This window comes from Apis mellifera, linkage group LG8, assembly GCF_003254395.2.
Source record: "Apis mellifera strain DH4 linkage group LG8, Amel_HAv3.1, whole genome shotgun sequence".
NCBI lineage: Eukaryota > Metazoa > Arthropoda > Insecta > Hymenoptera > Apidae > Apis > Apis mellifera.
In genome coordinates this window covers 11,654,740-11,715,687 of record NC_037645.1, presented here as the reverse complement: position 1 = coordinate 11,715,687, position 60,948 = coordinate 11,654,740, and the positions used below count along the sequence as shown (strand labels likewise).

At 20.4% G+C, this 60,948-nt stretch overlaps 7 protein-coding genes across 13 annotated transcripts; 4 read left to right on the top strand and 3 right to left on the bottom strand.

Annotated features, from left to right (window-relative positions):
* The first annotated feature begins 481 nt into the window (after positions 1-481).
* On the top strand, positions 482-2,199 carry LOC412192 (jmjC domain-containing protein 4). Its single transcript, XM_395655.7, has 4 exons — positions 482-716; positions 801-1,098; positions 1,250-1,520; positions 1,595-2,199. Exons 1-4 carry the CDS (start codon positions 482-484, stop codon positions 2,048-2,050), a joined length of 1,260 nt encoding a protein of 419 aa, XP_395655.4. The 3' UTR covers positions 2,051-2,199.
* Positions 2,200-4,717: 2,518 nt separating this feature from the next.
* LOC551754 (phosphorylated CTD-interacting factor 1) lies at positions 4,718-8,534 on the bottom strand. Of its 2 annotated transcripts, none has more exons than XM_624141.5 (6): positions 8,383-8,534; positions 7,511-7,793; positions 6,933-7,088; positions 6,717-6,856; positions 5,265-6,629; positions 4,718-5,163 (listed from the first exon to the last, which is right to left on the bottom strand). In XM_624141.5, the coding sequence occupies exons 1-6, from the start codon at positions 8,436-8,438 to the stop codon at positions 4,893-4,895; spliced, it is 2,271 nt and encodes a 756-aa protein (XP_624144.2). In that variant the 5' UTR covers positions 8,439-8,534; the 3' UTR covers positions 4,718-4,892. The 2 variants fall into 2 exon arrangements, with proteins under 2 accessions (XP_624144.2, XP_016769286.1); XM_016913797.2 differs by having other exon boundaries at positions 4,994-5,183.
* A 486-nt stretch (positions 8,535-9,020) lies between these two features.
* On the top strand, positions 9,021-13,659 carry LOC726007 (polycomb protein Scm). 2 transcript variants are annotated; one of them, XM_006568513.3, is made up of 8 exons: positions 9,021-9,368; positions 9,531-9,821; positions 9,912-10,144; positions 10,288-10,855; positions 10,941-11,123; positions 11,196-11,762; positions 11,837-11,991; positions 13,372-13,659. In XM_006568513.3, the coding sequence occupies exons 1-8, from the start codon at positions 9,341-9,343 to the stop codon at positions 13,504-13,506; spliced, it is 2,160 nt and encodes a 719-aa protein (XP_006568576.1). In that variant the 5' UTR covers positions 9,021-9,340; the 3' UTR covers positions 13,507-13,659. The 2 variants fall into 2 exon arrangements, with proteins under 2 accessions (XP_006568576.1, XP_001121788.2); XM_001121788.5 differs by having other exon boundaries at positions 9,341-9,368; positions 10,935-11,123; positions 13,372-13,506.
* A 2,766-nt stretch (positions 13,660-16,425) lies between these two features.
* LOC551696 (thioredoxin domain-containing protein 9) lies at positions 16,426-17,584 on the bottom strand. Its single transcript, XM_624084.5, has 3 exons — positions 17,175-17,584; positions 16,836-17,037; positions 16,426-16,750 (listed from the first exon to the last, which is right to left on the bottom strand). Exons 1-3 carry the CDS (start codon positions 17,349-17,351, stop codon positions 16,482-16,484), a joined length of 648 nt encoding a protein of 215 aa, XP_624087.2. The 5' UTR covers positions 17,352-17,584; the 3' UTR covers positions 16,426-16,481.
* A 1,720-nt stretch (positions 17,585-19,304) lies between these two features.
* LOC551308 (probable serine/threonine-protein kinase ndrD) lies at positions 19,305-32,324 on the top strand. 3 transcript variants are annotated; one of them, XM_026442123.1, is made up of 12 exons: positions 19,537-19,835; positions 21,758-21,860; positions 22,901-22,998; positions 23,271-23,417; positions 23,504-23,623; positions 23,816-23,966; positions 25,718-25,847; positions 26,487-26,640; positions 26,771-26,959; positions 27,032-27,151; positions 27,237-30,442; positions 32,296-32,324. In XM_026442123.1, the coding sequence occupies exons 5-12, from the start codon at positions 23,525-23,527 to the stop codon at positions 32,303-32,305; spliced, it is 4,059 nt and encodes a 1,352-aa protein (XP_026297908.1). In that variant the 5' UTR covers positions 19,537-19,835; positions 21,758-21,860; positions 22,901-22,998; positions 23,271-23,417; positions 23,504-23,524; the 3' UTR covers positions 32,306-32,324. The 3 variants fall into 3 exon arrangements, with proteins under 3 accessions (XP_026297907.1, XP_026297908.1, XP_026297909.1); XM_026442122.1 differs by lacking the exon at positions 21,758-21,860 and having other exon boundaries at positions 19,305-19,835; XM_026442124.1 differs by lacking the exons at positions 19,537-19,835; positions 21,758-21,860; positions 22,901-22,998; positions 23,271-23,417 and having other exon boundaries at positions 23,508-23,622; positions 23,814-23,966.
* Positions 32,325-34,646: 2,322 nt separating this feature from the next.
* LOC409912 (regulator of G-protein signaling 7) lies at positions 34,647-41,516 on the top strand. The gene is made up of 13 exons (XM_393403.7): positions 34,647-34,798; positions 35,192-35,342; positions 35,996-36,221; positions 36,328-36,424; positions 36,505-36,555; positions 37,262-37,417; positions 37,896-38,119; positions 38,368-38,594; positions 38,733-38,846; positions 38,928-39,053; positions 39,487-39,673; positions 39,850-39,942; positions 41,211-41,516. The coding sequence occupies exons 3-13, from the start codon at positions 36,003-36,005 to the stop codon at positions 41,274-41,276; spliced, it is 1,560 nt and encodes a 519-aa protein (XP_393403.3). The 5' UTR covers positions 34,647-34,798; positions 35,192-35,342; positions 35,996-36,002; the 3' UTR covers positions 41,277-41,516.
* A 5,767-nt stretch (positions 41,517-47,283) lies between these two features.
* LOC551263 (monocarboxylate transporter 13) lies at positions 47,284-58,523 on the bottom strand. 3 transcript variants are annotated; one of them, XM_026442342.1, is made up of 7 exons: positions 58,385-58,523; positions 50,393-50,649; positions 50,139-50,265; positions 49,198-49,377; positions 48,716-48,879; positions 47,989-48,402; positions 47,284-47,910 (listed from the first exon to the last, which is right to left on the bottom strand). In XM_026442342.1, the coding sequence occupies exons 2-7, from the start codon at positions 50,604-50,606 to the stop codon at positions 47,372-47,374; spliced, it is 1,638 nt and encodes a 545-aa protein (XP_026298127.1). In that variant the 5' UTR covers positions 50,607-50,649; positions 58,385-58,523; the 3' UTR covers positions 47,284-47,371. The 3 variants fall into 3 exon arrangements, with proteins under 3 accessions (XP_026298127.1, XP_006568577.1, XP_006568578.1); XM_006568514.3 differs by having other exon boundaries at positions 47,284-48,402; XM_006568515.3 differs by lacking the exon at positions 58,385-58,523 and adding an exon at positions 53,262-53,459 and having other exon boundaries at positions 47,372-48,402.
* Between the last annotated feature and the right edge of the window lie 2,425 nt (positions 58,524-60,948).

Genomic DNA, 60,948 nt, shown 5'->3' with positions numbered 1-60,948 from the left:
TGTTATTTAAATAAATTAGTATAGTATGAAATAATATTTTAATATATCAAGATATTGTATGTTTTTTTTATTATATTATATTTGTAACAATAAAATAAAAAAAATAATAATTAACAAGTTTATACAAGAAAAATGAAAAATATAAAATTATAATTCTCTTTTATGTAATTCGTAATATTAAATTATATATTGCAATAATAAATAAGAATAATTAAAAATATAATGTTTGCAACATACGCATGCGTATTGATTAATAAAATTTCAAGGTAGTTTTTAATTAGCTACATGACATTATTTGCTTAAAAAAAAGTGTCGTAAAGTTTTTAAAAACAACTATACATCATTATTGGTTTCTATATTTTAATCAGTTCTTATATATACATATATATTATATACATGTGTATACATATATATATGTATATAAATATATATAGATATGATGAACTTTGCTTATTAAGTTTAATTGAAATAAAAGTGCGCGATGGTACAAGAACTCGAAGTTAAAAACAGGAGGTTATCTATCAACAAAAAGACCGCCATAATTGATTGGATTGATTATGTTGATCCATCGATAAAATACGATGAATTTTTTTCTAAATATTTAATGGAAAATAAACCTTGTATTTTTAAATCGAATATAATAGAAAATTGGTCGTGTAAAAGACAATGGAATTTGGATGGTACTCCAGACTTTGATGTTCTTGATATATTATTTGGTAAATTAATTATGATTATGTATTAAATCGTTTATATTATATTATATTGTATTGTATTAAATCATATAAAAATTTTTTTTATAGGAGATTGTATAGTGCCAGTTGCAGATTGTAACAAAAAATATTATAATTCACAATCTAAAGATGATATGAAAATGAAAGATTATTTAAATTATTGGATAGATTATGCAAAAAACAATTATTCGGATTCTATGCCACTTTTGTATTTAAAAGATTGGCATTGTCCAAAATTATTTCCTAATGCTCCTATGTATACTGTACCTGAATATTTTGCATCAGATTGGCTGAATGAATATTATATTGCAAATCCTAGTTTGAATGATGATTATAGATTTGTTTATATGGGACCAAAAGGAACATGGTATATATTTTTTAAACATTAAATTATTAATTTTAAATATTATATATAAATAATTATAAATAATATAATATAATATAAATGATATTATAAATAAGAAAAACTAGTTTTTGTAAATATAATATTTTAAATATAATATATTATTTATATATAGGACACCACTACATGCAGATGTGTTTGGATCCTACAGTTGGTCTGCTAATATAGTTGGAAAAAAACGTTGGTTACTTTTTCCTCCAGGTCAAGAAGATTTTCTTAAAGATATACATGGACAATTAACATATGATGCAACATCAAAAGAACTTAATGATTATACAAGATATAAAGCCTATGATAAACGTGTAATAAAATATATTGATGTAATCCAACAGGAAGGAGAAATTATATTTGTACCATCTGGATGGTATCATCAAGTCTGGAATATAGTAAATATATTTAATTATAATTATTTCTTAAAAAATTATAAAAATTACCTATTTATTATAATATTTATTTGTAGGAAGATACAATTTCTCTTAATCATAATTGGATAAATAGTTGTAATATTATGAATGTATGGCATGGATTAAAAAAAGAATTAAATTCTGTTATAAAAGAAGTTAGTGATTGTAAAGATATGAACAATTGGGCAGAACATTGTCAATTAATATTAAAATCTACATATGGAATGGATTATAATTTATTTTTTGATTTCTTAACATTTATTACTAAACAACGTTTAAATATGGTTTTAAACAAAGAAGATGTAATAAGCTTTAATAAATATAAGCTTGGATTTAATCATTGCATATTTGATCTTCATTCAATAAAATTGACATTGATAGATTTTATTAATGATATGGAAGAAAAATCCATTTATTATTTAATTTGTGAAAAACAACAAGCTCATAAATTGTTAAACAAAATTTTATTATTTCTTCAATCACATGATTCAACTGAAAATTTATCCACATGATAAAAGATATAAAAATTAAAAATAAATAAAAAAATTGTTCTATTTATATGTAAATATTATGTAAATATTATGATGTAAATAATGTGATATATACTATGAACAAATTTTTATATAATTCTGTAAATATCGAAAATACATAAATTATAAAACAAAAATCTTTTCTAGTTATTTACTACTTTTATTACTCATATTTCAATTAATTAATTTATTAATTATTATTAAAAAAAAAAACTATATTATAAATATTATAATGCATATAATAAAGATTAAAAATATAAAACTCCGAAAGATAGATAACAATATTTCTAATTAAATAGTGCTAAAATGTAAAATATTATATTTATATTAACTAAACTTTATTAGTTTTCATTTAAAATATAAATATAAATTAACTGAATTATTTGAAACAAAAAAATTATAATTAATATATCATGTTATATGTAATAATATCCTATAGTAAATATATCCTTTTGTTTATAATTTTAAAATATTTTATTTTTTATTTAAAAATGTTTCAACATCTAACAGGATATAAATATAAAAATACGACAATGTATTAAAGGAAATGTGACCTACAAATTTTCAACATTTTGAAGTAAAAAATTTCAGTAAATAGTTTTATCAGATAATTAGATAATTTTTGCTAGTTTTTTAATCTCTAATATGAATTTTTTTAAATAATTTATATTAATGTAAAATATCTTTACATTTAAAAAAAGAACAATATTTTTTAAATTAATTATTTTGTTAGTTTTATGGCAAATTGTTTTATAAAATGCAAAATTCTATTATATTCAACAATAATATAATTTTTTTATGAATATATCTTATTTTTTTATGGGAATTTTAAATATTAAAATAATAAATATCTATAAATCTTTTTTATATTGTCTTATGTCTTACAAATTATGTGTGCATAAATGTCTATATATATTTTATATAATATATATATATATATATATATATATATATATATATATATATATATATTGTACAATTATGCACGATTTATAATTAATAAAAATATACAAAATGTATAAGATATGTATAAATGTTAATATATATATTATCTGTAAATATAAATAATTGTAAAAACTATTAGCATTCAGTGAAAAATGTGTACATAGCACATTTGTTTCTTTTAAATCAATAAAATAAAATTACAAAGTAAATTATGTAGAATTATAATGTCACACTATTATTATATATAATATCTTTAAATTATATTTTATATAAATTCTCTCCCTCTCTCTCTCCTCTCTCTCAATTTTGTGCATAATTACGAATTGATCATTTTTCAAATACGATATATAAGGATTTGCTTATGCAATTAATTAAAAAAAAAAAAAAAAATATGATAAAAATAGATATTATATTATGATACTTATATTATTTCTTATATATATTATATGTATAAATTCTATTTATAATATACTAAAAAAAAAAAAACTATTATTACATAAAGGAAATATTTTGTTCCATGTGAAAATAATAGTTACAAATTCTATACTTAGTTTGATTGTTTAATACATATACATATATACAGATATATTTTCAACTTAAGATACATTTTGTTTATGAAAAAATAATTTTTATCAATTTATTTTGAACGATTTTATGAACAAAAAAATTAATTATTTTAATTCAGTGTCATACAAATTTACAAATTCATCACATATGTTTGTTTTAAAATTTAAAAGTTCATCGAAAAGTAACAAAAAATCTCTTCTATGAAAGAAGTTAATATATTTCTGTATGTTCTATTAAAAATTTATATAAAATATTGCACTGATGATACATTTGAAAAAAAAAGTATCTATATGTTATTATTTCATGTTAAAAGAAAAAGATTGTCATGGATAAAAGGTATAAAAAGGGATTATTACTTTAAATTATTATCATATAAACTAATTTTCGGATGAAAAATAAGCAAATATAATTATGTATTTCATTATTTACACACACGCACACATGCATACGTACTATTGCATTTTCTCATAATTTTTTTCATAATTTCATATAGTATCAATGTTTGCTTGCATGGCAAGTACCTCTATTAGGGTATCACATCTCACAAAGTCTTCTTATTAATTATCAACAATTAACACTGTTACAAAGATTAGACTCCACGCAACGTGATTTTGTATCAATTATCGAATGATGCTTTTTTATACCTATATAATAGATACATATTTTTCATTTTCACATCTCATACATTTTTAACATTTCTTGTGGAAATAGGAAATGGAATTGCACTCTAGAATAAACATCACAAAAATATTAAAGTTAAATGATAAATTCTTGCTATTTTTAATAGAAAGAATTTTTATGAAATTTATATAATATAATAAAAAATTATAATATTTGAATGAATTTTATGTACCCATATGTACGTACCTATTTGTATATCTTCTTTAGATGAAATGAATTGCTTATAACAAATGATGAATAATATTGAAGTATGTATACAATATCTTTCACGATATAATAAATTAATATAGCAGTATTTAGAATTGCACACATTCTATATTTTTTAATAACTGCTGAACCAAGTTGATTTTTTAACTTTCTTTTTCAAATATTTATCAATTCGTCTATTTAAATGCTCAAAAATATTAATTGTAACATTTCTTCAATTTGATCATTATATTTTTTATATCGTGAGAGCTATTATAATAGAATTAACAGAAATCAATATTTCGATGTTATTATATTGTTTCTGTTATATAAAATATAATTGATAAATTATATGTCAAATATTTTGTTTAAAAAATCGATTTTTATAGAAAAGAATTAAAATTAAATTTTACTTTTTTTCCGATTCTAGAATATTATTTAAGAATTATATAGGATGTGTAGATAATGTTTGTAATGATACAGTTGGAGTTGTGGGTGTTGTTAAAACAGGAATTGGAGTAGAAGGCATTTGCTGATGTGTTTGTCTTGGTGGTGATAAAAGTTCTTGTCTATCTCGTTCTCTTTCTCTTCCTGGACGCCATGCTTCTAATAATGCTTCAACTCTTTCTTCAGTAGGTCCCCAACGAGCACTACCAGCTGCATTTTGTAACCATACAACTAATGTTCCATGTGCTGCTCTAATATTGACTTCACCTCTATAATAAAAAATGATATTCTATATATATATATATACATATATATATATATTTTTTTTTTTTATTTTGAAAGATATTCAAATTAAAATATTGTAATTTACTTTGGTAATATGTGCTGGAATCCATGTCTATATTCATGTTCCATTGCAGGTACAACTACTTGTTTACGCTTAAAATGGCTACTTTCTAATTTAATAAGAGCATTAGGTGCTGGATCTCGCCATTCTGGTAAGAATACTACGAAAGATAAAGGTTCAGTAGAATCAGCCAAAAGACGTTCAAAATGATTGACCATAGCTTCCATAAGTTCTTCACAATATGGTGGATTAGCTTGAAACGAGCCGCTTACGGGTCTAAAGTCTAAAAAAGCTCCTCTTGATCCAAAATAAGAATCTGTATCAGCAAATGCTGAACAATATTGTCTAAAGTAACAATTTAATGGAGATGCAAAACATTCAAAAGTTACACCAAATGATCGTTGAAGACATTCAAAAACTGTGACAGGGAGAGCCATTTGTGTTGCTTGTCCTTCATTAATTCCAAGATATGTTTGATAACGTTTTAACATACACCAAACACGAGGTAAAAACATTTCAAATTTCTTATCATCAAAACAATTGTATCTATACAGATGTTCTAATTTAGCGAGATGTATATTATTAATACACACAGTATCACCATGAAAACGCAACATTGTCTGTTCACGTTCAGGAAGATAATCCACTTGTGGAAGTCGAGGAGTAGGAAGAGAAAATTGCACAGGATAACACCAAACTTTTCTTTGTGCACTAGCTGGTCCCCCTAATGGTATAACATTTCCTAAACCATTATCCTTTAATATTTGATTATTTTTATCTTTAACTTTTTTTGCATATTCTGTTGATAAATGATAAATTTTTAGACAGATACCCTCGACACTAGCTTTTACAGTCTCAGTAAGATGTGGTTGACATTGTCGTTTCAAATGTGCAAGACGATCTTGGAAATCATCAAATGTAGCACCAACTGTTCGTCTCAACCACTGAAATGTATCTTCTGCATTCCATTTTACAACCTTTCTACTTTCTGATGAAGCTGCTCTTGATTCTATCATTTTTTTTGCAGCTTCCGCATATCGTGATAATTGTTTTCTTGCATCACCAGTGAATTTTGGCCGGACTAATTTAATAGGGATATCATTCATAATTTCACGATACATAGACATAGAAATTTCAGGGAAACACTGACTTGGTAAAAGAGGATCTGAACCACAGTCTATAACTTTTCTTTCCATTAACCATCTGTTAAAGGAATCTTTTGGAGCATCTATAGATTCACGAGTATGACACAATTCTTGATAGCATTGTCTCAATTTTGCAAGTAAACCACAACGTAATGCTTCTGCTTCAGGATGAACATGAGGTAAATTTGAAGGAGCCCTTTCATATATTATAACATTTGTTGGAATTTCCAAATCCCATGGTCCTCTATGTTAAAAAAAATTATAATATATATTAAAAATATTTTTAATATAATACATAAAAATAATAATAAATTAAGATAATTTAACATACGCTAATACAAATTTTTTTGTAGCAGGAACAACACTATCTTCAGAAGCTCGGCGTTTAAGTGTTCCTCCTGAGGGAATAGTTCCATTTCCAGAAGCAGGTGGCACACCACAAATGCCAAGTGGATCCGTAATTGGATCAAACTTAAATATAGATAAAATTGACACTTATAAGTTTATACTTTTTATTAATCTATAATCAAATTTTATACCTTAGTACCTGAGGTTTCAGAGGTGGTATTACCCATAAAGATTCTCCAGTTAATTTATTCCAAAAATATGGACGATTTTCTCGTTTACTCCAAAATTTTTTCCATCCTTGTTGTTGAAGTTCAGGTGAAAGTTCAGATTCTGGAAATGTTCCTGGTGGTGTACCCTATAATTAAATAATAAACTAATTATGGAAAAAAATATTTTATTATATGTTTATATATTGTATTTACTTAATTACTTTAAATTATGTTTATTCAAGTATTTAATTGATTTAGTCAAAAAATTTATAAAACATAAATATATTCTATAGATTTATGCAATATATTAATAATGTATTTTTTAATTTATATTTTTTTCTACATCTATATCTATTCTATATTTATTCTTTAATCTAATATAATATATTTTTTAATTTATATATATCTCAATCTAAGTTAATTTTTATTTAATTTTATATTTTTTATATAATTATTGATTATTGAATTTAATTATTTAATTTCCTACAATATTCTAATATATTATCCACATTAAATAAAAAATAAATATTGACTAATAGGTTAATATAAACTTTATATGCATTAATACCTGTGTCATTAGACCCGATTGTTGTATATGACCAAGCTGTGAACAATGGTCAGGTATACTTTGTGTTGAACTTAATATAGGTGTCTGTAGTTTTACAGGAGTAGGAACTATAACTTGTGCAACTGTTGGAGTTGTATCTTGTTGTAATGTTGGATGATGATGATGCATTGTAGATAATGAAGATGCAGGTTGGCCAGATAAAGTTTCCCAAGTAGAAGTATTTGATATATCTTGTTTTCCTCCACTTACTTCATTCATTGTACTATGTACGCTTTGTTGAGTACTTCATCACATATAACATATATCATATGACACAATTATATTTTTTGATAAATATTTTATTATATATTTCATAATATTTTATAATATATTTCAAATATTTAATAATATTCATATACTTTTTATTTATATATTTTATTTTAATATTTTTCAATAAAAATATTATTTAACATTTCTTGAATTTTATTTTTTAATGTATTAAAGTATATTTTTACTTTATAAAATAAAAGATAATATAATTATACATTTATTTATATATTTAATATTTACAAACTACTTAAATATAAATATAAAAAATGAAACTCGACATTTTAAAAAAACTAGAACTGTAGTAGAAAGAATTTTTATATCTTCTAAAAAAATTATTTTTTTTTTTATTATATTATAAATTATAATAAAATGAATTAAATTTCAACTTTCTTTACTTATCTTTAGTAAATTTACATATATAAAAACATACAAATTATATGACAACATTTCGTAATTCAATGTTTGTTTACATGCCACCAAACCGTTTGATAAATTCATAATTTTTTACAATATAAAATTATGCAAATTTACAAAAAACATATAATTGTTAATATAACACTTACTAGTGATAATAACGTTTCCAATTTGTAGAAAATGTACAACAAAACTTAGAATTCATTCATGATTTGTGAGATTTGACGCAACGACCTCCACCCGTGAGATACCATTTGCTTGAACTGAAATTCTAACGATAGCAAAGTTAAAGCTTTCTTCACAATGAGAAAGGAATCCATATTAAAGAAAAAATATTCTACATTAACCGAAATATCAAAATAATATTAATTTATAAAAAATATTTGAACAATAATTGTATTTTTATTTATATTTATATATATATATATATAAATAAAATACACATATTTCATCATTTAAATTAATTAAATGATATAATATTAATTATTAATATTTTATCATTTTATGTTTTATTTTTTAGAAAATAATTTTGGAACGTATATCAGTTTTAAAAAAACGTTAAAATATTAAGAAAAATGATAAAAATATTATAATGGAATAGAAAATTATGAAATGAAAAAATAAATAAATTTTATTCTTTAATTTAAATTAGAAAAAAGTTAGAAATAATAATATTATTATTCATTATTATTATTTTATAATACATACTTTATATTTTTTATGCAATTACAGAATTAATATTTATATTGTCCTTTCTATTACTTTTTTATCTACGGATTGCGCGGCCAAATCAAAGCAATATGGCGGCTTGACATAATAACTTTTAATACGGAATATATTATTTTGATTATAACGAAATAATCATTACAGAATCCAATTAAATTTCGATTTATATGAAAGTATATGAGAAAGTATCTTGTGCTATATAAATTTGATTATAACATATTTGCAAACCAAATAAAAGTAGAGATTTTTTTAATTTAAAACTGGATGTGCTTCCAAGATTTATTTTATTAATGGATACAAAGATATCCTTAATTAATAAGTTAAATTAGTAATGTTATGTAGTAAATTTTAGTATCAACTATCATCTTTCTATGAAGAATTATGTCGTCTACACAAAGCAAAATGAGAGGTACACAAATAGTATAGTTCAAAATAACCTTGTACTTTATATATTTTTGACTTTTTTCTATCATTTTCTAAAATATATATAAATTATTTTTACTTGCTCATAATTATTATATATAATATAAATTTCAATCAAATTTGAAATACTATAATTTTTTAAATATAGGTCCTGGAAGACCACCAAAATCAAAAAACTCTTGTACATGGTGTGGAGAAACTAAACAACCTTTAAAATATGTTTTACCAACACAACATGGAAAAAAAGAATTCTGTTCAGAAACTTGTTTATCTGAATTTCGTAAAGCTTATGTACGAGGAGCTTGCGTTCAATGTGACAATGTTATTAGAGGTACACCAGTGAGATTAGAACAAAAAGATGGACCTACAAAGGATTTTTGTTCTTCATTTTGTTTAAATAAACATCAAAAAAAAGAAGGACAAACAGATATGAAGAAAAGTTGGTAGTTTATAAAAATTTAAAAAATATTAATAAATTTTATATATATATTTATATATATATTTATTAATGACTGTTTTATTTTAATAGCTAATAGGGACCAATCATCACCTGCACCATCTCTTACACCATCAGGATTAATAAGTGGAAATAATATTCCATCTACAACTCAATCATTTACGAATACAAATCATACAAATATATCTCATTCTCCATCAACTTCCACTGGTCCATTTCAATATGAAACTTATCAAACTTTTGATTGGGATCTTTACTTAAAAGAAACAAACAGTCAAGCTGCACCTATCGAATGTTTTAAACAGGTATTTGAATTATTATAAAATTAAATATAAATTATTAAATATAAATATGAATTAAATATAAAAATTCAATTTCATAATTTTTTCATTAAGAAGGAAAATATAATGATAAGATAAAATATAATGATATTAAAATTATATTTTAGCATGAAATTCCACCAACTAATGAATTTAAAATGGGGATGAAGTTAGAAGCTCTTGATCCTCGTAATTTAACATCAACATGTATTGCAACTGTTGTTGGAGTTCTTGGTCCTCGTCTTAGATTAAGGTTGGATGGTTCAGATAATAAAAATGATTTTTGGCGTTTAGTTGACAGTAATGAAATTCATCCAATTGGTCATTGTGAAAAATCGGGTGGTATGTTGCAACCACCATTGGGCTTCCGAATGAATGCTTCCAGTTGGCCAATGTTTCTTTTGAAAACATTGAATGGTGCAGAAATGGCACCTGCAAAAGTATTTAAACGTGAACCAAAAACACCACGTTGTAATATGTTTGAAGTTGGACATAAACTGGAAGCTATAGATAAAAAAAATCCACAACTTATATGCACAGCAACTGTTGGTGCAGTTAAAGATGATATGATTCATATTACATTTGATGGCTGGAGAGGTGCATTTGATTATTGGTGTCGTTTTGACTCTAGAGATATTTTTCCTGCTGGTTGGTGTTTTAAAAGTGGTCATCCATTGCAACCACCTAGACAGAAATGTAAGAATTATAACTCTCCTTTAAATTATCTTATTAAAATATATATTTTTTATTAAGTAATATACATAAATATTTGTAGCAACAGGGCCTAATAGATTTAAGTCAAGAACAAGTAATGTCTTACCAGTAATGGCAGTATCTGGTGGAGGTACTAATGGAGAACCAGCTGTTGCTTTAGTGAGTCCAGCAGGTTCAAGTGCTCCACCACAACCAGCTACAGAACCTGATACTAGTACAGCTAATACCAAACCACATTCTTTAGGGAATGGTATGTCTTATTTCAATTAAATATCTTACTATATGTTATTTTTTTACACTTAATATTATTATTATATTACAGTTACAATTTATGTAAATCATAATTGCACATGTGGTCCTTATTTTGATCCTCGTAAAGTAAAGGCAATGCCAGCACAATTTGGTACTGGTCCTATTTTAAATGTTACAAGAGATATATTTCAAGCTTTTTTAATGGCAGCAATGAGTCCAAGACAAATGTTGAGTTTATTAAAACGTGGTGAAGGAGAAACTATAAGTTTAATTTTAGAAAGCAAACCTACTTCCGTTAGATTACCTATATTTATGGAAGAAGAGGATTTTTACACATATATTAGGCGACAACTTGAAGATCTTTGTGCATGTGAACATATGTTATTTAGAAGGAAAGAGCTTTGCAACAAGTGTCCAAATAGTCAACAACCACAATCAACCAATAGCGAAGAAGTTAATACTGCTAGTACCACAAATAATAGCACTATTACTGCAGAAAAAAGAAGATGGTCTCAAAGTCAACAAAATCTGTCATCAACTACTCAGCAACAAACACAACAAAATTCTGTACAAAGTATAAACAATTCATCATTGTCATCACCAACAGCTCCAAAACAACAACGAAAATCTGTTCCAGGTTAGTTTTATTTTTTTAAATATTATTGATAAATAATTCATTGAAGATAAAAAATATATTATTATTATAATTAGAGCTTGAAGCTGCAACATCTACTACTCAATCTGAAAGTTCTATGAATCGCACACCTTCTACTGAACCAGCAGAATGGACTATTGAAGATGTAATTCATTACATCGGTGTTACTGATCCTGCATTAGGACAACATGCAGATTTATTCAGGAAACATGTAAGAAACATGCATTTTATGTTATTTCATATTTATTTATATATATATATATTATTTATTAATAGTGTTTATTAAAATGAGTAATAAATTCGTTCACATTTTTTCAAAATTATATTGAATATTATATTATATATTATATATATTATATAAACTCTAATTAATTATATAATTTTATTTTTTTTCTTTATTTTTTTAAAAAATTATAAAATTTTTGTCTTTTTATAAAAAATTTAAGCATGTAAAATATCTTTAATTAATTCCATCTATAGCATTTAATAATTATTTGCAAAGATAATTTTTTTATTTGGTGTATAATAATATTTTTTTTCTTTAAACATTAGTAAATAAATAATAATAATAAATGAATAATAATAACATTAATAAGTAAGTTTAATTCTAATGTTGCCATTATAAGATCCAATTATCATTATTATCACATGATTCAATTATAAATGATAATTATTTTCTGCTTACTTGTATGATCAAAATTAATAATAAAGTATGTATTTTACATATGTGCACTAATTTTTTCAAAAATATAATAATTGTTCAGTACAAACCAGTATATAAAGATTGATTTTCAAATCTATTTTTTTTTATATATTTTTTCTTTTTTTATTTAAAAATAAAGTTTTGTATTTTATTTTAGTTTAAAAAAAGATAAAATAATACATTCTGATTAATTTGAATAAAAATAATTTGTATGAAAAAAATAATAAATGATATTTATATTAGATATTAAGAAAAATTCTTACTATTTTTTAAATTTTTTAAAAAAACTTTTAATTAAAAAAATTTTTTTTAAATAATATTTAATATAAATATTTTTTTTATTTTTTTAAAAATAAGAATATTGATTTTTAAAATTTATATTTTATAAATATTATTTTATAATATTATAAAATATATATTATTTTATAAATAAAATTTCAAATATCTTTTCACAATTTTTTTATATCTTTAGTATAAATAATATCATGATAATTTCATCATAAAATAAATATATCATGATATTTTGAAATATAAATATTTTTTAGCAAAAAAATTTATTACTCAATTTAATATAATGAAATTCTTATTTCCATTGAAAAAATTTTAAAATCTTATGCAAATAATTAATAATTGAATAACAATAAATAATTGCGAATATTATTTATTAATTTAAAAGAAATAATTTATAATACATAACTTACTAGTATCACTAGTCTTTTTCTTTAAAATCATTATTATAATGTTTTATAGAATTAAATAAAAATTTAAGAATTTTTATCATATTATTAATTTTTGCGAATTATAATTAATTGCAAATATAGAGTTTCTCTGCATAATAAGAAAAATTATATATTATATTAATTACTAATGGAATAAAATAATTTTCAGGAAATCGACGGAAAAGCTTTGTTACTTTTAAATTCAGATATGATGATGAAGTATATGGGATTAAAACTTGGACCAGCACTTAAAATATGCAATTTGGTAAATCGTATTAAAGGCAGGAGGCATATACTTCTGTGACTTTATCAATCTATGTACAGTGAGTTAAATTGATATATTACTTAAACAGGCTGGTCAAGTTTGTTTTCATTATTGAGAACAAAATAATATATAAGTTGTTAAAATAATGTGAATATATTGAGTATAATTTTTCAAAACCTATTCATTTAATCTATATAGATTTTAAGTAGAAGAAAATCAAAGTTTAATTTTATTTTAGTATTTAAATATTTTTTCCTTTAGAATAATATAAAATTACATTAATTATATGAATGTAAAATCTTTTTGATAATGAACAAAATTAAAATCTGTAGAAGAATCCTACAATTTAATTAGTCTTCAATGCTAAAAATATTAAATTAAAAAAAATTACTTTTCGCAATATGTTTGCCTTTTCAAACTTTATTGTAATTTTTATATATTCTTCTAAAATGATAACTTTTATTATTTAGATAATTCCTTTCTCTAATGATGATACTTTTGACATAAAAACAGCGTAAAGTATATATAACAATATTTTTATTCATTACATTTCTGAATGCACTTTAATATGTTAGATATGAGCATAATTATAAAAATAAATAATTATTTTTTAAACTTTACTTTTGTTTTTTAATAATAAAATATACTTTCATATTTTACGCATTTGTCAAAAGTAATATAAATCACAAGAAATGTGTGTACAAAGTGTAATTATTTTCTGTTTCATAATACATATTTAAGAATTATTATTTTTATATGTAATTACTTTATCTATTTTACATTATTGTATTATTAAAATAAATAATAAGGTATCATTTTATACATAGAAAGGCAACATGTTCTATTTTATGTTTATTATAAGCAGAAAAATTTAGAATGCAGACTATTGTTTATGTTAAACTATGTATTATGTAATTACATTTTCTTATTATTTTTTTTCCTATTTCTAATGTATATTTATATAAATATTAATAGTAATATAATATTTATATAAATATTTTATATATATATATATAATAAAATTATATTAATTACATGAATATATATATATATATATTATATATATTATATATATATATATATATATATATATCCATGAAGATATAACACGCACGCACACACATATACATGTGTGTAATAAAACACATCTTTAAGAAATCTAATTTTGAATATGTAATTCAAATAAAGTTGAATTGCTGTATAACATGTGTTTTAGAACATACACTTTTATATTTTATATATATAAATATTTATATTTTTTATAAACTTCAACTTTCACGTAAAAAAAAATTTTTAAATGTTACATAATATATTTATTAACATAATTTCATAAAAAATGTTTTTTATAAGTGGAAAGTAAATTTTTTTAAAAGTGAAATGTAATTCATAGGCGGGGGCATTAAAAATAACTTATACACTTTTTTATAATTATTTTTATGATACAGTATTATATATTTGTTTATTTTCATTTATTATACATATCTTTTAAACTTCTTGTAGTAATATATGCGAATTATGTTTATTGCATAATATTAATATAAGTACAATTTCATTTTGATATGTACATAGTAAATTTGAATATGTGCAAAATTATCTCTGTGATATATTGCATAATTATAATATTAAAAATTAGTTATTATATGAATATGTAAAAAAGTAAAAAGTAAAATATTCATAAAATTTTAAAATACAACATATTACAAAAATCTATATTATATAATTTTCTTATACGTAAATATGAAGTATGTATATATATAAATAATATATTTAAAATAGCGATATCAAAATATATTTTCTATTAAATTAATTTTTGATTTAATTTGGTATATAAAAATAATGTTAGTAATAGTAAAATGGCTATGACAAATATTGAGATCTATTGTAAAGTAATATAACAATTAATTATCAAATTATATATTTCTTAAGTAATTAATCAAATTATGTTTGACAAGTAAAATTAGAGCAAACAAATTTAAATGTTATTTTCAGTAAAATTTTACAGCTATCTTTTTTATAATTGCAATTATAATATGCAATTGAATAACATGCAAATGTAACGATTTTAATAATGCTATTAAAATCTAATATTGCTATTTTATATCTTTTTTATATCATTCTTTTTTAAAATTATAATAATTTAGAAGTTTTATAATAAACAAAATATCAGATATTTTAAATATTATATAAAAAAATTATATAATGAATTATTTAATTAAAAATATAATTATATTTGTCTTTTCATCTATTTTTCTTTGAAATTATTTATTTTTGAATAATATTTGCATATAATAAACTTGACAACTTCTTGTCAATAATGTGAGAGAATAAAATTATATTAACGGAAGTATTTTTCTTTTATTTGAAATTTTTTTTTTTATTCATAATATTTAATAATTTTTAAAAATTATTAATTTTACTAACTATTGAAAAATCAGATTTTTTAAATATTTTACTTTTAGTTTAAACAATTTATTTAGAAGATCTTTAGATTTATTTTATCAATAATTTTATTGTTTATTCTTATGTAATTGTATATATAGTATTCTAGAAACTGTTATTGATATTAATAGATTTTAATTTATTTATAAATTTTTAAAATAAAGAAAAAATATATAAAATATAAAAAATAAAAGTGTTTAATTTAATTAAACCACAACAACATTTTAAAATTAATTATATTTTGTTTTATAGTAAATTAAATAAACAATTAAAATAATTATTAATATTAAAATTTTATTTTATTTGAGAAATAAGAAAAGAAAAATTTAAAAAATGTTTAAAACATTTATTTTTTAATTTTTTAACAATAAATAAAATTTTATATTGTAAAAATATTATTAGATATTATATAGATATATATAAATGTGTATGATTATTTTGTATATTAAAATTATCTTTATTTATTTAATCACTGCAAATTCTTATTCAATTAACAATTTTTACATAAGCAAAAATTTATAAATAATAAAGTATAAATTTTTAAGAATTTAAATTATATAAATTGTTGTGAATTTTTAATTTTCATCTGAATCATCAGAATTTGAATCATTAGGTCCTTTAATAGTTTTAGGTTTTGAAATATGAGACAACCATGATTTTTTATTATCTTCTGAAGAAATGTTTTCTTCAAAAGTAATTGCACCAGAAAGTGAAATTCTATATTCTAACATTTCAGTTGAAAAATCATCACGATTTCCTAAATCAGTAAATCCCACAATATAATCTTTAGTTTTACCATTAACGATAAGAGCAATTGTAGGAATAATTTTGATCCTTAAGCGTTCTGAAAATATTCAGTTTGAATTATTATTAAATACTTGGAAATTTAAAGAATTTCAAGAAAGAGAAAGAAGATAATTAAAACTTACCAGTTAAAAATGGACATTGCATTACATTCAATTTACAAAACTTTGCTTCTATATGTTTTTTTGCAAGAATTTTAAAGTGATAATCTACTATTTTGCATCTTGGTGAATCATCTTTATAAAATAAACAGACAATGTTTTCCGATTTTTTTGATATTTCAAAAAATTCTTTTTCATCATATAATTCTGAATATTCTCCATGACCCTAAAATACGTATACATCATGTGTCCTATCAATAATATCAATAATAATGTTCAGTTTATATTATAAATAAAATTAGATCACACAAGTGGTGATTTGAATATATGATAAAATTATAAAATTTACAAATTATACTTTACCAATGATAGCCAATTTTGTTTTTGTTGTTGAAGTAATTTTAATTTCTTAAAACGTTGTTCACGCAATTTTTCAAAATCACTAATATCCAAATTATCTAATTTTTCTATCTCAGCATCTAATTGTTTCTCAACACAATGAGTCGCTTCTATTATTTTTTTTTGTAAAATAGTTTCCATTTTTGACTTAGTGTAAAATTCAAAAAGAGTTATAGGTTATATAAATTTAATACGTAATTTTATAATATGAAAAAAAGATGAATAACTGTTTGCATATGTATCGGTAGTTAAGATATATATATATATATATATATATATATATATATATATGTTTATATATATGTATTAAATTATTTTCATTTTATATTTTATATATTAAATTATTATATTATGATATACAAATAATAAATAGTATATCCGTATTTTATATTTGCTATTTTTAATTTTAAAAAATAAATTTATTCTTATAAATAAGACTCCATTTTAAAAATTTTTTTTATATTTATACAAAACTTATATACAAAGGAAAATATATCTATTTTTATTTTTATTTTTATTTTTATTCTTATTCTTATAATTTTTTATAATGTTCTTATAATTCAATCAATTACATTTAAAAATATATGTTCATTTAAGGAAAACTTGCATTATATAAATTACGGTTGAACTTTGGAAAAAGGCGCCAAATTCAAATTATGTCAATATTATATATTATGTCATGTTTACATGTACAATTAATACGATAATATGTAATTATTTATTCAATAAAAAATGTACATAAATTTTTATATAAACAATATTCATGCATCAATTATTTTATAAGTTAAACTGAATTATAAAATTGTACTGAATTAAATTAAATTAAAATTAAATTTCAATTTCTCATTGTTATAATGATTAATATTAATTATGCTAATGTTAAGTAGTAATGTTAAGTAATTATGCTAATATTCAATTTGAGTTGTACTTAGATAATCAATATAATTTGAATTCTTTATTCAAAAAACAATTTGAATAATTTGGTGTTGTGATTATTTACTTAAGAAACAATTTAGTTAGAAGATAATATCAAATTGACATTAAATTTCTATAAAATTATATTGTATAAAATTATATATATAATTGTAAAATTATATATATATTGTAAAATTATATATATAAATTATAAATTATATATATATTGACTATCTATCTATATTGACATTATGCATTAATTTATCAAACTTTATATATAAAATTCCTTTTAATGAAATGACATCACATTATTTCTATTTTCAGTTATCAATATCAATATCATATCTAATTGTAAGTAACACAACTTTTATTTTTCTATCTATCTATAATTTATGATAACATATGATATGATAACATAGACAGTTTACTATTTATATTAATTTTTTCCTCAATTATCTTAAAAATGACAATTTTTTTGTAGCTTTAAATTTTATATTAATTTGCATTAAAAATTAATTACATTAATTTAAAAATAGAGCTTAATATATAAATGAAAAAGAAAATTAAACAAAAAACATTAATATTAATGAGATATATAATAATAATGATATTAATTAAAAAATGAAAAATAATTTATATATATCATAAATATGCATAAATTATTATATAAATATATATATTGTATAAATTCATAAAGTTATAAAAAATATGGTTGCATAATATACTATAGCCAACACTTTAAATGTATCAAAAATATTTTTATTGTAAAGATTTGATACGTTTTTAATGTAAATTTGACATAAGCCTTGATACAAACTTTGATATATATTTTTGATACCATATTAATATAATTTATTACCATATTAATATAAAAAATAATTTGAATTTGGCGCGCTAATGTTTCTATCATTTAATCGAATTGGCAAAAGTTCCAACATGAGTATACATAGTGTCATATAATTCACAAAAATTTCCAAAAATCTAAAATTTACATGTAAATAATTTTTAAACTATTGAATTCTGATTATTAAAACGATCATTTTTAGATTCTGCACATTAAAATTTATAAAAATCTATAAAAAAAACATTCAAAAATATTAACTTTTTTCTAAAGTTTAATTAAAAAAATAATAAATAAAGGAGAATTAATAATATTAGTGATATATAGTAAATTTAATTATATCAAATAAAATATGTTTAATTACAATTCATTCTAGGCGCAATTAAGTTTTATAGTTGTCAACAGTAATAAAGATGGCGGATTTAACGTATGAGTAGTTGATGTTTGCTTTGATACGTGCATTGACGATTTTATGAAATAGTCGCATTAACATATTGTGTGGTGTGTATGTGCATGCGTGTGGGTATTTATACAGAGTAAATTTTGTTTTATAAAATATGTTAAAAATTTGTTGAATATGAGCGAAGGAGCGAATTCAATATCGCAAATCTGCGAGAATTCGCTTACGACCTTGAAGGATGAGGTCGATCCTGAAGAACTTCCTCCAAGAATAATTTCCCATGTTACTAGAAGATCACGATTTGGTACAAGCAATATTCCGCTTTCACCTTATATTTTAATTGATGGAAGAAAATTGCGAAGTTCTTTGGCATTAAGCAAAAAAAAGCTTCCTCGACGTGTTAGTTTTCCAACAAATGATAATCATTTGATTACGGGATATTTGGAGCCGGCCAATCCGTGGAAATTTGGTGAGGATAAATGTATATTGCATCAGCTTTAAGATCATTTATTCATTCTAGTTTGATAGTTTTTATATTTTGTACTGATCAATAAATATATATTAATTATTCAAGAATCTATACTTTGTCTTTAATAATATTTTAATCATTATTAAATTAATTTATAGATATATGAATATAAGTGTTTTTAAATTTGTAATATTGATTAATCTATTAACATAAGTAAAAAAATGTGTAACTTTAACTAAATATCTTTTGTATATTTAAAAAAACAGAATTTATTTTGTAAACGATTAATTAATGAAAATATTTAAATTATTTTATATAATATATTATTATATAATATAATATAAAAAATCACTTATAAATTAAAATATTATAGATATTATGTTATTATTTAAAAATATTTATAAAATTTTGTTAAAATAAATATTATTTTAACAATATTATATCTTAAAAATTATATATTTATAATAATAAAAATTTAATAATAAACAATAGATTTAGAATAAAAATAATACAAGGAATAATATCAATTATAAAGAATGATAAATTTTAATAAAAATATTTTTTTTCAAAATATTGGAACACTCAATTTAATTATTATTAGAAAACATCAATATTTTTTTATGTATATATAAGATACAAATATCAAATATTAATTAATTTCTTTAAAAAAATACACTTGTATTATTTTTTTATTGAATTTTTCAAATAATTTATTAAATAAGAAAAAATTATCACATGAAATAATTTTTTAATAATTTATAAAAAAATATGATTTTTGGCACTATAATAAAAAATATGTAATATTATAATTAATATCCATAGAAAATTTGTATTTTTCAAAATTAATTTAAATTTATTATATTAATTATATTTCAAAGAAAATTTTGAGTATTAAACTATTGTATTAAACTAAAACCAAATATATTTTTATAATATAAAATATATATATTTTTATATATTTTTATAATATAAAATTTATAAAATATTATATTATAAGATTGTTTCATTTTTTGTTTAATTATATTATTGTTTGGTTTTATTCATTCTTTTAATACAACTAGATTTTTAATTTTTTTACATATATATATTTAATTATGTATTCAAATGGAAATTTTTTTTATTTATAATATTAACATTTGTTTAAATTGATGAAGTAATTTATTCAAATTTTATTTTAGAAATATCATTCATAAATATTATTAATCATAACTATTTTGTGTAATTTATCTATATTATTCTTTATTTGAACAGTTATAATATATTATTAAGTCATTGAGTTTTTTATAGATCATGCCAGATGTAGATCATTTAAGATTTCACAATGTGAACCATATACTAATTATAAGTTTGATGCAATATTAAAATATCTACAATAATATGTACAATATATGTATATACAATTCTCTTAAGTTAGATATCATAACTTTTATAAATTATTTTATTTTTAAAATTAATCATTATTTTAATCATAATTTGTAAACTTGATTTTAAATAGAATAATATACATAAAAAATTATATTGTGTGTAATATAATTTGTTGTTCATTCATTTATATTTTAACTTATTTATATTGTTTTATACATATATTTTTTTTAAATACATTTGTCTATTAAAAAAAAGTATTACATGAGAGTTGAAAGTAAGTTATGACATAGTATTTCTAAAATATTTAATCATTAATTTTTATAAAACATTTTATTTACATTTGTATTAATACGTTCTCTGTGGAATTGAATACAAATAAAGTGGAAGCTAACTTTTTAAAAAGAATAATATTCTACAGAAAATCTTTGATTTATGATATATATTTTACATCCATATTAAAATATTTAATTGAATTAAAATAAAATGTAATCAAATATTTGGCTTTATTCTTTAAAAAAAGATGAAGAGTTGATTTCTTCTTGATCCTCTGCTTCCAGGGTCAAATTTATCAACTTACTTTCTTGTGATAGAGAGGTGAACATTCAATGGAAATATAGACACTAGTTAATGATCAAGTCATTGCTACAAATGAAAAACTTGGTGAGTCACCAATGAACACCGCAGTGAACGTGTTAAGAAACATATTATACTCAGAAACAACAAAATAACAAACTGAAGTTTAAAATTATGTCATAATATGTGTTATTAGTAATACTTTATTAATAGGTTTGATAATAACATAATATATAAGATTAGCATGGAGATGGTGGATTTTTAACATGAAAATAATCACAAAAAAGTTCACATAAAAATATATATGTCTAATATAACCTTGTTTCCAAATTACAATAAGTTTTATGATAATTTTTAATTATTAAGTATTAAGAAAAGAAGTTTTAAAATAATCACTTTTTATTCCAATATAGTTAATACAATACAATATAATTTCTTTCAATGTCTGAGTCTTTACTTGTTGATTATCAGTCTTTGGAAATCAGGATATCAGAAATTATCAAATTCAAGAAAATATGAATTGGTACTTACACTTGATCATTGATAATTGAAGAACAAAAAAAAGAATGATATATTGATAGCATTAATAACTAAAATATATTAAATCAAATGAATACATTTGCATAAGAAACTTTCATAAAAAGAACTAAATATAAACATGAGTTTCGACATAGAAAAATTTATTATAATATTACTAATTTTCAAGTAAATAATTAAATTAAATTTTATCATAAATTTTGTCATTGAATTTTGATATCTGATAGTTTTTGGTCTCAATTTTTTGGCATCTGATTAATAAAATGCAAAGATTCTAAATATTATTCAATTTTGTATTTTTATTCATCAATGAAAAATTATTTTATATGTAATTGAATATAATAATATGATATAATAATGTAATTGAATATAAAATTTGTATTCAATTATTTCAGAAACAAGACTAAATTAAGCATATGATTATGTGAGTTTTTTCAATTATTTTTAAAACATTTCTAAACTGAATATCACATATTATGTTTTATATATTTTACAGTATTCTGGAGCATCATTCATTAATCATATACATTTTAATATGTCAAATTAAAAATTTTTATTAATTTAATGATATGTTGATTAATTATCCACAGCTGAAAATGTGAATTGTGAAGATGTAATCTTAGCATACAAAGAATCTTGTATAAAACATAATTCAGATCCTTTGGAGACTGTTATAAATCAACTTAAGGTAAAAATGTATTTCTTAAAAATATATATTCAATTGATTTAAGTTGAAAAAGATCATGAAATAAATCTTAAGACATTATATGAAGATATGAAATTGATTTTAAAAATAAAAAGAATCAATTTTATAATTATTATGATCTAAATATTTTAAGTTTATTTTAATTAAAATTAAAAAATTAAGATATACAAAATTAGAAAAGTTGTTGATTGAAATTATATAAAATTCATATATTTGATATTGCAAATAACAAGATACATTTATTAATAATATAGAATTTGGATACATTTGAATTGCGAAATGAAGAATTAAATTTAAAAGGACAGATATTAGATATTAATCATGCAGAACCATTGGAGGAAATTTTCAAAAGAGTACAATTTAATAAAATTAATTTAGAAGCTACATCTTTGAATGATGAGGTATTTTCAGTAATTTAAAATTTTATTAAAAAAAATTATTTCTTTTAAAATATTATTTAATATAATTTATAATTTTTTTATTATAGAGTTCTGTGATATTATTTGATATGTTAGAATATTATGAATCTGCAAGGCATTTGAATATTTCATCTAATCAAAACATTGGGATTCATGGTTGGCAAGCATGTGCAAATATGATAAAAAAGGTACAATATTCTCTTACTATAAAGAAGTATATGAATATTATTAGTTTTAAATGTTTTAAATGTTATTTTATATTATTTTATTAATTATCATATATAGAATGATTGTTAAGAAAATTAAAAATGACATTAAATATTTGTGTTGATCTTTATATTATTTAATATATAATTAATGTAATCATTGTTTTTATCTAGACTCAATGTTTAGAACATTTTGAAGCTAAGGATGTAATCCTTAATGAACAATACATGAATATCTTGAGTCGTGCATTACGATTAATCTGCCATTTACATGTGCTTAAATTAGAAAATTGTGGACTCACAGGAAGATCTATTGTCACATTAGGTATTTATTATGTAATACAATTTGTACTTGATTTTTCTCTTTTAAATTATAAAATAATTTATTATTAATTTTTAATTTGTTATTATTTTCATTTTTTATAAAAATTATTAATTAAAGTTAACAAATCATTAAATATATATGACATAATAAAGTAAAAAATATTAAAATAATTTCAATATTTTTTGGATATAAATATATTATAAAATATAGATTGAATTTTATTATTCTACATACTTATATATCACATTTTATATACTAATTTTTTCTTCTTATTTATTTATTTTCCTTTTTTTAAAGACAAATTAAAAATAATTATAAAAAATTAATTATTAATGTATACTTATTAAACATAATAATTCAATTATTTTTTTAATTATATTTTAATTTGTATTTTAGTGAAGAAAAGTATATTAATTATTAATTAGAAATAATAAATATAAAATAAAATTATATATTTTTTTAATCTTTTTCCTTTTAATCTATAGTTTATACTATATTTTTTATTTTTTATCTTAATTTTATTCTTATTTATTTTTTTTAAATAATATTATTCTCAATAAATAAAATATATTTAAAATGTTAAATTAATAATGTTAAAATTATTAAAAGAGCATAGTTTAAAATTTGCAGAAAATTCCATTGAATATTATATTTAATGAATTTTACATTTGAAATATTTATTTATTCTATATAAATTTATTATTATTTTTTAAATTTTCATTTTTTTCTTTCTCTGCAACATTTTATATAGACTTATTGTATATATAAATATATTGCTTCTATTTATAAATAAAAATTATGAAGAATGAAACAAAAAATTACATATATTAATTTTATTTTATATTTTTCCACGTGATTTACATCCTATTTTTAAAATCAAATAAATTAAAAAATTAATTAAGAAAATCTCTTAACATATTTTCATATATATTGTAAATGCTTGAAACTAAAACTATTAGTTTTTAATAAAATTATTATTTATTGATAAAATGAACTGTTTCTGTAAATTAAAATAATAATATTTTTTTAAACATTTTTTATGTTTTATATTTCTCTTTATATACTTAAATATAATTAATTATTTAAAATTTATTATTATTTAAGAATTTAGATTATATTAATTAAATTAATAACTATTATAAATTAATAAAATTTAAATTTAATTTGTAATTAATAATTAAGTATTTATTTAAATTAAATTCAATTTGTACATACATATAACAATTTTGTATTAAAAATAATAATTTTATCTTTATATTTTATGTCTATAATTATAATTTTATCTTTATATTTTATTTTATATCTTAAAATATTTCAGCTTGAAATATATTATCATTATATTTTTATATTGTATTAATGTTATACAATATTTCAAATGTTCAAATAATGTTGAAAAAGAAATGTATACTTAAATATTAATATGAAAAATGAAAAATATTTTTAAAACTTTGATCATACTAATGTATTATTTTGATTATAGAAGAAATTATAATTTTAATATTAATTAACTATAATAAATTAACAGTAATAATTATATTTTAATTTTACAATTGTTTTTTTTATTTAAATAAAATTTATTGATGTAAATTTTCCATAATATAATAAAATGTTTATATACTTAATTATATATTTAATTATATATTTATATACTTAATTATATATTTATTATATATTTAATTAAAGTTAATAAAACAAATTTTCTATAATATTAATATATATATATATATATACATATATAGACGTTTTAATAGTTGCAGCATTAAAAATGAATACAGGAATAAGAGAACTTTATTTAGCTGATAATGGGCTGAATTTATATGATGCAATACAGCTTGGTTCTCTTTTAAGATTAAATAATCACATACAACTACTTGATATTAGGTATGTAATTTTATATGCAATAATAATAAAAATATAATAGAAAATAGAATATATATAAAATAATAAAAATTGAATTACTTATATATATATATATATAAATTATAATTATTATAGTAATATGTGTTTAACAAGTAAGATAAATAAGGAATTATTTTTTAATATAAAATATATTATTACAAGTTATTTAAAACAATGTTATTGTTAAATACATAATGTTATAAATAATTATAACATTAATAAGTTAATGAAAGGAATTATTAGTAGTTTTTTCCTTTATTGAATAATTTCAAATTATTTAGAAGCAATTATTATGTTAATAAACATTATAATAATTTATTTTTCCTTTTTTTTTCAAAAGTTAGCTTTCTTATTTTACAATTCTTTAATTATATGAACTGCAATCATTGTATATCTTTATATTTATTGATTATTTACTATTTATATATTAGATCAATCATGTTTTTATATATTTATATTATTTATTCTAATATGTGCTATGTCACACAATTAAAAAAATTAACTGAATTATATAGATTTGAACATAATAATAGAATTAATAAAAGAGAATATTTAAATATCATATTTTATATATAATTATATTATTGAAATAAATATTATATAATGTATATTATTTTTTAGTAATAATGTCATTCAGGATGATGGTGTACGTGATATCTTAGAAGGTCTCATCAATCAAATAAATGAAGACAAAGATGGTAAAGGTTTAAACATATTAGTATTATGGAATAATCAACTGACAAAAAAATCGTCTCCCTATTTCGCACGTATTATAGTATGTAATTTTATATATCATTATATATCATGCATATGTGGACATGCATATAACAATATATATGTATATATATTGTTACAATTTTATATATTTATAAGCTTCTAAATTATATTAATATTTATTTATATAGACATTGTGTAAAACGTTGGAAACATTGAACATCGGAAAAAACATTTTAACTGACGAATTTTTATTTGTTATAAAAGATGCATTGAAAAAAAATCATGTTTTGTTACAATTAGGAATACAATCAACTAAACTCACATGTGATGGTATTGTTACATTATCTGAAATTATTGAAATAAATCAAGTTTTACAAGTAAATATCAAAAGTTTTAAAGTATTAAGAAAAATATAAATTTTTTAAATAAATCTATGTCTATTATTTTAGAGGATAGATTTACGAAATAATAGCATACAAGTGACTGGAATGAAAGCTCTTAGTTTTGCTATGAAAAAGAATAAAAATATTACTAAAATAGATTTGGACGATAAACTCGATATAAAAGTAGTAAGTAATAAATCTTTGTATATTAGATAAAGATAAAAATTTAAAGCATTATTATTATTGTTTATTTTTTTTATGTTAACAATAGGATGACCAGACCTTGCATCAATACACGCAGCTTGTAGCTGATATTCGAAGCTGTTGTTTGGAAAACAAACAAAATCATATATTAGAAGAAAATAGCGAAGGTTTTGAAAATTCATATCATAGCAGATTCTGTAGTACAACCTCCCGTAAAATTTCGCTTACTTGTCAAACATTACCATGTTCTTTATCATCCATGATTTCAATACAAAAAGATGAATCTGAACAATCAATGCTCGAACCGAAACGTATTAATGGAGGTCGTCTTCGTTCTCCAGTCCCTAGTCCTGTCTCTTCACCTATAGCCAGTCCAATATTAAGTCCTTCACGAAGTCGATTTGTTGTGTCTCGAGTACCAGAGACGCTACGTTCTACAGATTCCTCAGTATCTTCGTCATCAATTGTTTTTTCATCCCTTGGATCATCACCTACCTGTGTCACTTCTGCAAGTGGGTCATCTAGATTTCGCGTTTCAGTTGTTGAATCAGCAAATATCGTATGTTTATCGAAACCTATTATTACTACTGAAGCTGATATCACGGTCGATTTAAATTCGAAAGTTAACATTGCAGAATCAATTGATTCAGATGATTCAGATAACGTATTTGCATCTGAATTAGGAATGAATAATAATAATCAAACTGAAAATTTGCAAAATACTTCGAACGACTTTTCTGATCTAGCTTTAAATGTAGTAGAAGAAACGTGTATATCAACAGTACCTGGATGTCCTAATATAAAAGAATCAAATACAAGTAAATCTTTCCTTAAGACAACAATTAAAACTCAATCTAATGATAATATAAATTCTGTAACTTTAGAATGCAAAGAAGATGGTAATGTGTCAGACAATCAAATTATTTTGAACCAATTGGAAGATATTTTAACGACAAAAAATATTGAGAATATAGAAAATTATTATAAAAAAGATGTAAAAGATATAAAAATTACATCTAAAGATAGAAATGATAAAAATTCTCCTTATACTACAATAACTACTAACAAAGATTATGATACAACAAATACTTGTACAAACGAAAACATAGAATTACAATCACAAACAAATCACGATCCAATACAAAAAAGTACTTCTAATTTAGGAAAATTACTTTCGCTATTTCAACATTCTAGTTGTTTTTTTTCTGATTCCACTAACATTAATCAATTAAAAAGTAAAAGTACATTTCAAGATAGCATAAACAGCATGATGACTCTTGGTGATAAATTCCATTATTACATAAAAGATAAAAAAGATAGGATTTACAATCGTGAAACAGAAGAGTCGTCGGTATCATTAAAAAATAAATCAAAATTTTTTAATGTTTCTCAATTGCCAAGTTTACAAAGTTTAGCAAATATGATTCCATCATTTAAATTTGAAGGTAATACTTCTGGGCAGAGTAATAAATCTTATTCTAAAGAAGTAAATCTTTTACTCAAGAAAGATTGTGAAACTGATTCGACAGGTACAGAAAAAACTAATTGCAATAGTGAAAACTTAAATATTTATTTAAAAAAACAGAAATCTATTTCTACTTTAGATAATCAATTGTTATCTGAAAATATACAATCAAAATTTCCATTTGGTGTTACTAACAAAAACGTAGTATTAACTGCAAATTATATTGTTTCAAATATAATTGATATTTGTTCTAAAATTGTGAATAATAATTTATTAATGCATGTTTCAAATAGTAACTCAATTGTACCTGTACCTAAATTAATAGGTATACCTGAATACTCTGTTTTAAAAGCAGTTACAAATGATGTACAGAAAAAAAATATAGCGGAAGTACTAGATAAAGTAGATCCTATAGAAAAAACAAATAATGAAATTTTAACAAACAGTATTAATTTTACTAGTGATAACAATTCTTTGTCATGTAGTATAATGTATGATATAAGCAATGATATGCATACTGTAGATACGTCTGACAGAATGCACAATTTAGTAATAAATTTAAGTACAAAAAATAATATTGAAAATAATTCTGTTTTTAATGTAAATAGTACAGAAAATAATACGGCATGTCTTGTATGTAATCAAAAATGTGTCTGTAATGTAAGTAATAAATCAATTGAATGTTATAATACATTGAAGATAAATGTAGAAACAAATTGTCTAAATAATGAAGTTACCAGAATGTATAGTATTGACAGTAATAATGATAAAAATGTTTTTATAAATGTTCATAATATCTCAACAAGTAATGAAATAGAAAGAATAAATGTATGTTATGTAAATAATAATACAAATTGGAAAAGTACAGTTGTAAATAACATACCAGAAGCAAAGATATCAAAAATAAATTATATGTACAAAGATACTAATTTTGAATCTAGCAATGATAATACAAATTTATGTACTTCAGTAATTTATAGAGATGTAAGTACACCAATAAAACGAAAAGTGATAAAACCACTTGTTATAGAAAATAACAAATACTTTAAAATAACTAATATATATCAAACAAAAACTAATAATGTGAAAAATACTATGAATAATATGTTCAAAAATATGAACATCGTTATGTCTATACCAAGAATGTATTCTTATATGACAAACTTCAATATATTAATTCTTAGAAATTTTATACATTGTATAGCAGATACATCTATTGATAAAACTTTGATTAAAAATCTTTTATTAGATCTCACAACTAATAATTGGCCAGACAATATTAAAGTAAAAACTTTATTTTGTGATTTATCTCAGATATCTCAATTATCAATGAATGCTATAACTGAAAAATCAGATAATGAAATATTGAAAATTGAAAAAAATACTTTACCGAAAAATTATTCAAAAAAAAAAGTGAATTTTTACAAAAAACAAAAATTTAAAAAAAATAAGGCTTTTGAAATTGTTTCTGAATATTCTTCAATACCTGTAATAGCTGATTCTATTGTTTCTTCAAAAGGAAATGTATCTTGTTTAAGAAGAAACATTGATATAAGCAGTAATTTATCAGAAAATATTCATATGTTGAATAATTTTGGATCAAATATTGCTCAACATTTAAAATGCACAAATTCAGATGAAATAAGTGATACAACTCATCAATATTTAAATACAATTAAATGTGCAGCTATAGCCACAACTATGTGTTCAACAGCTGCAGTGAACACAAGGGGTAATACAACAGTTGATATTATTTCTGATCAAAGTACTAATATTGCTGAGACTTCATCAATAATTCATGCAACCAGGTGAGTAAATTAAATTATACAAATTGATGGAAATTAATCTATTTTATATATTGATAATTCTATATTATTTATTATATTTCAGAAAAAATTATTTATTAAATATTTAAATATTTATATTTTTTTATTTTAATATATATAATTTTAATCCGTAAATATAAATTTTTGAATTTATATTGAAAAATATGACATGATATAAAAAAACTATTTCATTGATTCTTTTTCTAATTTATATTTAAAATATAATTTATCTGTTTTAAAAAAAAAGTAATATATCATATTAAAATATAAAATTGTTTATATTTAATAAAATTTTATATCAATATCAAAATATATAATTTTATTTTTCATAAAATAACTTTGATGAAAAATATTCAATTTAATTTCAATAAATATAGTGTAACAAAAATAAATAATTAATTTGATAATTATGATATTAATTGCAATTTTGTTATAATTTTTTTTATTATATTGAAACTATTTAATATTCTTTATTTTGAATTAAATAATATGTTACAATAATAATAAATATAAATAAATAATATATGTTATTGAAATTAAAATTATAATGTAATAATGGAAATTATTAAAATTAATTTGAAATATAAAATATATTATAACGAAATAAATTTTTATAATATTTAATATTATTTAAATGATTTCATGCTGCTTATTCTTCATTATATTGTATATCATATTAAATATATTAAATTAAGACTCATTTATAATTAATTTATATATAAAAAAAATATCATTTATCATTATTCATTATTCATTTGTCACAAATATAAAAATTTTTTAAAATTTTTGTAAAAATAATTTGAATCTGATGAAAAAATTATAAAAAATATATAAATATATAATTATAAATATAATTTATAAAATTTTTTATTTGAATTTATATTGCATTTGGAAAATAATGCTTTTTCTTTTATTTATGCTGATTTCAACATTATCTTATGTCTCGCTTGCACTTATAATTTTTGTTTAACTCTAATGCAATCATCTTAATCTTCCTTTTATAAAATAAAAATTCGTTTCATTTTTTTGTGTTTTCCTGCTAATCTTAAATATAAAATTTTAACAATTTGATCCATATAATATCTAATTTATTTAATATTTAACATGTTATTTTAATATTTAATATTAATTAATACAAAACAGAAATTAAAAACTCTTTTAAGAGATTTCTATTTATATTGTAATTAAATTGCATTTTTTATAAATTTAGAATTTAATTTTGTAATAAATATTTGTTTATATTGATTGATACAGTAAAGTATTGTATAAATTTTATAAATTATATATAATTTGAATTATGTATTTATGAAAATGATTTTATTATTATAAGAAATGGATAATATGTTTTTATTTAAAAATTTGTTTTAAAATTCTGTCATTTAAAATAAAATTCAAAATAAATTTTTTTTATTTTTGTTAAATGTAAAATTCATTTTAAGAAAAAAAAAGTAATATTTTTTTCTTTATATCTTTTTTCTAAATCAATTAAAAGTATATTAAAAAATATACATATTATTTTATTATATTATTATCAATAATATTTATATGTAATTGTTACAAAGAAATATTATAAAATATACATTACATGATCAAATATATTAAATAAATTTATAATATAATTTTTTTGTTATAATTTTTATAATACTTATCATATTTTATGAATTATAATATTATTTTTTTTTTTATTGATTATTATTGTCTTCAATTTTTTAAAATGCTATAGTAAAAATTTTACTTTACTATATCAAAATATTGATTATATTATAAATTAATGTAATATAAAAATATAAAATTATAGAATTATATTGTAAGAGTTAATAACCTGATTTTTATAGCACAAAATAAAATAAATGATATAGAAGAAGAAGAAGAAAAAGAAGAACAACAGTTACAAGTTATTGAAAATGAAGATTCAGAAATAAAAAATAGAAGATATGCTGAAGAAAATAACAATTTTTATGATTTTGATGATGATGAAATTGATGAGTTTGAAGAATTGAAAATGCATCTAGAACCAAAGTATCAGCGATATGCTAAATGGAGGATCTAAAATTATGTTTTTTGACTGCTTATTAAATAGTGCGTAATGATTTTGTAAAAATACATATTCAACTCATAGAATCGTACTAAGAATTTTACATTGTACAAATGAAAAAATATATAGGTAAATCTTATAAATATTGTTGTATATATATATAGAGAGAGAGAGAATTTGTAGTATTTTATACATTAATTTTGCTCAGCTTTAGTTTAAATTGATGAATAGAGAAAAAAATGGAGAAAATATGGATCCTCATATACATATACGTGTATTAGGAATAATCTTAGTACATGTTTAATTCTAGTCTAGAAAACAGTTGATCTATAATAGCATGAATTAAAAAAAAAATCGTAGATATCAAAACAAAGTTTAAGATTTTACAATTCTATGTCAAAATCCTTTATTTAATTGTGTTATAGTTAATTTTAGCTTTTCATATGATTTGCACATAATCAAAATTGTGCATAATGTAGAAATGATTGTATATAACTATATCATATTATTATACCAATTAGTATGTGTGTATGAATATGTATATATGGGATTTAATTAAATAATATATACATATTCATATTTGATGCACATCATATTGTTACTTTTTGAGAAAAGTTTGTGTCATTGAGGGAAAAGTATTATTAAAATTGTTATATATAATGTCAGATTTTTATTTATGAATTGTAAACATTTTCAATATTGACATAATATATTTTTATTACATATAAATACAGAATAAAAAGTTTTTGACTTAAATATAAATCAATACTTAAACTTGAAATTTGAATCTTTGTTATTTGAAATATATATTTGTTATATTGTATATTTATAAAATTTTTTTTTAATATGTTATTTCTGTAAGTATATTATAAAATATAACTTGCTAAAGAAAAAATGAAATTGACATGTGATATGAATATAATTTTATTAAATCATTGATTTATGTCAGAAATTTATTAACACCAGTGATCAGTAATTTATAAAGTATATTTCATATCTACATTGTATTTTATATGTATTATATATTCATAATGATAAAACTTAATTTCATACATTAAAAAGTGATAATGAAATTTTTATAACTTAAAACTCCAAAGTATTATTTTATAATTAATAAAAACTTTATGGAGTTAAAAATAAAAAATAAATTGGTAATTTTTAAATATATATAATTATATTTTATTTGATATATTCTTAAATTTTATGAAGAATCAAAAAAGCAACAATTAACCATTAGCTATTTTCTCAATCATGAAATTTATAAATTAATAAAAATGAAAAACTATTGAATATTATTATTAATTTAGCAATATTAAATTATAATTATTGTAATTATTCTGTATATATATATATGCGTGCGAGCGCAACACAAATTCACATAGAATACACTCCATCAAAAATGTGCGTTTATGTTGTGAAGTTAATTATGTACAATTTATATATTGAAAAGGAATTGAATTTATTAAGAATTTTATCGCATTAAGAAATAAAACAATAAAGATGGTTTATTAATTAATATGTTTAATAATCTTATTAATATATACCGAGCATTTACATATTATTAATTGATATTCATACATAACAAACATATTTTTATTAAAGTTTAAATACTTTAGAGTTTTATGTTTTACTAAAAATTTAATATATCTTATTTTAATATCTTATAATTTTCATTCAATTAAATCAAAATTATTGATTTATTACAAATAATATAATATTAAAAAGAATATCAATAACTAACATTATAAATTATTAATATTTAAAATTAATTTTTTTTATTTTGCATTATTATTATTGTATTATAAATATTTATATATATTTTTTCTCTTATTTTCACACCAAGAAATTGTACGCGCAGTCGCGCTTTAAGTATATATATATGATATATATATCATATATATATATAAAGGAATTGCGTTTATATAGTAAAACATATCTTATTTTACGTAGCAAAAACAATTTATTATTGGTTCACTTAAATAAAATACATATCATTATATTATCAATTGAATATTTAGTTTATTTAAGATAGACACAATTTTTTTTAAATTGTGCATATACTATAAATGTTCATATTTTGTGTTTTTGAAATATTGATCGTGTAATAAAAAAAATTTGTGTTAGAAATATAGTTTAACTTTAAAAAATAAAATCTGAAATAAATCGTGAAATATTATTAACATATATTATTTTATATAAGAAAATAGATCATTATTTTTTATAAAAAAATCATTTATGAAAATGAAAATGAATGATTGGCATTGTTGATCAATTTATCATTTGGTTTTTGTTCCAAAGAATCGGTAATATTATTATTAATGATTTTATTTTTTATTAAATTAGAAATTTTGTATAAATCAAATTTAATAATAAAATTATTAACAATATACTGATCATTTTTAAAAGATATAAAGAAACTTTTAATTTTTATTGTTTGATTAATGTAAAACCAATTAATTAAATACATATAATTTACTAACAAATTAATATTATAATTATTGTTATATTTTTTTATTTTTTATATTAACTTAAATTTTTTCTAAACTAAATTTTTAAGTTTTTGTTTTTTAATTAAATATTTTATAAATGTATATAGAATAATAATGTGAAAGTAAAATATCAAAGTAATAATATAAATAAATAAAAAAAATGTATTTAAAGATATATTATATATATACATATATATTTTTCTCCAGTTTCTGCCTCATCTTAGTGAAATGTGTAATTGGAATGATTTTGGAACAGTGAATAATCACATTATTGGTTATTGGCTTAGATCTTGATAAATATAAATGTAAATAAAATGCTTTTCTTTTATTTGTATCATGGAAAATAAACTTTTTTGAGGTAAGTGTAATCTCCATATTCTCAAATATATAATATATAATTTTTTTTTGAAAATAATTATAGAATATATAAATTATTAATCATAATAATCATTTTATATTGTGGTTTAATATTAAATAGTATTATTGTAATCGTACTTTAATTTAAAATACTAAATTGATAATTTAAAATAAAAAAGATGAAGATATTAAAAAAACAATATAAATGCAAATAATAAAATCGTTATTTTTGTAATTCTTTTATAAAAAGATGTATATTTAATTTTTAAATTTATTGTTCATCACTATTATATATATTATTTGAATAATTTTAATATGTTTATTAATATATATATATATGTCAATTATACATAATTTTACATGACATTACATGTAACATGTACACATTATATGCAAATATAATATTTTTTAATATTATTTACTTAACATTTATTTTCATATTTATTTCTTAAAATAATAGTTAATTTTTTATATTTAAATAATTTATATTATTTTTAAATAGTTATATTAAAATATTTTATTTAAAAATAATAAGTATAAATAATTAAATTTCTAAGCAAAATTAATTTATCTGTAATATATAATTAATATTTTTTTTTATATACTAAACAATGTAAGTGCAATTAAGATAAAATTTGTAAAATATTTATTTAGCTTGGATATGGTAACTATGAATTCTGAACAATCGGCATGTCGCCGAAAACCAAGTGAAAATAGTAAAATTGGAGGAACAGTTGATCGATATAGAAATAGAGATAATCAGATAAATCAATGTAATAATCAAAATGGCCAAGCAGTTGACAAATCTCCAATTAGTCCCACATATCACATCACTGCCTCATGTGCCGAAGATACACCTAATTATCTTGTGTATCAAAAAGTAAGTTTCTATGTTTCTATATTTATATTTTAATTTATTAATCTTTTAAGGCATTAAGGCATTAAGTAAATATATTTTATTATTTTTTTACTTTTACGTATTTCAGATGGAAGCTATTGTAGAAAAAATGTCAGATGAAAGTACAGGTGTTCCAGTAAAAACAGTAAAAAATTTTATGACAAAAACACCTTCTGTTTTTACTGGTAATATATCATAATTTTACTTAAAGCTTTTTATTGATTTTTTTCTTTATTTTTTATTATATCATTAATTATTATTTTAGGTACAGATTTAATATCATGGATGATGAAGACCATGGCTATAGATGATCAAGGTATTAAAACATTAAACTTAAATATAAGAGGAAAAATTATAAATATAATATAGTATATATATATAATATACTATATAATATAGTATATTAATCATTAAATATTCATTATATTATTAATTAATTAATAATCTTTTAGATTTGTTTTCAATTATAATTTTAATATATGTTTAAAATAATAAATTTTTATCAAGTTATTATTTAGAATCATTAATTCATTCAAAATAGTATTTTATTATTTAATTGCACTAAAAAAGAAATAAATTCATTTTTTAAGTTCAAAAGAACAAAAATTAATATAATAATAAAAATTATTTATAAAATAAAGCAAAAAGCAGAAAACAAATCCAAATTTTCAAAAATTGTAATTTTGCTCAAAAATAAAAAGTTTCATTTAAACAAAGATACAAAATTATACTAAAATTATATTTTTTTAAATTTTTTAAAAGATGAACTTAATAAAAATAAAAAAAGATTATATTATATAAATTATATAAATGATTATTATTTATTTAATAATTTATTTATTATATTATTTTTTTATATAAATTATTATTATTATATAAATAATTATTAAATATATTATATAAATGATGATACATAATTTAATTATGTAAATAATATTATTTTTTAAATGTTTTTTATTCTTTGATTTTCTCTCTTAAAGATGATTTAATTTTAATTAATGATAAATATATTAATATAATAGAGGCACTTCATGTGGCACATCTTATGGCATCTCATGGATATTTCTTCCCTATTGATGACCACTGCCTTACCGTAAAAAATGATAATACTTTCTATAGATTTCAAACACCATATTTTTGGCCATCAAATTGTTGGGAACCAGAAAATACTGATTATGGTATGAAAATTATAATATAATTAGAAAAGATTTTGAATAAAAAATTATAACTATATATTTTTGAACTTTAACATATGAAAATAAATAAATTAATAAAACATTAATTCAAAATTTAATATTTTAAAATCTTTAAATTTAAAAACATTTATATTGAAATATTTAATATTTTGTTATAATTTTGATAAAATTTGTTCGTGATTTAAATGAAAAAAATTATTTTTATGTAAATATAAATTTTATTTTATTAAAGTAAATTTCCAATATAATACAAAATATATAAAAAATTAATATTTTACATATTAATTATAATATTTTATATTTAATTAAAAAAAGCCTCTTATGAATATCTCTTATGAATATTGTTATTAATTTCAATAATTATGTAATTAATATATGAAATATTATAGAAATATTTCTTTTATTTTAATTTTTACAAATGATTAATTTTAAAAAATATATATTTAATTTTATTTTTCAGCTGTTTATTTATGTAAACGCACAATGCAAAACAAAACACGTTTAGAATTAGCAGATTATGAGGCTGAAAATTTAGCTAAATTACAAAAAATGTTTTCAAGAAAATGGGAATTTATTTTTATGCAAGCAGAAGCACAAAGTAAAGTTGATAAAAAACGAGATAAATTAGAAAGAAAGGTATTAGATAGTCAAGAAAGAGCTTTTTGGGATGTATATAGACCAATGGTAATAATTCATAAAATTTTATGCTCCAATAATATAATATATAATATATAAAATTGGGTAATGAAACTTAATGGTTAAACTTTTTTATAAATATTAATTATTATTTTGTTTTATAATGGAAACATAACTAATTATCTATATTATTTTTAACTCCCAGGAATTGGCAAGAATATTCATTAAAATAATTTCTTGAAAAACTTCTATCTAAAAATTGAATTGAATTATAATAATATTACAATTTATTTTAGCCTGGATGTGTTAATACGACAGAAATGGATATTAAGAAAGCATGTCGTACTTATAAACCTTTCCCAAAGTTAAGTAAACATTTACAATTAGAAATGGCTAATACTGACATTCCTTCTCATTCAGAATCATATACAGTATCTTCATTAGAAACATTAAATAAAGAGATTGAAATATTAAAAGCTAGATTAGATAGATCAAATATAAAAGTTTCAAAAGTTTCAGAGGCGTAAGTAAATATTAATTATTTTATTAAATATTATTAAAATTTTGCTATACTTATACATATAAAATTTTTTTTGACTATATTAATTTGATTAAACTGTATCTTATTTTTATATGTTTTTATTTTTTGATTATTTTTTAGTTTGATTGCATATTTTGAGCAGTATATAGAGTATGATCCATTTTTCATACAACCTGAATTCACAAATCCATGGATATCAGATAATTCTGAAATGTGGGAGCAAGAAAAATTAGCGTATGTGTATTTCTTAATTTATATTTTATTTCTTTAATATTATATACTAACATGTAAATTTATTATAATATTATTAAATAGTAAGGAAATATCAACAAGAAGAGTGAAAAGATGGGGTTTTAGTCTTCAAGAATTATTACAAGATCCTATTGGTAGAGAACAATTTATACGTTTTCTGGACAAAGAATTTAGTAGTGAAAATCTAAAGTAAGTTAGTAGTATATAAATATATTAATTATATATATAATTTTAATATAAAAAGAATTCTAGTTTAGATGATCATATTTAAAATAATATATATATATATAAACATATATAATATATAAAAAATGAAAAATTTAATATTTATTTTGATATATATTTTCTTTATATATTTTTTTTAATTAATATATAATTAATAGCTAAATTATTAATTAATAATAATTATTATATTTATATAAATGTTTATATAAAACAATAATTTATAATATATAATATAAATATATAATATAATATATAACAATAATTATATAGTTATATTATAATTATTTTGAAAATATCAGATTGTTTGATTTGATGATTGAAACTAGAATATTTTTCTAAAATAAAATATGCATAATATATAATAGATTGAAAATAAATTTTTCTTTGATATAATTAGGTTTTGGGAAGCCGTACAAGAATTGAAAACATTACCTCAAAAAGAAGTTAAGAATAAAGTGAACGAGATTTGGAATGAATATTTGGGTCCAGATGCTAGTTGTCCAATTAATGTTGATTCTCAATCTTATGAGATAACAAAGAAGCATTTACAGAAACCTGATCGATGGTGTTTCGACATTACAGCGGTACAAATTCCAAACAAAAAATTTTCGTCACAATTAAAAAAAAATTTTGCAAAAATATATAAATCGAAAAAAAATATTGAAATATTTAGACTGAATAAATTTAATTCAATAAAGAATTCAATAAAAATAATAATAATGGACAAACTATGAAAATGTTCCATGATATTAAATTTTAGGCACACGTTTATCATCTGATGAAAAGCGATAGTTACTCAAGGTATCTTCGATCGGAAATGTATAAGGATTTTCTCAGTGGCTCGAAGAAAAAGGTCAATATATCATTTATGAATTATATTTTGTCATATTAAATTATATAAATAGCACGTAATATTTATATAATTATTAATATAGTTACAATTATTATAATTGTCATTGCTATTATAATTGTTATTTTATTATTCCTAACATCATTATTTTGATTTATAGAAATAAGTATGAATATATTGTCATCTTTAAGGTTGTTAGTGATTATATTGTTATTAATATCATCAGCATTATTATTAACATCTTTATTGTTTTTGCTTTTATGCTTATCGTTATTGCAATTGTCGTCGTTGTCATCATTTTCATTATCGTTATTATTTAAATTTAATTTTTTATCTAATATTTAATATATATATTTTTATATAATAATTTTTTTATTATAATTTATTATAATATTATATTTATTATTTTATTATTTTTTATATTTTATATTTTATATTTATTATTTCAATATTTTTAAAATTTGATATTTCTTATATTTTATTTGCATATTTTATTTTTATTCAATATTTAATCTTTTAATCTTTTAATTTAATTTTAGGAATTATTATTTTATTGCGGGAATATTATTTGATAGATTTTTATTTGTAAATATTTTTTTCCTTTCAAAATTTTTGTTAATTTTTAAATACAATTTTTTTATTAATATTGTATCATTTTTATTATTATTTTCATTAATTTATTATATAATATATTATATATATTAATATATATTAATATTTATTACTGAATATATTATTTATTGATTAAATATGAAAATAGAGATTTAATTTTTTATTTAAATTTTATTAATATATATATTATATATGTATATATTTAATTTATATGATTATAATTTTTGATCTATATTTTTTTATTGATAAAAATAATTGTTTATACTTAATAAATGAAAACGGTTTACAGAATTGAGATGAAGAACATTTTAAAAACTATTTTTTATTTAATGTATAAACTAATTGTTTATTACTCATTCTAATATATATTTCGATACTCTTTTTTTTGATATCATTTCATGATTTTCATCATCATTATTATCATTATTATTGTTATCTTCGCTATAATCATTGTTGTCTTTAGTATTAATATAACTATAATATATTGATATTATTGTTTTTTAAAAATATTTTATTGTATTTCATATATTTATAATTCCAAATTGTAATATGTTGTAAAATCATGAATCTTATAAATATTTTATAGAATTAGTCTAAGGAAAAATATCGTAGCATTATTATCTTCTAATAAAATTACATCCTTTATTCAATTATTTCAGACTTCGGTAAAAGGTATTCGTTCTATCGTATCGTTCAGTGGACGCAGGGACACAGCCACATCATAATTACCAGCTTATAAATTTTTCATAAATGATTTTGAAAATATTTCCAATTCTTGTGTTATATTTTCATGTTCAAATCGATTTGAAGAGGAATATAATTATTACGCTAAGAGTAAGTATGTAAAATATTTTAAATTCAATTTTAATACGATTTCCATTTGCTTTATTTCTATTTGCTTCCACAAAAATTTTATGAAAATTAATAGTAAATCATTCTATAAGCTTAGAAATAGTTTTCATAAATAATTTATTCTATAAGATATATTATTGATAAGAAGAAAATTTTAAAATTATATAAAAAAATTCTATAAAGATTTTTTATAGATTACATGTTACAATGTTCAATTATTTACATAATTTTAATATATTTTTTCGCATTTTAAGTAGTTTAAATTAAAATAAACAATACAATCGCGTAAAATAATAATTTTATATGGAATTCTAAAAAAGAAATTACCAAAAATTTCTCGAATATGAAATATTTGAAGTTATATTCAAGTTGACAATTCATATTTCATTATAAAAAATTAATTATACACATATGGATGTTTCGTTAAAATATTTTTTATTAAATAAAAAAGTTCTCTTATTATTAGATAACAACTTATAACAATTAAGATACATAATTAACACAATGATTGATTGATGATATATTATACAATAAAATTTTAATAAAAACACTCATTCTATTATATTCTTTCATATTTTAAAAAATATGTCAATGCGACATTAATTGAAAAATCAAATATTAAGATATATAATCCTTATCGTATGAATATATAACTCTGTATGCCTTTGATGCTTATAACTCTACATTATTTATTTAAAAAAGAAATAATAGAATATCACACACCTATTTTCATATCTATTATATTTTTCATGAATAGAAAAATACATCTATAGTAAAAAAAACGTGTTATATGAGAGATTACTCATAACTATTTGTAATCTTGTAATATTAACATGTACTTTAAATCAAATATATATTAGAATAACAAAATATATTGTAAATATAATATAAAAAAAAATAGTGACATATATTTTTATCCAATAATATTAGCATTTATTAATTTTCAAAAAATATTTATTGTTCTCTAATTAAAATGTACAATGTTATTACATATATTAAGTGTGTATATTAAGAGATATATTTATAGAATTTAATTCTCAAGATCACAATATCTCTATTGCTTTTAATAATAAATAAAAGATTAATTTCAAATTATAGTTTATTTGTTTCCTAAAATTACAATTTCTTTTAAAAGAGAAAAATGCTGAAAATATCTTTAATTAACATTTTGTATCTTGTTTATCATCACTAAAAGCAAATATAGACAAAAGGAAAAGAAATGATAAAAAAAGAACAGAGATAGAATAAATATTAGAGAAATTAGTGCTATCTCTAAAGTCTCGTAAATGAAACTCATAGATAAAAAAAGTAAATATTATAAAAAGAATAGAGAGCATAAAAATTGACTATTAATGCCATCTCTTAAATATTAAAGATAATTCTCTAAAGAGATATTTTTAGTAATCAAGAGATAGTATTAACGATCAATTCTTATTCTACTTATCTTACCTTTCAAAAGATATTTTTAATCAAAAGAAAATAATAACAATTAATTTTTAATCTATCTTTTTTCTTTTTTTATTATTTTTACTATCCTTTGTATTATATTTTATTTGCGACATTCTAAAGATGGCGTTAATGTCTTAATTTTTAACCTATTTCTATCTCTTTCTTCATATTAGTTTTCTTTATCTACATTTGTTCTGTATGATTTATATATTCAAAAGATTTTGACTTCGATATCTGAATATAAAATTAAAATACTAAGATATATAAAATTTATGACATATAAAACTAATATATATATAGACTAATATATTTGTATTATTATGATTTAAAAAATATCCATAAATATCCATAAAAATTACACGAATTAAAGTTCGATTTCATTTATATCACATATATTTAAATACATGTAGATCTCTAATATACACATAAGGAAGATATATAATAAAATATGAAAATATAAAAAATTTAATTTAAGAAATATTTATTTTTATGACATATTGTGTTTTATATTGAATATTTGATTATATTTAGTATATCTTTAGTCTAATAACTATAATCAAATAATTATAATTTTAATATTTTATTATTAAGAATAAAAATTTGTCGAATATACTATTTTTGATAAAATACAATTTATTTTAGATCATTACAATGTTATACTTTACATAGACGGAAACATATAAAATATTATATAAGGAAAAATAAAAAAAAAATTGAGCAATTGTCAGTACATACTTCTAAATATTAATACTGAAAATAAAAAATAAACAGAACATAAGGAACATAAATGTAATTAATATATATGTTAAAAATCACAATAATTAAACAATAATTGAAATGAAAGATGAAAACCTATTTATCATATAGGATATTTAAATTAAAATTATATTTTATTATTATTATCTTGTAATCATAAACTTAAAAGATTATTCAAATATTTTTAATAAAATTTTAATTACTATAAAGTTATAGATAATAAACTAAAATAGATAATAAAAAACAAAATTGAAATAAGAATATACTTAATTATACTTAAATTAATTTAAATTAAGTTTAAAAATTTTTGAAAGGATTTTATATCTTCAAATATTTTATCACATTATTATAATATTTAAACGTTTATGAATCATATATAAAAATTAATAATATTATTCATGATAATAAATAACAAATTTTTATCGTAATAAAATTTAAATTTTAAATAAGCAATAGTAATATATGTGTATCCGTGTATAAAAATATTTCACTAATAATAATTTTAACTAATAAATATTTTGATAATTATATTTTTTTTATCATATTTAATAATATATATAAAAATACTAGCATGAAAATATTTTTAAAAAATAAAAAAAGGAATATAAAAAATTTTTTTTTTAATAAGTATGCAAAAGAGTAAATATTATACGTAATATTAGTACATAATGTATTTAAAATATCTTATATAATATATATGTATGTAAAAAAATTATATACAGCATAATTTTTTTTATTTTAGATAGAAAATACATATGATAATATTTTCTCGTATTTCTTATTTGTTTTCTTCACATTCATTTTTTTAATTCGATCTAATTATAATTACAATATATACATACATATATGTATATATATTGTATTTATATTACAGTTAACAAATTATTTCAAATATAAATTATTGAGTTATAAAAATTGTTTTTAAATTATATTATTTATAATATTGTTACAAAAACCAATATAATGTTTAATAAGTACATATTTAAATTAAAAAGTTTAATGTTTCAACGTGACGTACTTTATATATAAAAAAAAAATATAAAAATAATTTTATCAGATTATGTGCAAAGATTCATTGATAATAAATGATTAAATTATAATAAATATAGAAAATAATTATACGGAATAGAAGAGTTTTAAGTCCATCGATTTTTATCATTTTTAAATATATTATGGACAAGATTTTAAACAACATTTTCTTTTGTATATTATCATCCCTTGGTTTTAAATATTTGCAAGAAAAATTGTTACTATTTATAAAATTTTTTTAAATATAGTTTTATGACTACATAAATCACCAGTTATTTATTATTTCTATAAATATATTGTAACACATGACATTCAAAATGTATAAAAAAAAAAAACTTTTTTATGAATTATGATGGAACCAAAATATCTCAAATCCAATGCCATATTACTATATATCAATACGTACAGATTCTTCAAATCTATGGAAAACAAAAATAAAATATAATATAATATAAAATATAAAATTCTTAGATGACTATGACATTATAATGATAGATAAAAAGTGATATTGATATTCATTGTAATTTTTTGAGATTTGAGATATTTTAAATCCACAATAATCCTGAATATATATACTTGTTGTCATCATGTTTACATTAATAAGAATAAGTAATCACATGTTATGTGCACGGATATATATGTATAAAAAAATTCTATGAAATTAGAAACAATCTTTTTTTTTTTTTACAAATATCTTGAAAACTAAATGGTAATAATATACAAAGAAAAAAATTGTTCAAAATGTTGATAATTCAAAAATCATTGAAATCGATGAGAATTTATAATCAATATCAATAAAAAAAATTGAGTATTTAATACATAATTAATTAAAATTTTCAATGCACATATTCAATTTTCAATACTAAAACAATGCTTACATATATTTCGAGTATATATTTCGTAGTTTACAAAAATGCCTATTAGACGGATCTATCATGCCTATAATTCATTCATTCTATCAAAATCCTCAATTTTTACAGTTTCATTATTAATTATGACATTAACATGATATTTTTAATAATTATAGATTTATTATTAACTGGAAAAACTATTTTTAAAACAGAGAATAGAACAAGATATATGAAAGAGGTAAAATAGGACAAAATAAAAACTACTTACGAAAAAGAAATATATTTAGATATAAACTTGCTAAATGATTTATGATTGAATGTAATATTATTAATTTGTAATATGTATATAAAATATTTTTTATTTTATATGATAAAAAATGGAAAAATGATCATGTTAAACTTGATAAATGATCATGATAAACTTATTATTTAGATTTAGTCAGTGCAATGTATAATAATTTTTGTGAATAATAGTAAGTTACATTTTTTGTTTTTAAATAATTAAAATATTTATAACTATATGTTTTTTTTTCTTACAAAAAATTCTTAAAAATTATGAACTTTAAAAATCCATCAATATAGAATATTTGTTTATAATTAACATATATATTATTGAATATATATATATGTATATATATATATATATATAATTAAAAAATATAATAGAAATATTGCACAATAATGATTTTACTTAATGTTTATTTAGTATATGATTTTTTGAAACATATGAATATATAATATTATATTATAATGTCAGATGAAATTAATATACTGTTAAATTTAAGTACCAAGAAATTATTAAAGATTGATAATAATAGTACTAAAAAAATACTTTGGTACAATTATAAAATCTTAAAAAAAGGGATAAATTTATTTCTTTTTAAAATTGAAATAAGAATAATATATTAATTTGAGAATTTTTTAATTTTAAAAATTAACATTTTTTTAATTATCAACTGTGCTTTCATTCAATATTATTCAATATTATTTTCCATTATTTTTTAAGTCATAATGATTAAATTTTAAAAACAGAATAATAAATGTGAAAAAATAATAAACATTAATAATAAAAATTAAATTTGTATCACATTAAAATATTCATAAATTTCTAATTTCATAAATAGAATGATTCAAGCATGATCAAAAATGCCATTGCGATGATAATCCTATGTTTGTATACAATTTCTAATATTCGTGAACATTACAAAACATATCTTATTATCTTTATTATAATAATTGTCGTTATTGATCAATTAATGAACAGCGATTTTACTGTATTATTTCTATATCTTTATAAATAGATTATTGTATACAAAAACGGACCGCTACGATATTTAAATACTGTTTTTGAATCTAATAGCGGGAGAATTATTCTATATCCAATTAAAATTAAAAATTTTAAATTATACGATTTACATATTATTATAACATATCATTCTATTTATCTTAATATTTTTATAGTTTGATTATTAATTTCATATATTACATAATTTATTATTATGTAACATATATTATTATTATTACTAATAACTAATTATTAATACTAGTAGAATTTTATGAATATATTTTGTATCTTAATATTTTTATTTTTAATCTCGCTTCTTAAATAAGATTAAAAATTATAAATTGCTAATTATACATGTATGTACATATAAAAATTATATCAATGTTTCAAATAATAATAATACTATAATAATAATAATGATATATTATTATACATCTATAAGTAAAAAGATTAACTTATAATTATAAATTATTTAAAATGACAGATTTTTGTAAAAAAATTAACATTTAGATGGCAGTTAAAAGAAATAATACTTTTTAATTTTTTAAAATTGTGCAATATTCTGTTATTATATAAATAAACTAATAATTATGAAATGTTATACATCTTGCAAAGTTTTTTTGTTGTTTCTCTTTATAAGTGGTACAACTGCCCACAATGCAGTGCCTAAAATAAGTATGATACCAAAAGCTAAAAAAATGGGTTTATATGATCCTACAGTTTCAAATACAATACCACAAATAGGTGGACCAATTAGTTGAAGAACTCCATTAACAAATAAAGATATTCCATACGATGAACTTAATTTTTCTGTACCAATCATATCTGCTAAAATTACTGTTGTGATTCCAATATACATGCCTGATGATAATCCAAATAATGCACAAAAAAAGGAAAGCATTGCATAACTTGTTGCCATAGGTAATAATGCTAAAGCTATTCCACTGGTACCAAGACCACCAATGAAATAATAATACTTTGGCATAAAATCAATATCTGATAATGAAGCACCACTGATTCGTCCAACTAAATCAAGAGCAGAAACAATTGATAAAAGTAACGCAGAAGAATTTTTATCAAATCCTTGTGAAATGGCATAAGAAGGTAGTAAGATCATGAAATTGGTATTGCTGATAGCTGAGGTAGAATTTGAAATGAGAATTACTAAATAAATTGGATCCTTTAAAACACTTAGGTCAAAGAATTGTCTTTTACCTGTGACTTCAACCTTGGATAATGATGTCCTAGATGTTGATTTTTCTGATAATTCTTCTGATTCTTTTGTCTTCAATCGTTCGTGTATTTTCTTATCTTTATACTCATTTGATGATAGATTGTATAATTCTGGATTTTCATCTTCTAATTTACAGGATGTTACATTCATTTCAGAAATGTTACTTTCTTGCCATGAAGAATTCGCATTCTGATTTTCGGTATGTTCTTGTTTTTTATCTAGATTTAATTTATCTTTGTTAAAAATATTTTCTTTTTCTGTTTCATTTATCTTGTTTTCAGTTACATCTTCGTTTTTATCTTTCAAATCATCATTTACTTTAGGATTATTTATCGCATTTTCTGTTTGGAAATTTTCTTTTTTTTTTGATGTTGTTTCATTTTCAATAGTGGATTCTATATAATCAACAGATATAAATTACATTTAGTTTAAAAGAATATTCGAAGATAAATTAATTTTTTAAATTCAAATATCGCTATATAAAATAGTTATCAAACTTCTATATGTATTTTTATATATATATATATTTTGTTTTAATTAATTAGATACAGATAGTATTTATATAATATTATTTATATAATATTTATATAATACAATATTATAAAAATATCTATATTTATCTATTATAATATATATTTTTAAATATCATTTCTTACAATTTTTAGATTCTTCTAGATTAAAAAATATTCTTATATTGTATTAAATTACCTGTTGACTTTTGTTTATCAAGAACTGGTTCATCTATAGTTAATCCTTGATTATCAATTCCTCCTTCTATTGGTACTGCAATCATATGTTGTTCGACAGGATGGTACAATAAACCACAAACTAATGTATTCAATGTAAGTGCACCCATGACTAATACTGCACCTCTATAAATAAACAATATTTTTTTATATATATTTTTATATGTAAATATGTATAAATGTTAATATACTATATATTTAAATTTATATTATATGATATATAAATTATTATATTATTTAATTGTTATATAAATAAGTTATATTTTTGACAATAATAAATATGTATAAAAAATTGATTAATACATTATAGAATATAATTAAAATAATATGAAATATGTATTTTTTTGTTATTTATTAAATGATAATAATTATTAATGAGATGACAGAATGTACATTTATAGTATAACAAAATTAGAATATAATAATTTTTAGCGATTATATTACCTATATCCAAAACAATCGAGAAGATACTGCAGAAACGGGGGTAATACGATAGTTCCAATAGCACTACCAGAAATGCATAGGCCATTTGCAACACCTCGTAATTTTTCAAAATACGAAGTGACAATGTACACCGTTGGTGGAAACGTTAATCCGGCTCCAATTCCAACCATCAAGCCATAACTATAAAAATTATAAAATTATAATATATTGTATAACATTATAAATAATTTGTTGTAATAATATAAAATTTCTGAATAATAATATAGAAAATAATTTTTTGTTTCATAAATATGTGCTTCATTTTATTTTTTTTATTAACAAATAAATTTTTTATTAACAATAATTTTATTTAAAACTAAAGATTTTTTACCTGTTAATGAAAAATTTGCCTTATGCTTAAGTCAAATAGTACACAATAATAACGAATTAATTAATTTATAATCAAAAATATTATCTTTCAATTAAAATAAAATCTGAATAATTACTAATAATTATGTTTTAAATGAAAAAGAAATCATAAATAAGTTATAAATTATATTTAAAAAAGATTTTATACTTAGAAAATGATTTGATTTTTAGTTTTTTCTAATATATTCTAATGAATTTTTTAATTTGAAGAGTTCATTTTATAAAATTTCTTTTAATTCAAGAGTTTTCAATTATTTCGTGTATAATATCATAAAATTTATTGAGATACTTTACATTCCATTATTTATCAAAATAAATAATTTTTATAAATTAATAACTTCAAATGACAATAATCTTTAATTATGTAAAATATTCTAGAATTTTTTCTTTTTAAAATTTTATTATTAAAAAATAAAATAAGAGTGGATATCTTTTCGTTATATATATATATATATATATATATATATATATATAAATTAAGATAAACAATTACTAATGAAAATATTAAAATTTAAAAAATAGTTTTATCATACCTAACGTATAAATAAGAAACTGAATTAGCAAAATAACTCAGCATCATTCCGCAAGCCGCAAAAGCGCCACCAATAATGGTTACTGTTTTATAAGAATACTTGTTTGATAAAATGCTCGATAATGGACCTATAAAATATTACAATATAATTATAACATATCAATAATTGCAAATATTATTAAGATTCAACTTCAATTTTATATCAATGTTCATATCAGTATATAATTAAAAAATATGGAATAAAAAATCGTTTACCTAAAGAGTTGTACAAAAAATAGCATAAAGCTGGCATCCAGGAGGCAGCGGTGGAAGAAGCTTTGAAAACATGAAGAAATTCGACAAAAAGGACACCGAACGATTTCACGGTGCCCGGAATGAGGAAGTTCACAATAAGAGCTGAAGAAAGAACAACCCAACCCCATCCTCCGTCCGGCGGAACCAACTTTGTTTTTGCATTCTTTACTGTCATATTGGTGTGAAGAAGGTGGAGAAAAATGCTCGATTAAGTTAATCTGTAATTAAACCAAGCATAATATTAAATAATTATAATTATAAAAAAGTATATAATAGTTTTTAATAATTTTTAATAATAAATTCGCTTGTTAAGAATGAAGATGGAGTATTTTATTATCAAATATAGAAATCCGTATATATATATATATTCGTTTATGTATTAGGTTTAAATAAAATTTATATATTCTACAATACCGACAGCGATAATTTTAAAAAGAATACAGATTTTTATATTTTTTGTTAAGATTTCGTTAAATTATTACCAAATTATCGATAAATATAAATAGATCTTAATTATATATAAATTTGAATTAATATTTTTTTTAAAAACATTAAATAATTTATGATATTCATAATTGAAATAATCAGTTTATATGACGTTTATCTATATATATATTTATTTATTTTCTTCTTCTATGAAACTGTTTCTATTCATTTCAGCTTAAGAAAAAAAAATCCTTTGAATTTCAAGTTAATGACACACAAGTAAAACCTGATAGGATTCCTGGTCAAGAAAAAGAAAATCCTTTGAATTATGATTTAAGCTACATTATGTGTATGAAACTGTTTCTATTCATTTCATGTTAATGGCACACAGGTAAAACCTGATAGGATTCCTAGCCAAGAAAAAGAAAATCCTTTGAATTTCATGTTAATGACACACAAGTAAACCTGATAGTATTCCTTAAGGTTAAGAAAAAGAAAATCCTTTGAATTATAATTTAAACTACATTATATATGAAACTGTTTCTATTCATTTCATGTTAATAATACACAGGTAATAATACTATCAGGTAAACCTACCAGTATACCTGGTAGGATACCTGGTGAAGAAAAAGAAAATCCTTTGAATTATGATTTAAGCTATGATCTTCGATAATTTTTCGAAAAAATAAATGAAATTTTGCAAATTTATTTTACAATATATAATAAGTATTTAAAAAATTAATTATCCTTAATTATATTGTTTATTCGTTAAAAAAAATATTACGTAAAAGGATCCTGTGGATCCTGTTTTGTTCCATTATGAATTCGATTATTTGATCAATCACACTCTGCAATGATTTATGAACACAAATGTAGATATTAATGTGAAAGACATAAAATAATCTCTATTCTATTATTAGTATTAAATTTTTATTTGATATTTTTATATGGCTATAAAATTTAAAATATACATTTGTATAATAAATGTTAAAATGTGTTTCTGACAAGCCTTTACAATCTTTCGATTCGTCCTTTTCCATTATAATAAGAAAATTAAATTTTTAAATACGCAGGATCTTTTACGTACAATCAAATTGAAAGTTGTAGCAAGGTTAGTAACAAGCCAATTTTAATTACGGTGTGCAATATCTCGTTCTATAGAAAATTAAGTCAAAGGTTTTATAGTTTTATATTGTAATAGCAAATTGACTAGAGTTTCTAAAATAAGTATAATACACAAAACGTTCATAAAATCTATAAGCAATTAAAATTTACAAGTTTTGAGGATCGAAAAATATAATTTCGAAACGGAACACCATTTGAGGTACTTATCTTAATCTTTATTAACGGGTCCATCGTTACCTGAGTCATAAATTTTCATATAAACTTCAATTGTAGTTATAAATTTCGAAGCTGGCTTTATGAAAGAGAACGGTTTTTTTTATTTATATTATTCATTAAAATTTTTGTTTATTCTTTTCGTAAATATTGTATATATATTTTTTTTCATTATTTTTATATTTTTAATTTTGTCAAATAAAATAATTTTTTTTACAAAAAAATTTATAAAATTATAGAATGATAAATTTGTAATGTTTTGAAAATCATTAGACAATAATAATATTTTTTGTTTATTAATCCTTCGATATATTATTTTCTCTAAATTTAAAAAACCATTATAAAGAGAAAAAATTCAATGCTAAAAAAGAATTCAATATTAGAATTTTGTTACTTTTATAAATTAATATTAAATAATTTATATTTGAAATATATCTATTTAATATCTATTTCATATAATATTTCGTTATATAAATATATTTTACAAACGTGAAAATAATGTTTCATTTTATCCCATCGTCTAAAAATTAATAAAATAATATAGAATATTAGAATTAACGTGAAAATAAAATATTTGTGTTCTATTTGTATTTGGAACAGAGCTAAAATTGTAAAATAAATATGTATAGTTATATTTTCTTCGACAAATAAAACGGTTGTTTAATAACAATCAGAATATAAAATTAGAAAAATCATAGAAAAATTACATAATGTTATAATTACACGATGTATGTGTGTATGAATATATGTATATATATACACACTATACATACAATTGTTGAATGGGTAGTCACGTGAAGACATATAGACACGCGCATGCGTACACGCATGTAAGAAAGAAAAAGAGGTTTACAGAAACTTTTCTATAAATTTCTAAGTCTGCAATTATACTTGTATATTGAAACGTATGTATTCTGTTAATTACATAAAACATTTTACGTAAAACACGTATAAAATATTCGAACTCGAATCTTTTTAAATACTTTTTTTTTTTTTCTAAATGAAAATCTTATAGACCGAAAACATTTTAAATTAACCAATATATTAACCAATATATTAATATTACCATTTCACGCTGCTGACAAAACTCGTCGAGTGAGTAACGAAAATTGTTGCATTTCGATTCAAAATATTAGATCGACTTAAAAGACATTACTATAACTAAAAAAAGTACTCAATAGCAATTGTTCTCAATATTGACATTTCACTACTAAAGTAAGAACTGAAAACATTCGTAAAAATATTATTATAACATCTGGCGGAAGATATAAAGAAAGACGTAAATACTTTTACGCGAGTTATGTGATAACATGGGTAATGTATTTTTACGTGACCAATGTGAAATATTTTAATATTAATCATTATTGAATAATGTCTTTCGATTCATTATCACTGTAATATACGTACGTACGTAAGTTAAAGTCGATATATAAATTTTCATATATAAGAATTTTGAAAAGAAATAATTTATCGTCAACTCGACTGTAAAAATTAACACGCGTTATCAATAAGTTTTTTTGATATTCTAATTTGCAAATTTTATAAAAAAAAAAAAAAAAAAAAAAAAAAAGAAAGTAATATTTTCCCATTATTACGTATAATAAAATAATTATTATTCGAAACGAATTTTATTTTCAAAATTAGACGTTAACCGTTAACATCTTTTGCGGGTCAATGGCTGGTATCGGAATAATTAACGATGAAGAAGAAAATTACAATGTGTGTCTTTTCAGTGTTACTCTGGAATGATCCGTTCGTGATGTTGCATGCAAAATAAGCGTTACGCACCTACCTGGCAAGAATAAATGTCATTTTCATTAGAACACACGTTCAATGAAACAGTAAAATAAACGTGCTCTGATTATTTCTAACTTTTACGTGAAAAAATGGATATCGGATCAGGAAAGAATCTTTAAATGTAAAATATTTTAAAATCTCTGTCTCTCTCTCTCTCTCTCTCTCTCTCTCTCTCTCTCTCTCTCTCTCTCTCTCTCTCTCTCTCTCTCCCCTCCCCCTCCCCCCTCCCCCCCCCTCTCTCTCTCTCTCTCCAACGATTATTTCATATAATAAACGATATTTGCAAAATTATCAAACATTATATTTATTATATTTATATTATATTATATAATTGTCCATGGATTATCGAACAAGTCGCCATTATTTTCGCGAAGGAAATTAACGTTACTGTGTAGGAAAAATTTTGGAAAAAAAAAAAAAATATTCATCGCGATATATATATTTTGAATTTACGATAAGATAAAGGATAAATCAAATAAAATTTTAGATATTTAAATAATCGGTTATTCTTGCGTGAGAAATAAATTTTCAGTAGTAACATGAGACTTTAATTACCACGAAGCAATTGACACTTTGCTAAACGTACTTGCACGTGTTAAAATTGCGCGTCAATCGAACAAGCATGTTCTAATAGATACATTTTAAGAAACTTTTTATTTTGCTTATCATTAAGAATCTTCGTGTCATTCAAAGAAAGGAAAAAAAAAAAAAAAAAAACGAACTATACCAATTATATTTATTTTGAAAAATCAAATTAATGCAATCTTAATTTAGTGAAAATTTAATATATAAAAATTTCAAATGAATATATCATATCGTTTTATTCAATATATATATATCATAGAATTTTCGAATTTATTTTCAATACAAAGTTTCGAATATATATATATTCGAATACAAATTTCAAGTTTATTAATAAAAAATATTTCGTTTTCTTAATAAAGATAATAGAAAAAGATTATTATTTCCTTTGTATAGATATAAAAATTTTAAAAAGGAAAAAATGGAAAAATATCGCGAAATTAAGTAAAACTTTCAATTATTATTGAAAGTTATTAAATTATGTATTGTCTAGCAGCACAATTGTTGGATCATTTTTCATAAAGGTCAAATAACGTTAGAAGAGGAAATACCACTGTAAGTTAGCGGCAATGCCTTGGGCGATACGAAGATTTTAAATTACTGACGTTAAGTGACGCTGGAACAGACCTCCAAGAATGTAAGAAACTTCTTAAATATCCCTATCTCTGCACCTCTTATGGACTCTTTACGCGGAAACAAGTCCTGCAACTTATACCGTAAATGTGCTGATATTGCTAAGTACGGATATCTAAAAATAGCCTCTTCTTCTTCTTCTTCTTCACCGGGTTCATTTCGATAAAAATCCAAGACCTTAAACTTGCCGCATCCGCTTCTAAGGTTTTTATCGTTTGGCAAAAGGGAAGAAGAAGAAGAAGAAGAAGAAGAAGAAGAAGAAGAAGAAGAAGAAAAAAAAGAAATCTCTAAAACAAAAAAAGGAGGAGGGGGGGGGGGGAGGAGGAGAGAAAAAAAAAGAGATGCGAATACACCGAAGAGGTAAAACTCTCGAGAATATTTTCACAAGTGGACACTATTGAGAGTGAAAGTTATTGTCGGACAGTCATTCTTAACGCAGTGTCCATTTACAAGAAATAACTCTCGAGAGCAACTCGCAAAAGAGTTTTTACTTTCGAACGTATTCGTATTCTAACAATGATGTTAAACGGGCATTAAATATGTATATATTCCCACGTTTTCGATTTTGATCATTGAATTAATATATATACATATATATATTTGTTCGTTATTATAAGCAATTAATATTTAAATATTAAGAGATAATATTATCTTAAAACGAATGATGGAAATAAGAAATAATAGATTTTTTTTTTAAGGTAAACAAATTAATTAAATTGCAATACAAATAATATATAAGATAAGTAACAATAATAAATAGATAAGTGAATTTTAATTTAGTAACTAAGTAACTAGATACTAGATAAAAGAACTAGTAAAACTTAGTAAAAAAATAAAAATGTAAAAGGATAAATATAGATAATAATAAATATAGATAGGATGAAGTTTATAGTCGAAGAAAATAGTAGTAAGTCGTGATAAAAAGTATGATGAAAAAAATAATGTAAATTAGATTAAGCAGTTTACTAAAAAAGAAAAAAAAAGTAAGGAAAAACCTGAAGTGAAGGAAAAATCTGAATAATAAAAAATTATTACAGTTGTGAAAAAGGATGTAAAATGGTAAAAAGCGATATTACCAATAATAAAAATGTCGAATGGTATCAAATCATAAAAATAGCGTTATAATTATGAAAAATGACACTAAATAACAAACAAAATATTGCAATAAGTGGCACAGAATGGTACAAAATCGTAAAAAAAAGTATTGCAGTTATAAAAAAACGATACCAAAAATAGGAGGAAACAATGCAAAGAAATAGAGAAAACAACGGATCGTAAAAGGAAGAAAAAAAAAAAAAAAAAAAAAAAAAAAAAAGAAAAAAAAAAAAACCATACGTTTTAAACATTAAAGCTTTACGAATAAATAAGAATATTTTACGTGCAAGTTATTAGTCATACTGTGCTTGTTATCGTAATCATCCAATAACTCAAGTCAACCAACAATTTACATTAATATTTTCCTCTTACAAAGATGTCTTGTCTTAGGAAGACACGGGGGAAAGATGAGTCATCAGAATTTCTATCATCATAAATCTTTAACATTATTATATTTTTTTGTTTTGCTATACAAAAATTTCCATCGATTCTTTTGGGACAGATGAAATTGCAATAAAAGATTTTTTTACAGGCGCTTTATATGATGCTTTGGTGGAAGATTATTTTTAGCCAGATCTTTGGATTTTACTGTTTATAAAAGCAATTTAATCGGTGACTATCTTTAGTATTGCTCACAATATTACGAAGGTTTTTTTTAAACAGCAAACAGGTAAATCATAGAGTCATTAAATATCGAATTCCTTGAAAACTCGTGTTAATTGTAATATGCATGCGCATATTAATATTTTTCAACATCATTAAAAAGATAGAAACATCGCTTTCGCATAAAAATAGTATTTTATTAAATAGAAAAGCAATGGATCGATCATTTAGGAAAAAACATCGATTTTATCCTATCTTACCGTGAAATCTGAAATCACATGTCGATTCAATTGTATAATTTATTTGTTTGTCTTTTTTTTCTTGGAAATTAAATAGCAGTTTTAAATATATTATTTCTATAAAGATCATTCGAACAAATCAATGTTACTTTATCATTTAATTATTTCGTTACTTTTAAAAGATTCAATTACAATAAGAAAATTGAAAATTAAAATAAAAGAAAAATTTATTTATTTTTTCAATTTTTTAATTGTTCGTTTCTTCAAAAATTTTTTCTTCAAAAAATTAAAAATTACAAAAATTATTATTCAATTATGCAATATTATAACAATATTATAATTACAATAGTTTTACATATAATTTTTTCCTATTAATTTATTAATTTATTATATATTTAAATTTTTTCTAAAAATTTATTAATTTATTATTTATAAAAAAAATTATTAATTTAAAATAAAATTCCTTCTATTGAAAAATTAGGAATTATAAAAATAAAAATAATAAATTGTTAAATATTATTTAATATAAAAAATACTGTTGAAAATTCTGTTAATATTCTATCATTTAATTAATTTGAAATATTTATAAGCAATTATTTATATATATATAATCTATATAATTGCAAAAATAAATTTTTATATATATAATTTAAATATTCTTTTTTTAAATAATAGTTTTTCAATCAATATTATTTTTATGTGCAATTATAAAATTTATGTTACATATAATAAAAAGAAAAAGTATATACTTATGATTCAATAACAAGTTTCTCGTATTAGATTTAATTAAATAATATTTGAAATAAAAATAAAGATTTAGAATAACTAATAAAAAATAATAACAAATTTATTTAATACAATAAATAATATTGATAACAAAAATAAGAATCGAAAATTATTTACAAAAATATTATAGAAATATATTAAAAAAAAATCATTAATTTTATAAAATCTTAAATTGAATTATGTTTAGTTTTGTGAAGTATCACAAGATAATATTTAAAACATAAATGTTGCCGAGAATCAATAAATGTATCGAAATTTAAAAATCGGGATTTTTTTATATTTATTACATAAAATAAATTATTTATTTCGTATAAATTTGAATAAATTTGCAATTTATAATTCCAGTAATTAATTAATTTTCATATTCTATATTAAAAATCATAGGACAATGCGATAATTTTGCGAAGACAATAACCGAATAATAGCCGCATCTGAATGATAAACGTGCACTGACCTGTAGAGGTTCCGCGACCTATGCAAACGGTAGTCGGTCCACTAGACGCTCCGTAACACTAGTTTCTAGTTTAGGCAGAGAAGGGCAACCCGGCCGGAGGAATCTTCATGGGACGTTCACTATCATCGTGAGTCTTGAACTAGACTGTGCACAGGCACTGAAGAACTCGTTCCTTTCCCTCTTCCTTTTCTTTCAGTCCAGCTCAAGCTAGTGGCGGAGGGACACCCGAAGGTTGCCCTCGGCTTTAACCAAACCAAAATGGTTAGCATATCGTGGTATAATATAAATCAAAACATCTTCATTCGTGAAACAATCTTCAAGGATCGAGCTAATAAATCGCAGTGTTCTATGTAAAATTATCTATTGAACATCTGACATGTGACAAGAGTTTTAATAAATTCCATTCGATTTGAATTTTCAATCGATACAACACAGAACAAAAGGATGATCTATAATCGATTATGTCAATCAAGATAAATATTTATCGATTATCGATTATATCTATGATTGCTTATTTCAAATATTTACTTGATAAAAAAAAATAAAACGAAAAAACGATGATATGTATATATATTTAAAATATAATATGTGAAAACAACATTTATAAATTTATATATATGTATGTTTATGTAATGCTAAGAGGAAAGCGGACGATAGTGAATGGATGTATGTTTTCCTCATATGTGATGACGTATTTACTATCTTGTTTAGCTTTACTCGAATTATTTTAATCAAAAAATAATGAAAAATTAAATAATTTATCTAAAAATAAAAATAATTTTAGACAAATAGTTAAAAACAAATAGATTTTGCTTATATAAATGTATATATTTATTTATATGCATATTTAGGAAAAATCTGTAAAACTCAGATATTTTCATAGGAATCGGCCGCGTTTCTATTACATCATAATTTGCTACTACTGTAATGTATAGATATGTATATGTATACATAACATACGCATTTACGCAATTCTGAATACGATCACGAAATTTTCAAATTTATTTCGATGCCTTTATTAAATTATTGAAAATATTCATCGATTACGTACGAAATTTTGATCAAATTTATATCTTGAACATATTGCAGTCTTTAGGAGATAGAGCAGGTAAGTTCACTTAGTGGCTTGATGCTAGATGCACTTGATTGTATAGCCAGTAAACCATGTGAAATATGTACACGGGTAAAAGCTATAGGGTGGGAGATTCCTCCTTCCAAGTCCTGTACACACCACCGGTTCTTGCCTTTATTCAAACCAACCATCGAATCAAGCTTGACCACCATATACTCAATATATTATTCCAATGGGTCAAGATAATCTTTCTTTTCTCCCTGTAGATGTGGTTGCTTTTGTACATCTTCTTTCTTTATCTTCATTCTGTTTTACAGATCTTCTTTCTGCTCCGTCGGTATCCTTTTTTTTCTCGACTCTCTTTTTTACCTTCCTCCTTAATCGTTATCCTGCAGGTTACTTATCACTTTTTATTTGAAAATGCGCGCGGCTATTTTTAACCTGGGCATTCTTCTTTCTCGTGGTCTTATTTCATCCCAGCTCGTCTTTCTTCGTACGCTTCTTCCATTCTTCGAGTAAATAAAAATGCAACCCTAGTTGAAATTTCTTTTACTTAACTGTTTCCTATTTTTGAAATTATTATTTTATTTTGTAATAACAATATTTTGTAATTGATTTTGCAAACAATAAATAATTTGTTTTAGCTATTTTCTTTGTATTATATATATATATATAAATATGTACATTATAATATATATGTACATCGTCAAAGGTACTACATATAAATATTAAGTTTTTCGATGACAAAGAAATTATTTTCATAATTATTATATAGTTAACTGTAATTTTTTATTAATCTATTATTTATCTATTATATATATTTATTTATATATTTTTCAATATCGCTCCATAGTTGTATTTATGTACTATTATATGTACTGACATATAAAATTAGTAAACATCTAAATATAAAATTTATTTTTGTTTGTTTTCTTTAAAATGAAAGTTCTATGCATAACGATTTAATGAGACGAAATAAAAATAAATAATTTCAAAACTTCGCATCATTCATTCGGTATATAATGCAAAATAAAAAGGAATTAAAAGTTCATAATAACAGTTATACATATTTATTGCTGATGGTAATAGGTATAGCTGGAAGTAATTGAGTAGATTCAATATTAGCCAGGTCTGGTTAAGAATAGCCAGCATGGGAATCCCGTTTGACCACCTTGTGTGCCAGTTGCTTACTGACTAAATTAGGGTGAATGTTCCGTTGTATAAAATCGATCGTTATTATTTTATTGAATAATATTAAATTATTTAATTTAATCATTTCGATAAATCTATTATATTATACAAACATGAAACATAATCTAATTAAATAATAAAATTACAATCGTTATATTTCAATATATATTTATAATTATTTAATTTTGATATACATATATTTTTTATATACAAATTATTTATAAAATAAAATTACAAGTAGAAGATTAAAGTAAAAAATACTTTAAAAAATTTGTTTGAACAATTAAAGTTTTTTATGCAT

Bases quoted from the DNA above. Each gene is read 5' to 3' on its own strand.
- LOC412192 (XM_395655.7), top strand. From the start codon at position 482: ATGGTACAAGAACTCGAAGTTAAAAACAGGAGGTTATCTATCAACAAA. The intron at 717-800 runs GTAAATTAATTA...TTTTTTTTATAG, and splicing joins TGTTCTTGATATATTATTTG to GAGATTGTATAGTGCCAGTT. The intron at 1,099-1,249 runs GTATATATTTTT...ATTTATATATAG, and splicing joins ATGGGACCAAAAGGAACATG to GACACCACTACATGCAGATG.
- LOC551263 (XM_006568514.3), bottom strand. From the start codon at position 50,606: ATGACAGTAAAGAATGCAAAAACAAAGTTGGTTCCGCCGGACGGAGGA. The intron at 49,378-50,138 runs GTATGATAAAAC...TAATTTTTATAG, and splicing joins GTTTCTTATTTATACGTTAG to TTATGGCTTGATGGTTGGAA. The intron at 48,880-49,197 runs GTAATATAATCG...GTTTATTTATAG, and splicing joins CTCGATTGTTTTGGATATAG to AGGTGCAGTATTAGTCATGG.
- LOC726007 (XM_001121788.5), top strand. From the start codon at position 9,341: ATGTCGTCTACACAAAGCAAAATGAGAG. The intron at 9,369-9,530 runs GTACACAAATAG...TTTTAAATATAG, and splicing joins TACACAAAGCAAAATGAGAG to GTCCTGGAAGACCACCAAAA. The intron at 11,124-11,195 runs GTATGTCTTATT...ATTATATTACAG, and splicing joins ACCACATTCTTTAGGGAATG to TTACAATTTATGTAAATCAT.
- LOC551696 (XM_624084.5), bottom strand. From the start codon at position 17,351: ATGGAAACTATTTTACAAAAAAAAATAATAGAAGCGACTCATTGTGTT. The intron at 17,038-17,174 runs GTAAAGTATAAT...TACGTATTTTAG, and splicing joins AACAAAATTGGCTATCATTG to GGTCATGGAGAATATTCAGA. The intron at 16,751-16,835 runs GTAAGTTTTAAT...GAATATTTTCAG, and splicing joins GCAATGTCCATTTTTAACTG to AACGCTTAAGGATCAAAATT.
- LOC551754 (XM_624141.5), bottom strand. From the start codon at position 8,438: ATGAATTCTAAGTTTTGTTGTACATTTTCTACAAATTGGAAACGTTAT. The intron at 7,089-7,510 runs GTATTAATGCAT...ATTTAATTATAG, and splicing joins AATCGGGTCTAATGACACAG to GGTACACCACCAGGAACATT. The intron at 5,164-5,264 runs GTAAATTACAAT...TTTTTATTATAG, and splicing joins TTCCAGCACATATTACCAAA to AGGTGAAGTCAATATTAGAG.
- LOC551308 (XM_026442122.1), top strand. From the start codon at position 19,544: ATGAGCGAAGGAGCGAATTCAATATCGCAAATCTGCGAGAATTCGCTT. The intron at 22,999-23,270 runs GTAAAAATGTAT...TTAATAATATAG, and splicing joins CTGTTATAAATCAACTTAAG to AATTTGGATACATTTGAATT. The intron at 26,960-27,031 runs GTAAATATCAAA...CTATTATTTTAG, and splicing joins AAATAAATCAAGTTTTACAA to AGGATAGATTTACGAAATAA.
- LOC409912 (XM_393403.7), top strand. From the start codon at position 36,003: ATGGTAACTATGAATTCTGAACAATCGGCATGTCGCCGAAAACCAAGT. The intron at 38,847-38,927 runs GTATGTGTATTT...ATTATTAAATAG, and splicing joins TGGGAGCAAGAAAAATTAGC to TAAGGAAATATCAACAAGAA. The intron at 39,674-39,849 runs GTACAAATTCCA...ATTAAATTTTAG, and splicing joins GGTGTTTCGACATTACAGCG to GCACACGTTTATCATCTGAT.